The sequence below is a fragment of the Balearica regulorum genome, chromosome 11 (genome assembly GCF_011004875.1).
Source record: "Balearica regulorum gibbericeps isolate bBalReg1 chromosome 11, bBalReg1.pri, whole genome shotgun sequence".
NCBI lineage: Eukaryota > Metazoa > Chordata > Aves > Gruiformes > Gruidae > Balearica > Balearica regulorum.
This window is the reverse complement of record NC_046194.1, coordinates 361,748-431,892: the sequence shown is the minus strand read 5'-3', so window position 1 is coordinate 431,892 and position 70,145 is coordinate 361,748. Positions and strand designations below refer to the sequence as shown.

The 70,145-nt window shown below is 47.3% G+C and overlaps 3 protein-coding genes across 9 annotated transcripts in view; 2 read left to right on the top strand and 1 right to left on the bottom strand.

The window, feature by feature from the left end:
• Positions 1-15,229: 15,229 nt before the first annotated feature.
• On the bottom strand, positions 15,230-43,714 carry HEPH (hephaestin). 6 transcript variants are annotated; one of them, XM_075762955.1, is made up of 21 exons: positions 43,583-43,714; positions 40,180-40,376; positions 37,764-38,008; positions 36,842-37,054; positions 36,083-36,262; positions 35,405-35,659; positions 34,637-34,805; positions 33,274-33,413; positions 31,607-31,738; positions 30,787-30,998; positions 28,965-29,115; positions 28,663-28,875; positions 27,638-27,848; positions 27,232-27,371; positions 26,203-26,334; positions 25,129-25,235; positions 24,140-24,365; positions 22,532-22,671; positions 22,028-22,190; positions 20,860-20,892; positions 15,230-19,293 (listed from the first exon to the last, which is right to left on the bottom strand). In XM_075762955.1, exons 2-21 carry the CDS (start codon positions 40,341-40,343, stop codon positions 19,049-19,051), a joined length of 3,471 nt encoding a protein of 1,156 aa, XP_075619070.1. In that variant the 5' UTR covers positions 40,344-40,376; positions 43,583-43,714; the 3' UTR covers positions 15,230-19,048. The 6 variants fall into 6 exon arrangements, with proteins under 6 accessions (XP_075619070.1, XP_075619071.1, XP_075619075.1 ...); XM_075762956.1 differs by having other exon boundaries at positions 43,587-43,688; XM_075762960.1 differs by lacking the exon at positions 43,583-43,714 and adding an exon at positions 43,439-43,561.
• Positions 43,715-43,808: 94 nt separating this feature from the next.
• On the top strand, positions 43,809-60,230 carry LOC104634038 (heat shock factor protein 3). The gene is made up of 13 exons (XM_075762961.1): positions 43,809-44,025; positions 45,318-45,426; positions 47,052-47,179; positions 49,834-49,958; positions 50,840-50,915; positions 51,665-51,726; positions 52,181-52,262; positions 52,536-52,669; positions 53,524-53,769; positions 55,076-55,181; positions 55,760-55,825; positions 56,984-57,050; positions 57,631-60,230. Exons 1-13 carry the CDS (start codon positions 43,906-43,908, stop codon positions 57,960-57,962), a joined length of 1,653 nt encoding a protein of 550 aa, XP_075619076.1. The 5' UTR covers positions 43,809-43,905; the 3' UTR covers positions 57,963-60,230.
• Positions 60,231-65,232: 5,002 nt separating this feature from the next.
• Positions 65,233-70,145, top strand: part of LOC104634039 (V-set and immunoglobulin domain-containing protein 4) — an 8,723-nt gene continuing 3,810 nt past the window's right edge. Inside the window, exons 1-5 of one of the 2 annotated variants that reach the window (XM_075762953.1) lie at positions 65,233-65,425; positions 66,428-66,784; positions 67,418-67,699; positions 68,564-68,632; positions 69,670-69,738. In XM_075762953.1, the coding sequence (XP_075619068.1) occupies positions 65,371-65,425; positions 66,428-66,784; positions 67,418-67,699; positions 68,564-68,632; positions 69,670-69,738 (832 nt within the window). In that variant the 5' untranslated portion in view covers positions 65,233-65,370. The remainder of the gene's footprint in view (positions 65,426-66,427; positions 66,785-67,417; positions 67,700-68,563; positions 68,633-69,669; positions 69,739-70,145) is intronic. The other variant, XM_075762954.1, reaches the window with a different exon arrangement.

The window sequence follows — 70,145 nt, the reverse complement described above, 5'->3', positions numbered from 1 at the left end:
AAGTGAATAAATCCAGACCCAAACAGGACCCCCGCAGGTGCGACCTGCAAACAATCACACACCCTACCTGACATCGGCCAAACCGTCTCGGCATCCAATTAATGCCACGTTTAACGACGCGGGCGCTGAACTAAAGCGCTGCAATCATTTAGCATCGGCCGAGGGAGCCGCTGGCAACGTCTCTGGCTCTCGGGACTACAGCCAGGAGCTGGGGGCTGTGGAGAAGGTGGACTCTGACCCGCAGAGCCACATCCTCTCCAGGCGGAGGAACGCAGGGCAGCCTAACAAGCGATGTCAGAAAATCTGGAGGAGAGGTGCTCTCAAGGAGGGAACGAGAGCACCTTGTAACTACAGAGGAGAATGGAGAGCATCGAGCTTCAGGGCTGCTGCTGCCTGCGGTAACGTGCTGTTACCCATGGCCAGTGCCAGCACTGCCGAGGACCTGCTCAGGTCAGATAAGCGTGGCAGGCGAACGACTTTGTTCTCCGACATCAGCCATCTGCAGTAAAGAATTTTGGTAGGCAACTCCTTATGGTATTTCTTCTTTGGCTCATGTTCTCTCAGCTCCCACTCTTAGAGCGAAAGTTGTTTAGTCATTGTTTTTACTAATTCTCCCTTAAATACACTGAAATAAGTGACTGCAGTTCCGTCCTCCCACTTTTCACGCTCCTGGCTCAGGGTCACTCTGCTGGCTGCAGCGCGACCCGGGCACGGCACGAGACGTTCACATGCAGGGACGGCCCGTCGGCATTGGCCTGCGACTCAAAGTTTGGGTATCCGCGAAACCGAGGAAAATGATTTAAGACCAGTGAGCCATTTGGGCCTCCACTCCTGAGGGAGGGAGCAATCCGGAGGTAAAGCCCTGTAGCTCTCCCAGCGACCTGCTCTTCCGACTATGGGATTCTCCAACGGGAGAAGCCAAACCCTAGCTCGGCGTGTGAGCACAAAACTTCCTTTCCTCAAATCCTTGCGCCCCTTTACTCCCTCCAGGACACCTAGCAGACCACTTGGGAAAAAGACCCTCCAAGGTGGGGACTTACTGCAGAACAGCCTTCTCCAAGAGCTCACGCTGAGTCACTGCAAATCTGCTGCAAAACTTTCTTCCCAGCTAATAGGGGTGACAGGGGGAAGGACGAATTTCTTTGCACTCCCTTTAAATGCGTGTGAAATTGCCAGTTCCTTCTATTGCCAGGCTTCTCGATGGTTTTACATGGGGAAGAGTCCATTATGAAGAGAACACATTATATGGAACGAGCTCTGAAGGAAAAGCAAACCCTATTCCAGCCAATTATCTTGAATTGAAACGGGATTCTGATTGTGCGAACAATGAGCCGACGGAGCCGGGTGTCATGTCCTGGCTCAGACCCGGCTGAGCTCCCAAGAAGATGAAGCGCTCCTTTCACGTTCATTTGCATCTGCTCTCACCAGATTTTGCCTCCACATTGCTGAGAATTACAACACGCTCCAAACGCTCCTAATTGTGGCCGAGGGCCAATTTCAGCCGACAAATCCTGCGTGTCACTTGGAGAGATGATCATTTTCCCTTTGGTCCGGATCAGAGACATGATGCAGGCTGCGCAGCTGGTGTCTTCGGCACGGGCGGTTTGCTGGGGGCAGGCGGCTGCCCTCGCTCGGCCGGCACCGCAGGGATGCTGCCGCTGCACCTGCAGCCCTTGTGCGAGGGCAAAGCTGCGGCAGTTTATCCCCGCTTACCTCTGTGGAGAAGCGGCATCAGTAAACAAAGAGGTAAATGAATCGTGCAGCGAGAAGATGCTCAGCCAAAAAGGGAGCGGGTGGAGCAGAGTTTATTTAGTCATGCCAAAGTAAACATCACTAATTACTTTCAGGTCCTCCTTGAAGTACTGTGATTTCTTTTCAGTGGAATAGATTGCCTTTGAGGTATACGGACACTACAGAATTTTAGTGTCTTTTTATCACAGAGGAAAAAAAAATTCCTCTTTGTAGGGAAAAATATGAAAGAAAGGTGCTGGGTACAGACTGCCTATCTGCCAAGTTACTTAATTAAATCTCTCTGAAATAGTACTTGAGCTTTTATTCTCACAGCTTGCCTGGGAGGCAGTGAAATACAATTCCCATTTTGCAGACAGATGACAGGGACAGGTGATCAGACGACCCAGGGCACCGATGCGTGAGTTAGGAGCTGAAAATGATTTCTTTGGATATGCTGGACCAGGCTTTCTGGAGCGAAGACTGACGTACGAGCATCCTGTAAAAACATCCACAGTGAAGTGGTGGCAAGGTGAGGAACTACACGACCTGGTGATCCAAATGCTGTACTATCACGGGTGGGATTTTGCAAACATAACTAGAAGGAGCCACGCACAGCACCCCGTACGCTTATCCCGAAACACCTACAATACCCAGTTCTGCAGCCTGGAAACAGCACCGATCTTTCTGATATTTTGTGTCAAGAGACCTTTGAGTATGCTTCCTACTTACTTTTTGCAACAGCAATTTAATTCAGCACAACCCTTTGACATTTAGGAGGAGCGTGACCCTTTGCCACCCAGAGCCTCTCTGCGAGCGCGTTCCCTGCGGGCCGTCGGAGCCGGACCACGGCCGCTCTCCATCCTCAGAGGGGCTGAGGGCGGCCAAACCCATCAGCCACCGCTCCCCTCGGTCACTCGCAGCATTCCTCATCGCAGCAGGGCTGTCGGTGAAAGCAAAAGCCTCTCCGTTGAATTTCTTCTCAGAGGAGTTTGTGTTTGTACCAGCTCACTTGTTCAGGGGTCTTTGGAGAAGGGGATGTGTACAACTTATCATGTTTTACTGCCATATAAACACTTTTGCACTAGATATCCACCACCATTTCTGAGAGGGGACTCAGCTCCGAGGAACCCCCTTCTGCTCCTTTTCTGGAGCCCAGATGCGTCCCCTTGCCTGGAGAGGGAGAACTTCCCAAATCAAGAGCGGGAGTCAGCTCTGGCCAACCGCCTCAATAAAGCTCGGTACGAATGTACCTGACAGGCTTTCCATGACTTCTTTAATGTATCTGCAATTATTTCTAATTCAGTGTGCCAGACGTACAGCAGAGATCAGCTGTAGTACATATAGGTCATCCACAGCAAAATGCTCGAGTGGATTATAGGCACATAATTCTAAGCAGTAAGAAAGTACCAAATTATATTCTAAAATTTCATGTTATTTCCTATTTCCTGTGACTATCAAATGGCTGTAAAGTAAAAACAAGGTAAAGTAACAGAGGGACATGAACAGAGTCAGAGTAACAGTTCAGGACATGAAATTTGACATGTGCTGATCCAGAAGACTTGCTCTTGATGAGGAAGATTTGATTGATATAGCGGAAACAAGACATACGGAGGAGGCAACCACCGGCGACGTGGCAGCTGCTGATCACAGTCCATCAGGAGGTGGAAACCAGCATTACCAGATTCGGGCAGTGTTGTGGGTTGTTCCCCGTGCCGAGGATTCAATACCAGGAGAACAAGCCAGACAGGCTGTTCTGGAGCCAAGTCCCATTGGCAGAGGTAGGCGAGTGGCTGCGGAAGCTTCTGTCCTGCCTTTTTTTTTCCTCCTTAGTTTGAAGGAAATGCCTCTGGGAACAAGGGAAGATGCACTAGGCTAAAAACTGCTCTGAAGTTGCTGAAAAATAACCAAAAAACCTGTTAATCTGATTTTACTAGTAGCTACAAACGTGCAAGTGGGAACTGAGAGCCCTGTTCCTTGATTAAGTCACACAGAAGATAAAATATTATTTGAAAGGAAAAGTGAAATAGCCTTGAAAGGCTTCTGAAGGCTCCCCAGAGGCAGGGATGACACCAGCCTTGAAATACGCAGTTGCAAGGCCCCTTCTTGAACAATAGCTTGCTTTTTCAGAAAGCGAGCAGAGAACAGGTAGTGTTCTGCAGGTTATATTCATGTTCTGAAAATGCTTGTTTTTCACTGAAAATTGGAATGAAAACCAGGACATAAATGTAATTAATGCCAATCTGAAGTTTTAGCTGTGGACAATAAACTTTACCCCATTTAATTAAATAATTTTTTAAAAAATCTTTTTTTTTTTTTTCTCCTTAGGAAGCCAATATTTCTCTACAAAACCAAAAATTTCAGCTTCAGACTCTGAGGCCAGACTGCGGTTACTGAGTTTGCTGCCAGCTCAGGAGGGTCTCGCTACGGAGCTGGAGGAGGCAGGCGGCTTCGGAGGGCAGAGCCCTGTGCAGGGAGCCCATCCTTCAGGGAGGAAAGTCACAGCAGAACAACAGCGAAGCAGAAAACGGCCTCGTCTGAGGCACGCGGAGTCGGCTCTGGAAGAAGCTCACCCTGCGACAGCATTCCTTGCCTTCACCTGACCTGCAGCATCCTTTTACGCCTCCTCCAGCCCAGGCCTCTCACACTGGATTCTTCTGCCTTCATAATAGCCACAGTCTCTTTCAAGGACTCTTACTCACTCTGGGATTTTTAAATTTTTTTTCCCCCCAAGTATCTCAGTGCTTCAGGAGCTAAGTTTTTGAAACACCAATGACTATTCCAGCTTGGGTTAGTTTGCATTCATATTGTGAAGAACATTTCTCACATTCAGTCCCTTCTCTTTTCAGCTGCACTTCATTCAACTCCGCTCCAAGAAAAGCGGAATTAGCTAATGCTTTATTTTCTCTCCTTAACATGACTGCCACATTCCCAGCTGCACTCACTAAAATTCCTGGCTTTCAAGGAAAAAAAAATAATAAATTCTACATCTACCATTTCCTTTAAAGGCTAGATGCTGCATTCACATTCCTGAGCGATCTATGAACCCCCGCATCTCTTTTCAACATCCAGAAATTCAGGGACAGAGGCACCGCACACTCCAGAAGGTAAACCTCACGCCTGCAAACCGACGTTGGGAGATGAGGGCATTGGCGGCAGGACGAGCCCTTTCCCGAGAGAGACATCTCCGACTCTCTGCTCCAAACGGCTCGCTGGCAAGCAGCAAGCTTTACATCCATGGTCTTTACTTTGGCGCTCAAAAACCGAGCGCCAAAAAAGGGCCCGTTGGCTGGAGAAAAAACTGGCAGGATGTCTCTGCAAGCGCCCTTCTGCCTGCCCTGGCAACAGGGGGGCAGCTGGTTTTTAAGGGGTTGTTGACCATCTCCCAGCTAAGTTTTAGCACCTGCCACCCTCTGCCTAAGCATCTCTTTACAGATATGTAAGCCAATTGTGGGAATCAAAGAAAGACCCACAGCTTCGCTTCTGCACCTGAGCAAAGCTTTATGTTTTTTAACAACCCATTTCTCACACCGATCCATTTCGGAGTGCAGCCCAACCGTAGCTGCATCAGCTGCACACAAAAAAAGATGTTAATACAGTACAAGAATGAGCTGAAACCTCCTAAAATTGCATTGTTATGTAAAATTACACAGCTGCTACCTTCTCTCTGCAATGTCCTAGCTTTCTTCTTCCTTGCCTCTGGGAGCTTGCTGCCTCTTTTGGGGCAAAGCCAGGTGGGTCACATTAGCGGCTAGCTCAGAGAAACCGAGTCAGGGAAAGCTGAAACGCGGAGCCTAAAACGCATTTGCTCAGTTCTGGCCTTGGGTGCTACGGCAGGACGTATTCTCAGAGCGGTTCTGCCTGGGCGGGAGCAGGGAGGAGGCATTTCCCACACGACTTGGGGGGCAGGAGCCGGCAGCCCCCAGCTCGTCCCGCAGCTCCAACCAGGCGGTTCCCATCCCGACCCACCTGGGCCAGAAGCCCACAGGGACCCGAGGAGGATCCCGAAGCGTGCGCGGGAGGAGGAGCGTGCGCGCAGGAGCGAGCCAGCCCAGGAGTTAGCTGGTGCCCGCTGCAGTGCGCGGAGCCCTCTGCCCACCGCCTGGCACTTCTGCGGTCCCTCCACCATCACCTCCACCCATCTCAAACTTTTCCCCAGTAAGTCACTTTTCCCTTTAAAGCCTTTCTTGAAACTCTTTTTTAATTCCGAGTAACTGGTATCTTAAAGCTCTTGGCGATACTGTAAATCACCGGTGATCAGCAGAGTAGAAGCGATTGTCTTGTTTTTCTCCCCAGCACACACATATTCAAGCAGAGTTACTTGGAAGTGAGTCAAAGAACAACAGATAAGCATCTGTGCTTACCTATTTCTGTGCAACGTGATCTACAGGAGTGAGTGGGGGAAAAAATGTCACAGAGGCTCCCTTGTACCTTGACCAGCTAAAATAAGTAACGGACAGGAAGAACATCTTCGTGTTGTGTTCCCTATGAATCAGAAGGAGGACAGCTCAGCAAGACCCATTAGCAAGCTCTGAACTATTCACTGTCCTGGAAGTAACTAATGTAACAATAAAGGCAAAAATGTTCTGAAAGATAGATAAAGCCGTTCTTTTTCTTTATCAGGATGTTTTAAAAGACTAAGGACTGAGTCACTGAAAACAGGAGTCCATTGGTGCAGGGAAGCACACATTAGGGAAAGAAAAAAGTGACCAAGTCAAACTATCCTGAAGGTTTTGCTTTGTGATGCAGTTTGACAAGACCTCATATGCCTCCAGAAAGCATTTTTTAAGATAGTGTCACTCATTTCTTTAATGCCAATGAATTTCAAACAGGAATGATGGCCACTGGAGCTGCAGTCATCATCATAACTAATTTCCTACAGACTACAATTGTGTCTAGGAATTCATGAGGCTCTCAGCTTGGGAGAAATGCTTGAAAGGAGGGGACTGCAGAAGAGAAAGAAAGAAAGAAAGAAAGTTTGAGATTGTATTATATTTTTCCTAACAGTCAGAATTTAAAGAGAAATACAAAAATCTACGGAAGAGTTCCTCTGTGGGAGGTTTCCCACACACACTACAACTCCCTATGTTTTCTCTTTCTCACTGCTGATTACCTAACTTAAGGAACTTATTTTCAGGTTGACTGTCTCAGGCACTAAACACATGCAGACACTTCTTTGAGGGTTTACATTCCGTTTGTTCATCGACGGATCATACAGCAATTGCAGCTGTTCTGCAATCAGTGGGCAGAGATTTTGGGCGGTCAAATAATCTAAGTTACAGATGTTTCCCCCCATTCACTATTTGACTCATTACAACTTTGCAGGTCTGTGGTGACTTCAGAGTCGGTAGACAAGGTGATTAAGGGAGGAACAAGAGCAGAGCTGGCCAAAGTCACAAGCCACTCACCTTCCAGAGAAGCTGCCAGGCACCGGGTCTCTGCAAGCTCATGGAAGAGAGAAGAACTTGCTTTCAAACAAACAGGAACCATCTGATTTTACTCCAAAAGAACACTCCTGCAGCCTGAGCACTTGAGGAACTGCTTGCTACCAAGCAAGGCTCCTGTGATAAAACTGCCAGCTAATTATTCATCTCCATAAAACAAGCACCTGGGACTCTGTTCAATGCCTTAGACCAAGAACAGCTGTGGCTGTGTTAACGACAGCACAAGCTGCAGTCCTAGCAACAACAAGGTGGGTTTGGGAGGGCAGAGCGCTCTGAGGAGCGCTGGGCACTGCCAGGATGTGGCCGCGGCGCTGGGCGCCTGGGTGTCCCGCTGTAATGCGGCGCTGCTGCTGGCACCAGGAGGTGGTCAATAGAAGGAGGGTCACCTGGAGGAAGGTGGTTTATGTACTCGCCCTCCTGTATTGCTTTCCCTTAGCTCAGCTGAGTTGAAGATGTCGTTTGGGAGCACAAGTCTAGTTTAAGTGGTATCTCAGCGGCTCAAAAGGTGCTGACCAAAGCCAAAACACAGACAGATGCACCTAATTTCACAAAAGTAGCTGAGAGGTGAAAACTGTTATTCCTGTCTTTAGCTCTAATCCTGATCCCTTTGAAATGAATGACATTCTTATTGTCTATGTTTTCCTAAAATTTCCCAGAATTTATCCCCATGAAAGAACAAAAATAATAATCTGTTTAGGAACAGGATGTGTCATTTCATACACTCAAAACAACAGCACCTCTAACACTGGCCAAAAAAGGTTTTATGTGGCTGGCCACCAGGGTGTATCTGATTTGCACATAAATCTTACCTCCAGAAGGTATTATGAATTTTTAATTACAGACAATCTGAAGCAAAGTAGCCCTGGGTTACATCCAAACTTCTCCCAAGCTGGGCAGAGGGTTCTGTGCCTGGCAGTGTTTTAAATCCCTTCAGCCAGCTTAACAGGATAATGCTCAAACAACCTTCAGAGTCTTGAATGGAAGAGGCTATTAGCGCAAAGTTATTATTACCAGCAACAGCATCTTAAGTTGCTGAACTTCAGATGCTAGTACAGAACGTCTCCATAATTAAATATCGGCTCTTTCTGAGTCATATTGGAAAATCTGCTGTGAGTCAACATGAAGCAAAACAACAAGCCCTGCAAACAAAGGATGCCTTTTTATCCCATGATCCGTGGCTGTGCCTCGACGTGTGTTGGGCAGTACACTTCTGGAGCAAACGCTAAGCAGCTAGAATCGCTGGAAGGTAAGGCAGTAATAATCACAAGCAGCTGGCCAAATTTTCAAGAACATTGAGAAGATCTCTATGTGTGTGAAAAAAAATAATCAAAGAAAGTACTTCTGTATAAACATTTGGTTAAGGATTTTTTTGTTTGTTTTAGTGCCTTTTTGCTACAGAACAAGCAGGCCAAGTGAAGACAACACCAGCCCCGAATTTCTTGTCTCCCCCTTGGTCAGTCTGTTACCAATTAGCATCTCGGACAATAATGATTTTTTTCTCTGTTTTCCATGCAGCCAGATTCTCAGAGCTGAAACACAGGACTCGGGAGGTGTGCTGACGTCTGTGCTAAACGCTTCGACAGTCTCGGAGCGCAAGGACTATCAGCACAAACCAAGATGTGTTGACAGCGTGTTGGGAAGGTCTGGGCAGGGTTACCCAGGACTGGTAACTGACTGTTCCCCCCCGCCAGACCTAGAGGACTCCTCAGGAGCAGGTCAAGCACCAAGCCACGATGGGGGATGAGGAATCTGGCTTTCCTGAGCCGCTCATTGGTGTCTGATCGCTTTCTAGGAGTCTTTATTTTATGTTTTGAAGGGGAATCCTTGGTTTTCTCCGCACACGGCTTGTTAGAAGTTTCGGGTTCTTGCATCCGGTAGCTCACGACATCTTGCCAGCAGACAACAGAGCAGGTCACCACCCGGGTCTCTGATGGAGGCAGGAGATAAATTAAAATCACTCCTTAAGAGAAGTTTACCTGGAAGCCACAGGGACAAACTGCAATTTGTATTTCTGACTGCAGCTCCTCCGGGACCCTCCTCCTTCCCTTCCACAGCCCCTGCAGACTTTCCCTCAATTACTTCTCTACGTTCTGCCTCTGAACTGTGCTCTGCAGACCTAGCTGGTCCCATTTTGCCACAGCCAACTGGCTGTTGCTGTAATACATAACCAGGGAATGCCAGGGAGGAGCTTACTCAGCAGTAAAGAAACATTATTTCTGTATCTTCGTAGTGGTTTAGCATCAAAGTGCCAAATGCTACAGGTAGATGACCTACTGAAAAGATTCTTTTTTTATCCATAAAGCAAACAAGAATCTCGCAGAAGCCCAGGTGAGTTCTGACACCCACAGGATCCTGGTAGGGAGATCACTGTTGCCTTTCCATTCCACAGGATGAAATTTATTTTCCATTACCTTAAGGCAAAGCATACAGGAATGCGCTGACTCTCCTCCATTCAGTTCAGTAATTTATATATAATTTTTAGCCTACAGAAAGCAGGGCAGTGACCTTCGCCTTGCGGTCTAGGAACAGACCCCAGCAAGGTGCAGGTGAACATAGGTAAACCCTCAGGCGGCCTTCGTCAGACGCCAGCTCCCCCAGTCTGCTCCCCCCCGCCGCATCTCCAGGCACAGCGTCCTGAGTGGGCTTTCAGCCGATACTTTGGGCAGAGCGTTCAGGTCCGTAGCCGGTTTCCTAGGAGGTGGTTTGTGCAAGTAAGATGTGTCTGGGTAGGCTTTAGTGTTAGGATTGGTTTTCGTGTAATGGAACAGAAATTTCTAACTCCATGGTTACCTTTTTGGCAGCAAGTATTTTGTACACTTACAGTCTTACTGTCAAGCAGCGTGAAATCTCAGCCGCTGCCAGACCCTGGAAGCCTGCGCAGCGCTCGTTAGAACACGTGCTTTGTCATCCCAGCCCGATTACACAGCAAGGCCGCGGCAGCGCCTGGAAATGGCATGGGCTGAGCAGACAGGAGCGAGCCTCAGAAGCCGTTGCTTTTTGAACTTTTAAAAGACTTTTCAACAGCAAAGAAAGCGCATAGCTTGTTGCATAGCTCTTAGCAAAAGGAATAATTTTTTACACGCTCATTTGCAGTCACCCGTGGGCTGAAATGGCTGAGAACGAACTGCAGGTTCCCCGGCGTCTCTGAATGTTTACGAATGACACTGGTTTCTGCATCAAGTAACCTAAAAGCAACTGCCAGAATAAATATGTATGGCTTCCAGGTGAGCTGACAAACTCTCGTTGTGTTTGCAAAGCAGTGAGGAACACGTGAGAAAAATGCCTAATTATCCCCGCTGTACTACAGGTTAGAGACAAAAAAATGGGTGAGTGAATGAACCTGGGGCTTCATCAACCCGATCTAGATTTAAAACTTTCAATTGAAGTGACAGCTAGATAAGGACTGAGAGCTTAGCCATCAAGAGGCCACAAATTATCTACTTTTCAGACAGGGGAAAGAGAATCCATGTCAGCAATTGTTTCAGAGCTGTTAGAGGCAGTCGTCTTGTAGGCAGAAGGTGGTTCTTGTTTACAGAATTTACTTGGTTCCTCAAGAGCAATGTTCGTGGCATAAATCACCAACCCTGCTTTCTCTGAACATGTGCTTTAATAACTTACTGCACACGTGCACGTCCTGTTCCATCAAAACCACCATCCGCCCTACTGACTCCAGACCCTCTCAGTTGTCTGGAAGTGTCCGGTCACGCATAGGCACCTAATGCATAATTGAGGTGAGTCTCATTTTCCCCTGATTAACAATAGAGACTTCCCAAATATTTTCAAGGTCCAGATGTGGCACTGTCATGGCAACACACTTTTAAAACAAACATGCTATTTTTCTAAGATTCACAATTTAGAGAGAAGAGGCAGTAAGGCTTGACATTGCAAACGACCCAAAGAACCAGCTCGCAGGGAGCACGTAGAGCATCAGGAGACCTTGGGAGAGGTCGTCAGTGATGCAGATCCTGGTGGGTACGCAGGGATGGAACCCATAAAGCAGCTGCTGATACGAAGCAGTGCTGAGGCAGTGAGGTTAGAGGGAGTTGGTTAAATAAAGTAGAAAGCAGCCTAAGAGAAAAGCATTAATAGGAAACTCATAATGGACCATGCTTGCATAACTAAAGAGCTGACAGAGATCAACTGTAGTAGTTGTTTGGCTCAGGACACAAGTATTTGATGATTACTGAATTATTGTTTGCAAGACTGATTAAATATAGGCAAAATCTGAGAAGGTGTTTGGTTTGATCAGGTTTTATTTGGGCAAAATTGAATAAGAAGAATTTTAAATCTTGGTCCCATTTCACCTGACTATTCAAAATCCACCAAATTATGATAAGGTTTTTGCACCAGCAATACTGATGTTCCCCTGGGTAAGAATGAAATGGCTGGCTCTAACACAGCATGAAACACCAGCATCACCTATTTCTATTTAAATTAGAAAATAAAGGTGGTGTTCTTCCCTGTGAGGGTGCTGAGGCCCTGGCACAGGGTGCCCAGAGAAGCTGTGGCTGCCCCTGGCTCCCTGGCAGTGTTCAAGGCCAGGTTGGATGGGGCTTTGGGCAACCTGGGCTAGTGGAGGGTGTCCCTGCCCATGGCAGGGGGTGGCACTGGGTGGGCTGTGAGGTCCCTTCCCACCCAAACCATCCTGTGATTCTAAACTAGTAGCAATTTATTCCTGAAGGCTTGTGTAAGCTCTCAAGATCCTTATAGTCCCTTAGTTATAGCATGTAGGCATCAACCATTATTTTAACTGAACTGGTGCCCCTGGGCATTTCCACCCATTGCGTTACCGTGGCTGAGCTGAATCATTCAAGACTCCTTTCCCCAATGCCCCTCCGCTTCTGTTGTGAGTCTTGTAACCAGCCTTCAGGCTTTTAACAGGACTGAACACCATGACTTGACAGTGATTTATCCAAGTTTCTCAAAGAGATAAAAGATGTGGCCTTGTCTCACATCCTGAATCACTGCTGACAGTGATTGGATGCTATGATGGATGATCAGCCTTTGGGGAATTTGCCGGCTAATGAAACACTGCAATCAGTTTGATCAAACCTTTGTACAGCTTCACCCAAGGGAAATCACATAACTCAGCCATGACACCAGCAGCAGCTTTCCCAGAAGGTTTCCTTTAAAGCGACAGTGAAACCTGGTATTTCTTCATCTACGATTTGCAGTTTCACAGTGAACCCTCCAGCCTGCGGGTCCCATTCTAGGAAGAGAACAGCACCCACGAGGAAGCCGTTTCTGAGCTATGCATCCGGAATATTAACAAAGGCGTAAGGGTCGTGACTACAATACCCAGAGGTTGTTCACAACACACTGGGCTTCTCAGGCCGGCAATTAGCAGTGCCAGGGGATCCTGGCTGGTTCTTCCAGCCTAATTCCTGCAACACCTCCAAGCCGAGGATCTCTAAAGGCTGCAGAGAGAAAATCAAGAGCCACGAGCTATTCTGACACCAGACACACAGATCTGGATGGGCAGGGAGGTGTTGGGAGGAGCGTGGGCTCACGGGGAAAGGGCAGCCCTTGTGCTCAGATGATGGCTTCGCTTCAGGATGTCCCTTGGCACCTCCCAGAGCCTGCCATGGTTTGTGCCAAGGGCTGCAGAAAGGGGCAAACTCAAACCCAAGTCGTGGTAGGCTCTAGTCCTAGCCCAACCAGTTTAATACCTCCTTCACCTTAAGTAATTTCCAGGTATGAAAACAGACAACTGTATTCCTCCTGCCTTACAGTTTATTTATATGGCTAGCATTTTTGATAATAGATGTGCTTACTCTCTAAGTTTCAGATGACAGGAGGGATTAGCAACATCTCCTGAAATGCAGAAAGATAAGAGATAGTGGGAAGAACTTGGTTCAAGACTTTAGTGATATCTATTCTTGGAATAGTTTCAGTTTCAGTCATACCTTGTAAAAAAATCAAATGAAACATTCCTGTAGCATCAAAACATCTTGTAAACTGAAGGGATAATTTCCATTTTCCATTGTGAACACCTTTTGAAAGAGTTCCTCGTTTTGACATACATCTCCCTCAGGTTTTTAGAAATCAGAGTGGAATGCCTGTTTCAGTTTTATTGAAGCAAAACCTTTCAGTCAAGAAGTGTGCATTGGCTTTTTTTTGTGAAATAAAAAGAGATTACATCTTAAAAGCATGACATACATGCCTTGAGAAATGGAAAATGCTCATGCCTGCTCAGCTCTACATGGACTGCACATGTAAGAGCATGGCAAGACCTTTGTGCAGGACAGGAGATTCCCCACCAGCCACGATGGCAGAGGACGATGAGGACCCTCCTGTGTGGCTATACAACCATTTCAGCAAGATGCTGTGCCTTGGGCCAGTGCAAAAATGTACATGTGTCCATGAGCATCTGTACACAGACTTACAGACATGGTGTTGAACACCTTAGCCAAAGCGCAGATTAAATGAAACAGCAGCTCTCCCCCCAAGAAGAATGATTTCTTTTGCACTGACAAAAGGAAGCAGAATTTTCTGGGGTCACATGCCAGTTGTAATCTACTGAACTGTATATTCACAAAGTATTGATGAAAGAAGGTTGAAGAATATCTCAGTTCAAGGCAGCACTAACAAGTTCCTCTAGGCAAGCCAGAGCACCGCAGTGCGTACAGGTAAATGTGACCCAGCTAACGGGCCAGCGCTTCAAACCCTCCTTCCTGTGACACTGGGGGGTTTTCCGATGTTTAACAAATTGAGACTCTGTAAATTGGACTAGTTGCAATCCTTATGCTCAGTCTTGTTCAACAGAGTAGGTTTTGAAAAGCTCGCTCTAACTGTAAATCACTCAGCCCACTGCCCTCCAGCCACAGTGACAGCAGAGATCTGTAAAATGACTGATGGGTCAACGCCAAACCTGGAGCGACTGAAGCTACAAGAGGGGCCCCACACCAGCAGCCTCTTCCACATTTATGTTTGACTTAGGACCTTTCTGTATGTTGCACCGACAAGTGGGGAAGGAGGCTCCGTCCTGCGGCACGGCCATTTCGGACCCAGCCGCCGGCGCCAGGAGCCCGCGGGCAGGCAGGGACGCACCGTGCTCTCTTGGCACTCTGAGCTTTGGTTTCCTCTTGTTTCTCACAACACAAGTCAGCCTGAGCAAAAGCAGATGACTGTTCTTTGCTTACCTCTAAAGAGAAAGCTTTCATTTGATGAAAATAACCCCTGAGTATGTAAAATAAGGATCTGATAGGAAGGTTCTACAGGCAGCATTTTCTGTAAGCTCCTTACAGGGACAGATTCCAAAACTTCCCACTACATCAACATCCTTCTGTATGCAAAGATAAGACATAATTTCTTTGTTATTCCTGATGACACCGAATAACAGAGAGCACTTTTCTCTCCCGCGCCCATCAGACATGCTGCCAGCAGCATCAGCATCGCACCTATTCAACTGTCCCTTAAGCAGCAGGATTTTTGCCCATACCTCTTCCTCTAGGGCTCCTCAAGGACAGGTGACTCTTTATCTCTCCCGTCCTTCTCACAGTTTAAGAACGCAGAATGAAACCTGTCTCTCAAGAACAGCAAAGGATATGAGGTTTATAAAGAACGCCTGCTGAGTAATAGATTTACTTTCCCCAAAATAGGAGCAAATAAACAAAAAAAATTGATTTCCAAGACAAACTGTCTTTGCATTTTAACACCAAAAATGCTAATTTCCAGTAATGGCTGTTTCATCAATCACATGCCCAGTCCTGCTGTTCTCACATTGCCAGAATAGTCTGTGACTAAATTAATCAATTGTTTCTGAGACTAATGCTCCAGCAAGTTTGGTACCTTGTGTATGCATATTGGCTTATTCCTCTCTTCCACATAGACGTAAACTGGAGGCAAGCTTTTACTTCTACTCACACCCATCCTCTGATTGCGGTCTTGCAGATCACCTTGTTTTGGCAACACTGTGCTTCAATTCCTTTCCCCAGACAGTATATATGCACACAGCTCCGTACTTACGGTCACTCCTACAATTTGCTGTGCCAACAAAATCATAACCACTGCAAACAGTCCACACGGTGATTATATATTACAAAGCAAGCTGCGTGTTAAGCCACACGTTATTTAATTCAGAACTAAAGACTGCATTACACCTGAAAGACGTTCAAATCCTTTTGCTGCAATTACTACTGTTAGTCTTTTTTTATGGTGTGCCTCAGGTTAATTTGATGTCAGTTTTTGCGTTTTGAGAGAAAAAAAACCAAAAAACAATCAAGACTGTTTTATACTTCATGCGCACATCCAAAAGGCACCCTGCTTTTGACCCGCGCATCTCGCATCCCTGGGATGAGTGGGAGTATAGAGGAATGTCAGCTGAACACAGGCTCAGCCCTGACGTGGAGTAAGGATGCGACTGTCTGCTGAAGTAACGTGGCTGTGATTGCGCCCGTTGCTGCACTAACAATGGGATTTTCATCTCAGCCCTGCTGCAAACACCCAGCTGCTGCCATGTAAACGAGTAACTTGGGTGACTGCAAAGCTAAGACAGCCTGGAAGAGTCTGGGTAACTTTACATAGGTGATTGATCATCTAGGTAAACTTCTGAAAAGTTTATCACACCTAATTGGGGACTAGGAAGGGCCATATCAGACCTGCAGACAAGGAGCACTACCTAAAGTGAATACAATAGGAAATATTAGCTGCTTCTTACATTTATCCCATACAAAAGCCGAGAGACCAGTTCTTCCACGAAGATAAACCTGTTCTGGCCTCTTAGTGGCAGCACGGATTAAAGTGGAGTGGACTTTTTGTTTTAAGCTTCCTATAGCATTTAACTATCTAAAAGCATGTATACGTGTATTTCTACCCTTCTTCCCCTATTGCTGAGCCATGCTAATGGATTACACGAGCACCTCTAATCCTTTTCAGTGTGCATTACTGCAAACCATTTATCTTGAACCACTACAGAACAGAGTTTTACCTTAGCCAGTTTATTTTGCACTGGCAAAAGCAGCGGGAGCACTCTCATGATCTACTGCCTCAGCTCAGCATGGGAGCTGTCGCCATGCCCGTGTCTCCCCGTGGAGCAGCGGTGCTGAGACCCTGCTCCTGCCCACCTTGCTGTCTGCCTTCTTGAGCAGGGGACTCCTTGGTAGCCATACGTGCACCAGGGATAAGCACAAACAAGAGGCTGTAAGATGCTCAGACGGAGGGCTTGCTGCCAAAGCCAACACACATTTGTTCGCAGGCTCCAGCTCAGTCACCAGAACTGTGAAACATCATCTCCTCCTCGTACGCCCACCGGCTGGGAGAGCCAGCTTCTGCTTAGAGGCAGTTGTGAGGTTGCTGATAAACTGTTCTTCGTCACAGTCTGTTGCAACAGAAAGTTTCAGCAAAATGACCTGTTTTGTCCAAAGCTTTCCCTTGAGTTTTCTCGGTCTGGGGTGGAATTGCTTATCAGAGGACACAGTCCTCTCCACAACAGCCACTCAGCTGAGGCCTCCGCAGGGGTGTGGGCTCAAGAGCGTCCTGGCTACTCACACTGGAAGAGAGAGACCTCTGCCACTGAGGCTACACTTGGCCCAAAAAACACATTACATTGCAGGAATTTTGGCAGCCTGCTGTTTAATGCACACGTGCAAACCTAGAGACCCAGCTCCAGCCGCGTGCTGCCCTGCTTTGGAGCCAGCACCCAAACCCGGGTCTGCTCCCAGCCCGCTTCGTGCCCTGGCCGAAGAACTGAACAAAGGGCAACTTCCCTCTTTCTGCTTTCTTGAAGCAAGCAAATACATTTGCACTAACTCCCTTGTCTCAGTGTGGACTGAGAACGTTTTTTGATCTACTTGTTCCACAAGCCAAAAAGGACCCCCCCCCCCCCCAAAAAAAAAAAAAACAACAAAAAGGGTTTCCTGCTTGGTTCTTACTTCTGATGACATACATCGCTTCTAAAATTCACCCAGGACTGCTGGGCTTGTAAACCTCTGGTCTGCAACAGCAGCTGAACGAGGGCTGACAGTGAGCAGAGTGCCCAGGTTCAGAGCATTCAACAGCCCTCCAGCTCCTCACCAGGCTTAATGAAGTGTAATGAAAGGAAATTAATGAGCTTTGTCTCCACTGCCAAAGGAAAGGGCAGCTGGAAACATGCAGGGACCCAATATGAATTGAGCATGATTAAGTATGTTATAACTACTGTTCTGAATAAAATGGTGCTGTTATACCTAAATAGCCCACAGCAGTCCCTTGTCATTACAGCCATTTAGCTGGCTCTGCTTTAATTGCCTCTGAAAGCCAGCCAGAAAGGATTTCTTTTACGCCCTTACCAATTTAAAACCAGGGGCAGAAATATGTAAGCACTAACCTGCATCCATTTAGATAATGGGGACTGGGTGGGTGAGCCAGGAAGATAGGTATTTTAATAGGGAACCGCTTGGCACTTGACACGCGGGGCGATGCGACTGTGATGTGTGCGGGCACGGCCGCGCTGAAGGACGGCTGCCACAGCCTGCGGGTGGGCTGCAGAGCTGGGGTTAGTCCCGGGCTACGCCACCCCCCCGCCCCAGCATGGCTCCTGGCAGGCAGCTGTCGCTGTGAGAGCGGGTACCAGGAGGTGCCCGACCCCAACCCAAAGGCACCACCATGCCCCTGGCCCCTCCGGGCTCCGAGCAGGCTCCCCCAGCACCTCTCCCCATGGGGGCTGTCATTAGCAGCTGACAAGTCAGACGACAGCAACGCTCCAGGAGCATTTATTTATCTGCATCTCTGACCCCAGCGATTCTGTGCTATCTAAAAGGCAAGGGTCCCCTCGTTACGGCAAGCGTTCCCTATCTCAGGCTGCACCACCTCACGCTCCACGGGCTGCGGCTTATTGGCTCCACGCTGCTCAATTCCACCGGCACTTTAGCTTTCTCCTTCACTGTTGCCACATTTACCTGGACAAAACTGTCATTGCACCACGATGGAGGAAGCACTCCTCGACATTTTCTGTCCCAAGTATAAACTCCAGCTCACGCAGGACTGAGTCTTTGGCTTGGCTCACAGCAGTAACATGGCAACAGCTCAACTCTGGAGTAACTTCAGTAAAATGTATTTGAAAGAAAGAGAGCAAAGCACATCACAGAAGAGCACAGCATCCTTGTCCGTGTTGCACAAGGAGCTGTACAGGTGCCGAGGCACAGCCCTTCACACGCAGACTGTCAGAACTGCGACGCAGGGAATTCACCAGGATGCTCTGCAGCGCTCGGAAAAGCTTCTCCCAGCGCAAGACACATGGTGCCCGATTTCAAAGCCCGTTGTGCGGGTGCCAAGAGCAGCAGGATGCGTCGCAGCAAGGCTGACGGTGAGGCAGAGCGGTTGTCACAGTGTCCGAGAGCTCCATCAAGGCCCGTGACATGTACTGCCCTGAATTTGCATCTATCCAATTACTCATCAAAAAACAGCAATCCAAATCTAAATTAAGATTTTCTTCTTCTGTATTCTTCTTTGATTCACAAAAATGCAAAGATTACCTTCCTCCTTCAGATTAACTACTTTAAAGGCTCACAGTTTCCTGGGAGATAATTCCCAACTCCCAAGCTCTGGCAATGGAGCAAGACTGGAATCTGGCCTAAGTTCATCAGCTGGGAAAGACCAAGTGGAGTTGTTCTGGAGAGAAGAAAATAGGGAAAATGTCTCCCCTCTTTTTGGGGGAAGAGGACTATTTTAGAAGGACCTTGTTACTCATGTTACTTGTCTTCAGTCAGTCGTCAGATCTGGACGGACTTTTTCTTTACAGAGTACGGAGGAGACTATATGAAGAGGTCACAGCTCCAACCTTCCCTCCTTAGCTCCTAGAAGTCTAGTGTACGATCGAAACGATCCCCCAAAATCTTTGCTGTGGACAATGATCCAGCCTCTGCTCCAAGCACACAGCCAGAATTCATACATGGCTTTTATAGCCCCGAAGTCTTTTGAGACACAAGTTTGAATCCATCGTCCAGGATGGACCTCCGATTGCGTCGTAACCTCTTTTGTCTCTCGAGATAGATGACCACTCCTAGGAGGACGCAGGTGACCAGGAAGAGCACCGTTCCTATAATGGCTAGAGCGAGGACTGTGGCCTCTATCTGCCCTTGAGCCAACTTAGCTCCAAAAAGCCTGATCTTCTCGGACTCATCCTCATCCTCAGATGGCAACTCTGAGAGGCAAATAAAAAGACAGTTCCAATGAGAGCCAGAAATACCACAACTGAAAGGTTCTGAGAAACATAAAAAGGAGCAAGAAAAAGACCCAATGCAATCCAAGCAAGTCAAAGGAGACCTAGCTGCCATCCAACAGACCCTCATCCCTGAGGTCACACAGAAATTTGAGAATGAGTGGTTCTCTCCCTAATCCACTCCACCCCAGGACCTCACCACATCCCACAGCTATTCAGCCCAATCAGCTAACCATTGCTGCCCCCCTTCACGAGGGAGGTGAGCTGAGGTTGCGTGGGGACCCAGTGACTGGGCTAGGAACAGAAGGTCGGAGATGAGAACGAGCATCCAGACCGGGGCTGCCGCGAGCTCCCCAGCCTGCTCCAAGCTCCCCCTGCACATGGCTGTTGTCCCAACCACCGCTTCTCAAGTGCGCTTGCTCAGTCATGCCGGTGGCGAGTCACTTAAGATCCTGAGCTCTCTGTGCTTCCACACAGAGGCAGCAGAAACCTTTTCAGAAAGGTAATGGGTAACAACTGTTGATCAAGGTTTTTGCCTGGTGAGCACACACAGGCTGATGCCCAAGTATGGTATAAAACCAAATTATTTAATATTGTCACTACTGCTCCGACACATTTCCTACTCCTCTTTACACCCATTTTGAGTGAGGAAAACGTTGTTGGGAAGGAAATAACTGAAAGATCAGTAGAGAGAGACTGAAGAGTTTAGGTAGACATCTGTATTTTCAGCTGGTCTGAGCTGGCTCTGAAATCAGTTCAGCTGGATTTATTCACAGCAGCTGAAAAATGGAGTTGTGGAGAAAGCTGAAAAATTGGGGAAAGAAATCACCACCATAAACTATTCACACTTTTACCCCTGAAAATTTTAAAGGGATCTTATCTACTACTCCCCTTCTACTTGGTACTGCTCAACCAAATGTCTTCTCACATCTGTTCTTTCAAACACCTGGAAGACCCAGGGCACGTGCTTAGGCTCTTCTGGTCTGTTTTTCCCCCAACAAAAGGCAGATGTGCTTGTTTGCATGCTGACTTGGTCCCTTCAGCTAGTAATGGTGAATGTGAAAGTTCCCTAAGTCACAGTCATTGACAGTCCAAGGCGGCAAGACAACTCATCTATGGTGCCCCTTGGGTTTTGATTGAAAGGGATAAGACAAATCACCTCCTTGGCAACACCCTCCTTTAAAACCCTTTGAAACTTTGCCAGTTTCTAAGCTTGCACTCTCCTCTGAAGAGGAATCCACACATAGCAAGTACAACAGGATGCGAGGCCGCTAAACTTTTTCACCTAACATGGTCGAACAAGCCTAACAAGCCTTATTTTTATCACGAGAGCACAGACACTCGGAGGACAGATAAACAACCCAGCCTGGAACCCTCCCTGTCATCCAGCAGCAGCCAGGCCTCCGCCAGACAGAGGAGAGGCTGTAAGCGGTGTTGGTGCTCCTCCCTTCTCCTCCTACAGACCTATATCTCTGCACTGATCAGAGATCTCCCTTCCTCCTCCTCCGCCTTGCACACACACAGTAGTTAGTGCAACACACACTGTACCTGGACTGTAGTTTACAACTTCAAGCGCCGGCTCTGAAAAGAAACAACAAGAGGGTGAGAAAGTATTGGGCTGAACAGGTAGAGGTCCAGAACACGGCACGTTTGGCAAGGACCAGATCCAGAAGCAGTACAGTCTTCCAGGGCTTGCAGGTTTTCTCTTCTCCCATCAGTGTTTTCCCTCTCGGCATCACACCAAGAGTGTTTTTGTATTACCTCCTTCAAAGGCAGACCCACTCCCGCCACACAGCCCGTTATGGCCTTGGAAAGCAAGGCGTGATCAAAGTCTGTGTGGTGGGCTGACCCCGGCTGGCAGGGCCACTCACTCACCCCCCAGCAGGATGGGAGAGGGAATCGGAAGGGTAAGAGTGAGGAAAAAACCTCGTGGTTTGAGATAAAGACAACTTAAGTGAAGGGGAAGAAAAAAACCCCACGTGATGCAAAAGCAATCACTCACCACCAGCACACCGATGCCCAGCCAGTCCCTGAGCAACAGCTACTTTGGAAAGACTCACCCCTGTTTTTATTGCTGAGCATGATATTACACGGCATGGAACATCCCTTGGTCAATTTGGGTCAGCTGTCCCTGCTGTGTCCCTTCCCTGCCTCTTGCCCACCCCAACCTACTGAGTGAGAAACAGAAGACCTTGACGCTGTGCAAAGCACCGTTCAGCAACAGCTAAAACATCGGTGTGTTATCAATTCTGTTCTGGTAACAATCTGAAACACGGCACTGTATGGGCTACTATGAAGAAAATTAACCCCATCGCAGCCAAACCCACTACAGAGTGTCACCCACTTTCCAAAGCTTCTCATTTCACGGGGAAACATTAGGATGTGCATTTAGATCAGAGGTAATATTCTTAGTAAGAACAATTACTAGGTGATGGCTGAACATTGCTTCTCAGACACAAGCTAAAATAAAACTCACAATAACAATATAGGCAATGTAAACCCCAGAAACCATTCTGTTATTGATTCCAGCTGCAGGTATTACCATATTCAAAGGGAACATCTTAAATTAATAGTACTTAAGTAATTATCTGCTCAATTAACTGGCTGTTTATGGTACATAAAAGAGTTCTAAGCATGATGCAAACACTCAGAATTTAGCAGCAGTAGTAGAAAGTGCTGACATGTTTTACAGTAACAATCAGTGATAACTCCCTACCTGATCTGGGCAGGACTTGGAAGAGGATCTCCATACCAGCATGAATATGATCAGACACATGACAGTGAAGCAGCCATGTCCCAGGGTTCCCAACCAACATCTCCACCATTTCAAAGGTCCCAGGGAACAGATCCACAACATCTGCTCTGTAGCTTTTGCCATTCTGTCAAAGGGAAGGGAGGCTGTTAGTGTGTAGTGCTCTGCACATCTTTTCAGTGCTACTAGTTTTTAAAAGCTCAAAAAGATTTCAAAGAGCAGCTCCAGGGCTGTAGCTGGGAAAGCAAATGCAGTCTGGTAAAGTCTAATCCTAAGAAGGGTTAGCTAGGCACATCAGCACAATGAGGATGCTCAGTGAGTCAGATTTGGATGTGTAAAATCACATCCCTTTCCTAGTTGGGTGAAGTTGCTGTGAAGTCATTCGGGAAGTTCAAGTCCATCGGAGTAACGCAAAAGTGATGATGTCGGTGGTCAGTCTCTGCTTTATCATCATCAGGATATTCTTACCTTGTATATGAAGGTCTCAGCATGAAAATGGACTGTGTGGACATCAATCTCCTGACCCATTCCCAGCAGGTACCAGTTCACCCACTCACCCTGGAACATGGTCAGTCCAGGCAAGTTCGCATAGAGCCTCCCATTGACGGCTGTGCAGTAAATAACGTACAGAGAGAGAAGAAAAGGCTGTTATTGAAATGGCAAAGATGCTGAACCATCTCAGAGGAAGAACATGCACGGCAAGTTAGATGCTACAAAGCTCACATAGCAACCAGCGCATCAGCAGTTAGTGTCTTCCATACGACAGTCCCCGCAAAGTTTGGCGGTCTCTCTCCAGATCAACTACTTATCCCCTCTGTTAACAGACAGGAAAAGCAAAGTGACTTGCATCCAAGGCCATGCTGTAGCTCAGCTCAAATAAATCTCAAAAACTACCTCTTGCTGAAAACCTGCAGTGAGCCAGCAGAGGCGGCTGTATCTAGAAGTCAAGATGTGTAAAAAAGGCCTTCTTAGCCCAGCGCTAGGGAAATACGTATATATCTGTAGACACACAAACCTCTGAACAATTTACTTGCTGAACAATGAAAACATAAATCCTCCCAACAGGCAAGCCTGCCATTCTGTGTCTCATGCTGGCTGTACACATTACATGCTGATCGTTTGTAAAATTGCTACATGGCAGGACTTTATTTCATAGTTAGCACAGCAAGAAGGAATATTGCTTTGACTGCAAACGCAGGAAAGGGACTGAAACAGTGAGTGAACAGTGAGCTGAATGCGATGGCACACATGGAAACTTTCATGCTCAGATGGCAACAAAGGGAATAAGATGGAAAGAGACATGATCTGAGGACAGGAACACTGGTGTTTCACTCCCAGATCTGCCACAGGTACCTTCTGTAGCCCAAAACAAGCATTCAACTTCAGTGAGTTGGTTTTGCTAGCTGTAATATTGCATTAACAATTGTAACAATTGAGATTCTTTTATCACCTGTACAAAAACAGTAGTAATGATGGTACATAATGCAACTTTTCACTATGACTATCTCCACAACCGCCAAAAGACTTGTTTTGCTGAGAGTACTTTAGATAGATCCAGATATAATATGGAAACTGTCATAAATAACATGTTAATTTAGAAAAATGTGTTCATCCTACTATGGTAGAAATAGCTTTTTGGTAATCGGCTAAAACAACTGAGCCATGTATTGCAGCCACATAGCTTGGTCAATTAATTTGAAGTCTAACATATTCTAACAGTCCTGAGACAAACAGAACGAAATCAGTCTGACAAGTTAAAATCAAATGTGAAATTATTTCCTGTCCCGAGTCACTTGGACACATCAGAGATTCACCTCTCTGGCCCGTATCTTGCTATTCCTCCTGACAAGGACAGCCATAACGAGTAGCCTTCACTATAGATCAAAGATTTGTGCCATATAGGTGCTGCAGTACTGAGAATAACAAACAGTTTAACTCTGTCTGACAACAGACAAGGACGAGGGCATTCACTAGGAGTCAGGCTCTTGGGGTTTGGGTGGCTGACTAAGAGATTGCAGAGTCAACATCAACCTTGCACAGACAGTAATGGGCACTCAGGTGCCTAACAGGCATTACCGTGCATTTTGTTGCTTTCCACAAATTTGTCATCCAGCAGGTCGATCTCCTTGTGATTTCCCTTACTGTAATGTTTCACATTCTCCTCCAAGTACCAGGACTCATTTTCATCAAAAACCAGGAACAGCAGAGCAAACTCCCTCTTTACATCCTTCCTGATCCCATCAGACTGCAGTGCCCCTCTCCGGCAGATCTTCAGGGGTCCGATCAGACCGCTGTACATATCCTAATCAGAACAAAGGAGAAAACCTCTGAGGCAAGGATCTTCTCACCCTCTCTTTTGTGCACAGTTCTTTGCCTTTCAGCAACCATATCGTCTGTTCCCTGCATCACCCCACTTAAACGGTGCTGCTGTGTAAGTACTCTCATTGGTGAACATCAGCTACCAAAGCATAAGAACAGAGACTATACGTGCTCTTACAAATGCAAATCCAAAAGTCATAAATACGAATGGTATCAAAATATTCTCCACTCTGACTGCAAAAGCATCTGCAACTTGAGATAAAAAGGCAATGATCTCCAGGTTGAATGTGATGGTTTATTATAGGATCCTCCAGGTTGTTTCCCAGTGAAATCAGTGCTATGACAATTAATCCTAGCAATGCTCAAATCTTCCTGCTTTATCCATGGGGCCTAATTTTGGACAATTTCTCCCTTTCCAGATTAGCCCTATGGCTCTCACCAATAGAAACCATGACTGACTGGGAGATGTTCTCACATCTTGCAAATAACTGAAGGAAGGTTAGTGTCAAGGAGACAGTGGAATCATTTTATGAAGGTTTGTGTTAGGGGAAAAAAAAAGGGACAAACATCAGGACAAAGTTGGAGGATTTCCTCTCCCAGGAGAACGCTGGACATGTCACCAGGTGGTTGTTCTATCTCTCAGCTGGGTCAATCCCTAATTTGTATCCAGCTCACAGTTTTCTTTTCCCCAAAGGGGGTGAAAAATTTGTCTATCTGGGCTTTTCTGTTTCTAACTTCCATTTTACCTTTACTGGGTCCACCATGGAGTAGTAGATCCAAGGAACACAGGCTGAATCATTTGGCCCTGGACCAGATCTCTCGGGAACTTCCCATCGATATGTCACAATGTCGCCTGAGGGACAGAGAAGCGCCATTAACATCAGCGTGATACACCCACTCGCCGGTTTGCTGAGCAGCACGCAGAGCAAAACAAAAAACAAAGATCCTGTCTCCAAATTCAATTCTGATTTTGTCAGACATTGCGCATTCCTTCCCCAAACACTGAAAAGCAGGATGGAAGCTCCCATCTCACGGGCAGAACAGAGGGTCACAGGGTGCACATGCTCTCTGGTATCAGCACAACTCTCATCCGCCACCTTTGAGACTAGACCTGACCAAGGAAATTCCACCTCTCCACTACAGATGGAGCTTGAAATGATCTTTCCTTTCTTTGAAGTATATTTATGATGGTCATTCAAATTAGTTTTTAAAGTCACTATTTCGCATACTAGCAATACATTTCAGAAAGATGGGGCCCAACTAAAAACCTGTTTGTTGCTTGGACAGTCTGTGTAAGTTGAAGGGGACCAAAAATTACACAAATTGACATCTGGACCATGAAACAAATTGGTGATTTCATTCAGCGTCCTGGCAAGCAGTTGTGCACTTCTCCCATTTCATACTATTTTCATACTACTGTGCCCATCACAAGAAGTATAGGTCCCGAAGGGGCAGGCTTCCCCCATCATGGGCCATCAGCCCAGGGCTACCAAGGACTGAGTGAGCTGTGAACTGCCCATCACCTTTCTCCTTCCTACAGACAGGCCACACTCAGCGGTGAGACATGGGTGCAGACAGAAGAGTTTGTGCTACGCTTATCCTAGAAGTCAGAGCAGAACACGAACTCCGCAGGCTGCCTCTCCCACACAAATGATATCACAACGGGGTGAACGTGAAGGACCAGTTAGCGTTCAGTTCCAGTTCTCTACCATGAGAAAGGAAGTACATCTAAGCCTACTCAAGGAAACCAGCCTAGCTGTAGGCTAAAGTTACCTTCGTAGGCCCACACGGGAACATGACTTGAGACCACAGTGACTTACCAGGGTTTGCTACTTGCGGCTGTCCCGTCTCCCTTTCCAGCACCCCGTGAGCATGAATAGAGTAGGGTCGCGTGGCATTGTTCTTAAACACGATGTTGAGAATATCTCCCACTTCCGCCCACAGGAAAGGACCTTGAGATAGGAAGAACGTACTCTGAGACTAGCAAAAACTGTCAACGTATCTCCTGAGGATATTCCCACCTCTCTCTCATCACCTCCCCAGAGATATTCCCTTATAATATTTATAATGTTCCCCTCCCTCTTCTCTACCTTCTCTCTACCTCCCAAAAAAGAGAACTGGAGTAATTCAAGTAAGTCTTAGAAAACCGGACTGTGATTTTCACAATGAGGGGAATGAAGGTTGTTATGCATTTTAATTGTGCCCAGTACAACTAAGGCTGGATTTCTGAACACTGCTATGTTAAATTTCACAACATCTTGATCATGTGTTGCTGCTGGTTTCAAAAAAAACGTGGCAATATTCAATTTGGCCTGACAGTGTCACACATCAGACCTGCAGCCTATTTGGAACGGCACATGCTGCCTCAGCCTTGCTGCTCCGGCACTTACAGTCCCGGGTTCATCACAGAGCTGTCTCTCCACAGACTTCCACCGGCCATTGTAATGTGCTCCTCCACTTCCCAAGGCCTGCCTGCTTTTGCCCCAAAAGCATTTCTCTCGCAGCTACAGACTTTCACCTACATCTCTCAGACCGGTCTCTGGAAGTCAGCAGTTATTTCTGCTCTACAGTCAGAGAAATGCAGGCGTGAAAAATGCCTTGCCTAAGACATGAGAGAAAGCTGGTGCAAAGGCAGGCAGGAGAACCCAGCCTTCTCTGCTACAAACTGCATTCAGGACCCTCTTTACTGCTGTCTCCAAGGCTGGCAGACCTGGATAGGAGACAGTCTGAATAGCAGATGCCTAAACACCTAGGAGGCCTTCAGACTGCAGCCCTTAGCCACTGAGGCTCTAGAGTCCAAGTCTCATTGCTGCGTGAGTGAAAGATGTACCCTCCGCACGTCTCCTTACCTAGTATCCCTAGGTGTTCGTCACCATTCATCCTGGCCTTGGGGGTCTGGAAAGTCCCATCAGTGTACTCCCTGTAAACTGCTTTCTTGTACCTGGAGCCGAGCAGTCCGTTCTCGTTGCTCAAAAATATATCGGCGTAGCTGAGAAATGCAGAATGAGTGCTGAGATACCGAACAGCTCACGAGGAATAAACAGGTACTTTGTGGCAGGGGGTTCACAGTTGAGTGGGTTTCCCACTGCTTTGACCGCGGAGGCGGGTGCAGTGACGCAGGGGGCCGCGGCTCCCCTCAGCAGCACCACCAGCAGTGGCACACACGCCGTGGCACAAGATGGCCGAGATACCTGAACGGGCTTTGCCAAGGTCTACTGAGAAACTTTGCCAAAGGCTTCCCCAGAAGGGCTCTACCTCTCTGTAGAATGGTTGTGCCGTTCCCTCTCCCAGCTTCGGTCAGGCGCGTAGTCCCACACCACCTCCTCTGCCATGATGTAATGTGTCCGCACCCCTCTGTACTGCGGGGCAGGAGCAGGATCCCTTCTTCCACACTTGGAAACGGAGTAGCGCTCCCTCATCCCAGCCTGATAATGATTGCTCGTCTGGCAGTAGATCTCAAAAATCCCTGAGGGAGGCAGCACAAACAAGGAAATCAGCCACTTTTAAAGATCCCAGGAAACAGCTGCTTCCCATGCAGAGTTTGTGACGTGGCCGACATCGGTATGCGTGGTGTTGTATCTGTGTGTTTGTTTAGGGAGCTTGGTTGCCACGGGCCGAGATTAAAAGGGGTTGTTAGAGAAACCAAGCAGGAATGGCACAAAGTCCTACACACAAATCATCTCAGAGGGCTTTCTTACACAATAACCAGCTTATTAGATGTGAAGAAACCAATACAGTGACATAACTGCTACCGCTGCTGAGACACTGGTTAAGTACAAGATCTAGCCTGCAAATGCCAAAGGGGAGGAGACAAACCAGCAGCTGGGGCCATCACATCACGTGAGGGAGACGCAGTATTGTGTGCCTGTCCTGCAAACTGGGAAGACTGGGGTCTGTCATAAACATGACTCTCCACAAGCCACAGACACGGGAGCCAAGTGCTGGCAACTCCCTGCTACTTTATTCTGAACGACATGTTTGCATGCTTCTATGGGTCACAGGCAGCAGTGTCCATCAGGGCTGTTACTACAAATATTTAACAGGAAGCGTCAGCCTAGAGAATCAGTCTGGGACAATATGGGACAAGATCCTGTATCTCCTGCTGTTCTCCAGAATCAGACGCAAAGACAGGAGCTGTGGCCTCATAAATGGGACCAAACAGGATCTAAAGCACAGCTCACCCTGTAACACCTAAGAGTTTACACTGTGCTACAGAATCAGGGGCAAATACTACAACGGGAGACTTTTCCTGCTGCTAAGTCAGATGTGCAGGCACTTACCGTTGTTATCAGGTTGCATGAAGGCAGTAGCAAACGTGTGGGGGAACAAATTGGTTGAATCTCTCCGCATCCCATTCATCTGCAGCGTGTTTCCCTGAAACACAGCTCCATGTACATCTGCTTCGCTGCCCAAGCCCAGAAGATGCCAGGACACGTTGTCTCCTTCACACACATTCAGCCCGGGCAAGTTACCAAACATAAGTCCATTGATGGCTGCAAAGGGGAAAACAATTAACTCTCTGCAGTAGGCATCAGCCAAGAGATTAATTTTGTGCTGCATGCAGAACAGCATCAGGCCATACCATGCATCCTGTTTGACTCCTTGAAGCCATCATCCTGTTCCACAGAAGTCTCTTCCATCCTCAAATAGTACTTTATGTTTGCATTTAAATACCAGCTGAGGTTCTCGTCAAACACGCTGAAGAGAAGGTAAAATTCTTTGTCGATCCCTTTCTAAGGCAGAATCATAATGATGGCTGTTAATTTTTAGAATGCACCGATTAACTATCCTTACAGTTAAAGCTGTTTTGCCTGGCTCTCATGTTCCCCTTTATCTTAAAACTGGGCTCACTGGCAGCCAGGGCTCCATCCCTTTACTCATGTTGAATATTCCTCTTCTATTCCACAAGAGGCACCACTTCTGGATTTTCTGTGACATTTCACATGAGTAAAGCGATCAAAATTCAGCCACGGACATGAAGTCATTGCTGCCTTCCCCCACCATTCCTGTGTTTAGGTGTAGGTTTCACCGCCTGTCCAAATCAGAGCCGAGATCAGAGCCCAGCCCACAAGGCAGGCCGATGACGGCGTTCCACCCCTCCTTTCTCCTAACCACAAGCCTGGACCGGGGATTTTTTTTTTTTTCTTACCCTAAATCCTTGAAAATCTTCATTCTCCTAAGAAACACATTCCAAAGCATGGTGTGTTCCCCCAATAAAAGAACATCCCCAGTGTTGTCCACATTCTCATTCCGACATCAGCTTCCCCAGGAAGACACCCTGCAGAGATGGCTAAGCGATTCCCAGTCGGGTGCATGAGGAGTGGCCGTGCACCGGTCCCAATTAAACATTCATTAAAGGGCTGCCTAAGACTGTGGAGCCAGAATTGCTGCCCCAGGTGATTTTCTCCCATCCTACCTTTCCAAACAAGTCAGTCTGTTTCGTTTACACCCTTTCAACACCCGCAAAAGTTTCATCATTATCACAGCTCCCTCACACAGCGGGCTGTACACATTCACGACCCTCTCTGCTCAGCAGATTCCCATTTCCACCCTGTGTAACACGCTGATCTCTTCCTAATTTGGGCGCCTCGTGCCACTGCTGAAAGCACAGGAAGCGAACTCCTCCGGGAGGCTCTCGTGGCAGCTCTTCTCCAGCCGGGCAGACACTCCCTGATCTACACCCAGGGTAGGCAGGACGGCACGAGGTTGTTTTTCTGCCGACTACTGTTTTTCAGAGTAAGGCTCTGCTAATCTGCCTTGCATTTCCCTGGTACGTTAATTTACTGCCTTCTCTAGACTTACTGCCATGAGTACATTATCCCTGAGAGAGACTCCAAGAGGAAGCTCTGGTCACCCCTCAGATTTCAGCTCTCTTTCATCAAGAGCAGAAAGACTGACATGTGAATTTTCACATGCTTTTTTGTAAGTCAGGTCTGCTTGAAAATGAACTGATCTTGCAGAAGAAATGAGGATCACCCAAACCTCAGAGTATTGTATCACTCAAGCAAACCACTTGTAAGTGAAAATGTCTTTTCAATGTTTCTGAGACTGTAATGAATATTCCACATGCCTCAAACCAGGCTGCTCTGCAAGCCGTAGGACAAACGCTACCTATAGTCACATCCAAAGTACAGTTGTTCAGCCAAGTTTGTCTACGAGTTTTAAAGCAGAGCTCAGAAACCATTCCAAGGGCAGCCCCTGGGCACCCAGAAGGCTAGCAATTCCTCCACGAGGCCTGGGACCCGCCGTCCCGACATTAACATGCCTCGTGGCTTGGATCCGACTCTGCTGGACTCATACTGTTGTATGCTTGTTTTCATTACGTTCCTTAATGTTTTGCTGACGCTTCCATTCTCTGCAAGAAAACAACCTGGTAAGAGCACGGCAGGGAAAACCCCTTTTACCTGTTTGTTGTTGTCATCCAAAGTGCCTGGCTTGCAGATGACCAGAGGCCCTACCAAGCCTGAACTGGGGTCTTTGATGGGATTCACAGCCGAGCTGTACATCCAGGTGAGGCAGGGAGGGTCGCTGGACGTGGGCCCAACGTGCTTCGGCACAGTCCAGCGGTACGTAAAGTTGTGCAACGGCGCAACAGAAATCCCATTCTGGGACAGACCTTTAAAACAGAGATCGGCATGGTTATTCCCAAGGTCCCAGTACGATCTTGGTTACGTCTCCTCACCAGCTACATTCACTCTGGGCTTTACTTCAGCCACGTCACTAAAATACCCGGCATCTCCGAGGTGTGACGTGGACGAGTTCATAAGGCTCGCAGGGAGGTGCCCTCAGGACTGTGCAAATTCCCCCTGGTGCCATGGCACACACGGGCATGGTGACGGGAAGTAACGAAGCGGACGCAGCTGCGTCTGGGGAGATGACTGCTGGAAGCATGTGGTTATCTAAGCTGGAGCGCACTGGGTACGTTCCTCTGCTCGTGGGGTCTGGAACAGCTAGAAATGGCCTGAGCTCTGGTTTGCAATTTTCATCTGAAAAATAGCACCTCTGGAACTGTACTCCCTCCAGTACCCTCCCTGGGCACCAGTTCAGTGGAAAGTGTCGTCCAGCAAGGCCTCGGGCAGGCTCAGAGGACCAGGCTGGATTCCACCCAGTAGGACATCCAGTCCTTCCTGGCTGCAGAAACGCGCTGACACAGAGGAGGTACGGGCTGCAGAGCTCCACCACCAGCATTAACATTGAATTACTCAAGAAAAGGGAGCCACGAACCATCATGGTAGTACATCCCTTCCCACGCCTTCCCATAGGACACGCCGTGAGGCTGGATGCTGAAAGGCCAGGAGGCTTTGTTAACAAACGTCACCAGAATGGTGTCTCCAACTTCAGCTTTGATCACGGGACCTACATAAATAGAGAGAACATGTCAGCAGAGCAACTCCCCACATGACCAGGCAAACCGAAGCAGCCAGGGCCACCTTTCAACCCAGGCTGAGGGGAGCAGAAGATGCAGAAGAAAGGTGGACGACCCCAGGTGTCGGCACCACCTAAGACCGTTCAGCCCTGACAGCAGGAGCACGGGGCTGACAAGAATTATCTGAATTCTTCATCACAGGACAACCTGGATAAGCTACCCACAGCACCTGGTGAGCACACGGGACTTTGGGAAAGCCCATGGGGGGCAGCAGGAGCCAGCTGCAGAGTGAGGAACTGCGGGGTGCCCACAGCTGGTGTGCCCAACAGCCCCACGAAGAAAAGCGACAGTGCTAACAACTGACCACCCAGCCTTCCCCAGAGCACAGCTGCCTGTATTTTAGGGCAGGAAGAGGCAGCGTGAGCCACCGGTGCATGCTCGTGTGGTGTGGGTTGTCCACACCGCACCACATCACGTTTAGCAACTCCCTGTTCTGGGGCTCGGTCCATCCCGGCCCCGTGTCTCTTCTAGACATCCCAACCACTTCATCAAGCCTGCTTTAGTCAGTTCAAATGAGTTCACATAACTCCCCCCATGGATGCTGCTTCTTTACCTGACCAGGGATTTTCATCAACTAATCCTTCAGTGGTTTTAGTTTACCAGTAAAAAAATACCTGTAATTTCTTTCTACAAAGTCATATCCAAGTTTTCCCTCGGTCACTTGTCTTTCTATAGGCACGTGGCTGTTGCTGGTAACGCTAACCCTCTTTCTTCCCTGGTTCCCAAGGCCTAGCGAGATGCTGTCAGCTCCTGACAGTTACGCTGCATCTCTCCTACACATAACTCCACCATTTCACTTTTATTCAGCTGCTTATACGTCTTTTTTGCCTCTCTCCACTATCCCCTTCCCTCCTCCCAGTCTGTACGTTACTCCATGTGCTCTGTCCTTCCGTGGCCTCTGCTGCAATCGCCATTGCTAATTTCTGGTGTCATCAGATTATTAGTCGCTGCTGATGCAGGAAGCTGGACCACACCTATGTGCTTCTACCATGTAGATCGCAGCCTTCACGTGGAATTCATTTGCCTCCGCAGACTCCCTGTTTTCTTCTCTCACCTTCACCACCCTCACTGTTACCTGGCTATAACAGAGAGCACCCACTTGGGAGAGGAAGGTCTCAGGAAGCGGGGTTTGCAGCACGCCTTGGAGACGCTCGGTCAGAAACACGTAACCGGAGGCTATTACTGTGACCTCTTTAAGCTCTAGTTACAACGACCACACTGTGCCCCTCAGCCCTTACTACTAACCTCTGAAGACTGCCTGGCAGAAAAGCAATTCCATCTATTCTGCCATTCCACATCCTAGGTCTGTTCCCCTCGCTCTTAGGTGTAGCTGCTGTGAAACCCCTCCTCCGTGCCACTCACTGCACCACGAAACGAGAGGGCAGCTGCAGCCCACTGCTACTCCCGACATCAGCATCGTTCCACTGGTGCTGAGAGAGGATTTGTGTTGCTGGATGATTCCTACCGAGTATCCCAAGGTGTTTCTCTTCTTCTGATGGCTGCTTTTCCTCACGGAAGCTCTCATCAGTATATTCCACATACTTCGCCTTCCAATAGACTCCTCCAATTCGGTAGGGGCTGCGCTTGAAAAACTGCTCTGCAGGGCTAAATGCAAAAAACAAATGTCAGGTCATTTCTACAAAAACCAGTCCTGTTGTTCTCCTGCTCCCTCCCCGGGTCCCTCTGGCAGTGCCTGCAGCATCTGCAGCTCTTCAGACCTGGAACAAGCACCGATTGTCTCTGTGAAGCCTTTTTGTCCTACAGACTCATCTACCCGCGGTTCAGGGAGCACCTCTGGCACGCAGCCCTCTCCCAGCTGAAGCAGCCAGGTTTGATGGCACAGGTCTGAACAGCATCTCTACACAAGACGTGCAGAAGAGGGCAGCGAACAAAACTGTAGTGCAGTAAATAAAAAGCCAGTGCTAAAACAGAGTTCTTCAGAGGCCAGGACACAGCCTAGGGGACAACTGCAATCATAACAGGGGAAAAAAAAACAAAAAACACCACAGCAGCTGTAAAGAGAGATTTATTTCCTCTGCCACCACCCTCTCCAAGCACAGACAGACAACATGCCTTGCAGGACAGGCAGCTTAGCTACAAGGTCAGCTCACAGGTCTAAGGAGCTTTCAGTTCTAAGGTCTGCAAGAGAGTTGCTGCGTGGCTTTGGATAAATCATTAACCGCTTCACATTTCTACTTCTCCATGTGAAAGAGGTGTATCTCTCCAACAGCTTCCCAGGGAAGGGAATGGAGGGGGAGGAATGTCTTTGTTTCAGTTAGCCAAAGTCTCAACGGGAAACCACTCACCAACTGCTATCACAGCCATCTGACACGTGGGATGGAAGGCTCTCATCAGGGTCACTGCATCTGATTTCCTAGAAATTGCTTGCTGCAGCAAGGCTACACTGCAGCGTATCTGCAGGCTAGCTCTGCCACCCTGTGTCTGCAGCAAGATGTGCTTTCTTAATAGTTCCTCAAATATACGGATCTGTTCCCAGGCCAGGCACAGCAAGCAGAAATGAAGCCCAGAGACAAATGTGGCAGCCCATGCCCGACATAAGCGGGGACTCTTGGCATCTGTGGGTCAGGCTATGAAATAGCATGCTTCCAGGTGAAGTCTCTGAGGTACCGAGTACTGCTCTCGGTACAGTCTAGCTACAGCAGCCTACACTTCCAGATGGGGTCATCTGCCTTCCCAGGAAATGTATTCCACGTGAATCGCAGGCACGTATTTTGATAAGAAAGAAATTCCACGTTCTCCTGAGCAGCCTCCCCGACACAGACCAGTGACCTCCATGCGCTGCCCTAGCCCATCAGCCGCTCGCTTACCTGCCTGCCTCACTCAGCTGTTTCCCACTGCTTTGGTCGCGCCCTGAAGGTCCGTAGTCCCACTGCACTTCCTTTGCAGCTATGTAGTATTTCCGAACTCTCCCTTCCAGGGTGGATGCTGGAGCTTGCTGAGAACAGTGCCTGACCTCGTAGAGTGCTGCCATCCCAGCTGTCCAAGACATGGTGGAGGACACGCGTCCTTAACCCCTCTCAGCCAGTTTGACCGGGCAATGAACACAATCCCACCTCCCTACCACCAACTGGCCATTCCTCCCCTGTTGCCCCAAAAGGCACGTGGCTGGGAGAAGGTGACTAGGTGGTTCCCACCAGCAAGACATTTTTTGCGTGAGCAGAGCTTCTTACCTTTGATATCGGATGCTATGGAAGCATGGTCAGAGGGTGAACAGAGCCTTCTGCCATCCTCAGATGTACCATGCAAGTGCCTCTTATAGGGGCTAGAGCTCTTAAGGCACTGCCTCATCTTAGCTTTCAGCTGCACCAAACTTACTGTCTTCACCACTGATCAACGTGGAACATCGTACAGTGGTATAAATCATCTCCAGTAAGTCTGGCCTGCACATTAATAATCAATCCATCCCAATTTATACGGGACAAGGAATCACCCCATTCACCTACAGACATTTCTAGCGCGAAAGCCTCCCAAGGAGGGCACTGTCCCCTACACCGCACTGTACATCACAGAACCACGCTAGGAGAAAAAAGGAAGGCCGCAGAGCGCAGGACATAGCCCAAGGTCCTCTGCCTTACCTTGTATGTGATCATTGATCTGACAGCTCAGCAGCCATTTCCCAGGGTTACTGGGGATCATGTCTGCTGTAACAAAAGTGGCTGGGAAGAGGCTGGCCACATCTGTTCTGTGGCCTCGAATATTGAGCGTTTCTCCGTGGAAGTAGGCTGTATGAACATCAATTTCATTGCCCATCCCGAAGAGGTGCCATGAAACGTAATCCCCAGCACACATCGTCACCTCAGGGAGGTTCCCAAACACGTAACCATTAATAGCTGCAAAACCAAACAAGTCAAAAATCAGACATTAGAAAAGGGGCCGTCAGAGCTCCTGCCTGCAGGTCACAATACAGACACGTTTGGAGGACGGACCTAACCAGGACTCATCCTCCCCCTCTCGTTCTGGGAAGCCCAGCTCCACAAGTCATTCCTAACATGAAGTGTATTCAAAGTCTCCAAACAACTAACAGCAGCTCACTCAAGTCAAAGATTAAATCAAAATAACACTTTTTTTCTGGAGTTGTTGCACCGTCCCTGTGTTATTGTTTGCTTAGCACATGATCTCAGAGCTTGCTGTCTCCTTTCTCCTCTACCCGCACCCTGGCATACAACAGCGGAAAGTGCATTTCAAGATACCAGCGCACTGACACCCCTGGAGTGCACGGGCAAGGTCAGTGGCTTCACAAAGGTGACACTGACCATGCATTTTGTTGCTCTCTTTGAATTCCTCATCATCTTTGTCTACAGAGCCCGGATCTGTGCAGAACGACACTATGTTCTCATCCAGGTACCAGCTTAGGTTCTCATCCACCACGCTGAACATGAGAAAGAAATCGACATCCACATCCTGGCGTCTTTGAGAACCGCCAGTCAGTATTCCTAGGGTGAAAGGAAAGATGAATGCATACCACCCATGCAGAAAAGCAGACATCAGTCAAGGGATTAAAACACCAACAGAGGAGTAACTCTGTATCACGCAAATTAGAGACAGAGGCTTTCCCCACCATCCCAGCACAGCTCATCACAGTTCTAGCAATCTCACTCGCTTTGAATATATCCCCGCCAGCACGTCTCTCGCGCCCAGGCAGCTCTGCCACTGCATGGCTGAACTGCGACACCTTCAGCGTTCTTACTCCTGCTGAAACCAAACAGGGCCCACTTTTTTTAATACACAAACTAGGCCTTGGACAAGATTTCTGCTTTTAACATGGATTCAAACAGCTCTCTCAGATCAACAGGCTTACAAGCTCACCTGCCCTGCCACTAAGAGAAAGACACCGTAGTGAGCAGAACCCAGCTAGAACACGCACACTGTCTTCTCCAGTCACACTGCATTTTCCCATGAAGCTGGGAGCTGCCCACTGGAGTATCTTCTCATCCTGTCTTTGTTCAAGTCATCAAAAAAATCTTCACAGTATGAAACTACAGCCCTCAGCTGCTTTCTCTTGGAGATTTTACCTTTTTTGCATGTAAGCAATGGCCCAATTAATCCAGATGCAATGTCCTTTGGCGCATCAATATGAGAGTGGTAGATCCAGGTCAAGCAGTTTGGGTCGTCAGCAGTTGGACTGTGATCTTCAGGGACAGTCCAAGTATAGGTGTAATTCCCTCCTGGGAAAACAGCATCATCCTTCTTCTGATCCTGGGGGGACATATCGGGATACAGGGATCCTAGAACAATTGAGCAATCACAACATCCATTCAAGAAGAGCAGAGATGTCCATACATGTAACCTTACATTGAGCCACTCTCGCTCAGCAGAGAGCTGCACGTATATACTTGGGTAGCAGATTTCAAAGTGCAACTCACCATCCCAAGGCCAAAATAGTGTTTAATCATCATTCTCTCAAAGAGAAACTGAGGCACAGAGCCACTGTAAGGCAACTTGCCCAGTAAACGGGTCAGCAGTCAAAGATGATTCCCATTCTGCCTGTTGCTACTCTGCCTTCAGCTCTGCAGCGTGCCACAGTCGGCCTCTCTACAATCCCTAGGGCTGCTTCAAACAGCAGCTCTTTGGTCTCACACGGCACCATTCTCGTGAACTCCCTCAAGCTCATCGCACCCATGGCTCTTACGCTACAGCACTTCAAATAACGAATGTAACTTTTCCTTCCGCACCACTCTCCCACTAGCAAGCTTTGGAGGTTCTTCTAAAATCAAGAAATCTGGGCTGTGTACTGTAATGCCCAGGTCAGGAAACTACTCCCAGACCCATGAACCTGCTAACCCAGCATCAGGTGGCTTCGCTGAACACCTAAGTGCAGTTGCTTTCCAGCAACATAGCTTTGGGTGACCCAGCCTGCGCCTTACAGACATCTCTCCTCGGTGCATACTCCTAAGTGAGGAAAATCTGTCTCCTTCATGGCAGTGGCTCATTTACCTTCAGAGTCCTTTTCGTAGAAAACACCGTGAGGATGGATTGTATATGGTCGACTAGCAAAATTTTTTAGGTGTACTTTAATGGTATCCCCCACTTCCGCTCGGATGACGGGCCCGAGGAACCCCAGCCAGCCAGGTTTGGGAATCTCAGCGGTGTACGTGGAGTCTGTGTATTGCTTATAGACAGATTTCTTGTACGTGCTTCCCACCCTGTCTTTGCCAGGCTGGAGGAATGTTGAGGCCTTGCTGTTAAATTCAGAAAAGGGAGAGGCACCGTGAGTCACACATTGTATAAAACAGCTAGTCGATAACACAGCAGAATGACTATGACATGCAGATTTCCTAGGAAAGCCCGAAAGCTTTGGCATTACAGAGGACACCTGCGCTCTACGCCACCTGCGACCCTCCCCCTCCCACACCTCTGACTGCTGCGACACGGCTAATGGCCGGCTTGAGAAACAGGCAGCGCTGGCCGTTAGACCGGTCTGCTTTCTGTGCGCGTGAAACGACGGGGGACATCGGCACGTTAACAGCTTGGTGAGCCTGGGACCAGAGCCACCAGGACGGTCAGACGCCTGCCGCCACGCACGGCCACGGCCTCGTCCCCAGCTCCTCACGAACGGACACAAAGTGCAAACGAGGAACGGGAAGGGTGGTGCTTCTACGACAACCACATGTGGGTGGCGCAGGGAAGACCAGAGCCCTTCTCATGCCTGCTTCAACTTCACTGGGCTTTTAGAAACTCACCTCAATGCCTTCCTGGCAGCTAAATCACAAGGGGGGGTGGGGGAGAAATCTCCTGAGCTCTCTGGCCAAAATTCAGTCTAAAACATTAATTTCTACTGAACAGATTCTGAATTACTCAGAATGGCAGAGAAGTGAGGCAGGTATGTACCCAGCACGTAGCCAGCCTCCAGAGCTAAAACCTCACACAGGTACTAAAGTTCAGCTCATGAGTGTATTTGCTCTTTATGGCTGTTTCTTAGTAGATAAGAGATGAATCATGGTCCAGGCATTATTGGGACTGGCCTAAATGAGAACTGAGGTTATTCCACACCCCCGTCTTAGTCACCCTGCGGTACCAGAAGCAGCCCTGAAATACAGGCAAACTCCAACATGTACCTCCAGAAGATGAACAGTTGAGGCTGTGAAGGGCTGGGCTCTAGCTACACAATCTAGAGCTCGTCCCTTTGCAAAGTCATCCCTGCAGCCACTATTAGCAAAGAGTTCATAGATAATTCATACTTCTTTCTGCAGATCTGCCCCTTCCCCCCCCCCCCCCACATAGTCCATTTCTTCCCAACAAAAAAATAATTCTTCAAGCATTTTACTACCTCTATCATTCATATCAATATCACATCCTTTTCTTATTGCTAGCAATTTGGTTTCTGCAATCATTGTACAAATAAGTCCTGTTAGCTAATTGTTTGCAGTGACAGAACAGTTTTTAAATTGCTTTTAAGTTTAATTGCCTTGAATTTCATTTCCTTCTGTTCATGTATTATGAAAGAAAGCAAACAAAGCCCACAGCATTCGTTATCTCTGCAGGAGTCAGAGATAATATCTTTATTAATCCTGAATTTTGGGGGGGTTTCCTTTTCCGAGAACTAATTTAAGTCTATTCAGCATCTCCAGACAACAGACTTTTCTACACTAAACTGACAGACCTTGACGGTTTCTGTGAACCCCTCCTATTCCTGCTGTGCTGTTTCTGAAAGATACGTATAAACCCAAATGTTATTTATTACGGAGGGCTAAATGACAGACCAGGTCAAGAAATACAGGTTATTTGCCATAGAAAGGAGGGCACAGGAAAGTAAAAAAGTTTAAAAAGGTGTGGAAAGCTACAGGGTGGGGTGGGGGGGGAAGTTTGGCGTTTTGAACACTGAAACCAAACCCTCTTTTTGCAGTGACTCAAAGTAATTATCGCAGTTTCAAGACTTACTTTTGCAACAAAAACATTTTTCAAAAACCCCCTAAAATTTTATGCAGGAAGTTCCATTAATTCTAAGGCTTGAAATTCCATTTAAAGGAAAACAAGCCGGCTCTGCGAAGTCATTTACATCAGGGTGAAAAGTCATTACGCTTCAGGATACAAAAGCTGAGCACCAGCTGGAACTAAGGAAAGTGCAACCCCAGGGCAGAGCATTGCCCAATCTGTTGTATGACAGAGTGGTTGTACTTCCCTCCAGCGTACGGGCACCGGATGCTCCATTAAACTGAGCATTCGTTTTCCCACTGATACAGTTTATATGCTCTTACGATAAAAAAGTCAACCATTAAGCTCATAAAGATCAGACATCTATCAGATCGTCTCGCTTGCTTGCTTAGATGTCCCAGAATACTTGCATGTAATTACTCATAAAATTACTAATTTAAGCCAGTACCAGACTAAATTCTTATAGAACTAAACATACAGGTTATGTGCAATATCTTGGTTCGCAAGTATGTTCTTTCCTGTTGGAGCATAGTTCCAGTTCACCTCGCGTATCCCCAGGTAATAAACTCGGGTGACACCTCCAGCAAACGTGGGTGATAGCATGTGGATGTAAAGCAGCAACAACCAAAACAATCCCATCATAGCCCGGAGTGAAGGCTCTTTTGGAGGTTACACCTATTTGGGAGAAGAGAAAAACAAAGGTAATGAAACAGAAGCAGAATACAAGCACATGGTTTGAAGGTACTGGACATGGTTGGAGAGGGTATGAAGAAATCAGGTAGAAGCCCTGTTGGGATCATTATTCAAACATCCAGGAAGGAGGTCGCTCCCATAACAAAATTAACGCACGAGGCAGATAGAGATTATGCCTTGCTAATCAGTCCCCGACACCAAAAAAGCTTCTCTTGTAACAGTTTGATTAACATTCTTGTGTGTCTGTAGTTCTCTTCCAAATGCTTTGTTCCACAGTGTTGAGAAAATACTGCTAATTCAGTAAGCTTTCACACAGCAGGAGACAAACAGATTCAGAGCGAGCACTACGTCAGCAGAAAAGGCACCTGTAAATCCTCCACGCTGTGTAACCGCCTTCGCCGGGCAGCAGGGTCCTGAGCAGAAAGCGCCACGTGCACTGGAAATTCCAGCAACTGGTTTTTCATCACCGCTGATGCCCCAAATCTTCTTACAGGACCACAGACAAAGCTCAGGGAAATAACCCCAAGCAATTATCTTTACGTTTTAAACCGTTGCCAAGATCTTTCTATTCTACTAATCTGCCCAAGGAAGTACGATTTAGTCACTGTGAAGTAATTTTAAAGTTTAACTTCTTTAAAGATTGCTCTTAAAGAGCGGTTCTCTGTAATCCAGGGAGTGCATCTCAAACTGGCTGCACAAGGCTTTTTGCTTACTCTAGTTCCATCAAATATTTTCCCCGTGATCACAAAGGAAGGAGCTTACTCCTAAAACTTGCAGTCAACACCAGGCTCAGTGTGAATAAGCACCAGATATACTCTGTGAAGAGGTCTAGGGCAAGTTGCAGAAATTGTCTGAAGTCATCAAAATACAATTTTGTGAATACAAATTCAAAGAACTATCTGATGCAATATGGGACAGCAGAATTAAACCAAAGGATGAGAAAATAACTTAGGGTTAAAATGGATGACAAACTACATAAAAGCCCACATGAAAATACTTAAGAAGGATCTCATGCAGTGATATAATTAACAAAGCCAGATGTAACCAATAATCAAACTGTCATCTAAAATACACATCCAGCTCTTGAGACGCAGAGAGAAACAGAAAGCCAGAGAACTGGTAAAATGTGACCTAGCAAGAAAGCTTAAAGGCATCAGTTTTCTTTAACTGCAAAAAGAAGGGGATGGTGACACAACACCATGCCAAACACAGAAAGGTGTTTTTTTTATAAAGACATTGTCATTATTCATTCTCCCCTCTCTTTGGGAATAGCCACATGAATATATCAGGTTTATTTGCAGCAAAGCTGGATATGCTGTAAGCTTTCAGCTAGCATAGCATCACACCCAAACAGCTTTCCCAGAGAAGCTGCGAAATCTCTCACCGCATCGGTACCCAACCAACAGGATTCAACCCCAGCACACGGCAACGAACTAGAGACCTTCCCAACCTTCATTTCTGATTTCCAAACAGACTGTACTACCCTCAGACGCTAATGACAATCCAGTATTACAGATTCCAAACAGTCATTAAATTGAGAAAACAACTCTCAACCTGGAAAAAGCTTCTTTCCCTCCTTTCTCAAAAAGGGGTGTAGGGATCTCTCTCGCCCCTCGCAGCGGTGACAGCAACGGGGAAAGAGGAAGCCGGCAGCGCCAGCCCCCGGCCCGAAACCTCCCGTCCTGGCGGCACACGCCCTGCTGGGAAGGGCAAGGGGATGCTCTTGGCTCAGCTGAAGAAGTGGACTTCTTGTCAACGCGGGTCAAAGTACGCAGGAGCGGCTTTCCGGGAGAAGCGTGCCCAGTGACGGGGTGGCCGTCCTAGAGCACCGCGAGCCGCTGAGCACGGGCGGTCAGCGTGGGCTAATCTTTATGTCCTCTCAGGCTAATGCTCTTTGCAAGCAATATCAAACCCTAGGAAAGGGCAAAGCTTAGACTTTATCCCAAGGGTGAACAGCGACTCTTGAAGCTGGTTGGGAAAACTGCCTACCGAGACAAACCCCCGCTGCGTCAGCCCACCACTTCTACGTGGCAGAGTCCCCGCTCGCCACACGAAAGCTCCGCGCTGCGGCATCACCAAACTTATCAGATAAAGCAGACTCAATCAGAAGTCGCGGCAGCCTAAATGCCTTGTGAAGGTGCTCCGGCGTTGACAAAATCAAGGACAAAGTCTTTGGGACAGCCTTACCAGGGCTTTACAAAAGTCCTGTCTGGATGTCAGGCTAGAGTTTGATCACGACACCGCACGTTCCTCTGTGGCAGTTTTTGGGAAGAGCAGAACGACATCACTCAATGAGGATTCAGCAGGCTAGACTGAGCCTGTTCTCACATTCTCTTTACAGCGACTAATCGCCCTTCAGCTACTCTACTAGTGCAAGGAGAAGGAAACCAACAGCCTTAAATTCTTTTCAAAAAAGTTAGTTTTTCTTTGAAACATATGCCTTAAGACAAAAAAAACCCCCAAAACCCAAACCAACCCAAGCCCTGTGTTACATTCATCCCCAAACCTGGATACTCTACAGCACAATCCTTACTCCCAAGGCTTCCCTTAATAGCAGAGGATTTGCAAATAAACACAAAATCAGATTTCAGTCTCTCCGGTAGCCAGCCAGCTCCCATTGTACCCAGGCAGACAGGCTGACCGCAGGGCTCCGTCCCGACACCCGCCTGCAGGGAACCCGCTGCCCAGGAAAGGGGGGAGAAGCGCAGGAGGAACGCGGGGAACCCTCCCACCCCCTCACCTGCGGGGCAGGGCCGGACGCGGGCTCTGCTGGACGGGCGAGAGCGTCAGCCGGGGCTCATCTCCCGCGGCCGGAGCCTGCCGAGTGACGGCGCACAGCCGCCCAGGGGACAAAGTCTGGGCTGTAAAAAGGGGCGCTGGCCGCCTCCCGCGGGCAGGCCGAGCCCCAGCCCCGGCCCCGGCCCCAGCCCCAGCCCCGGCCCCGGCCCCGGCCCCGCCGGCAGCACCGCCCGCCCGCCCCGCGGGCACACCCCGCCGGACCGCGCTCCCCGGCCCCGGGACCCCCGCACCCCCCCGCCGCACACCTGCGGGCCGCACACCGCGACGCTCCGGCCGCGCACAGACGGACCCGGGCCGCCCCGGACCGGGGCCCCGCCGCAGGCTCGCACCTGCCCGCCCCCGGAACGCGGGAACGCGGGGCCGGAGCTGCGGCACGTGGGCGCCGGCACCTACCTGCCGGGCGGGGCGGGGCGGGGCGGGGCGCGGCGGGACACGGCCCCAGCACCGAGCCCTCCCCAGGGAGACGCCGGGCGCGGCGGGGCGGGGCGGCCCCTTTAAAGGCGCCCAGTGATGTCACGGGGCCGCGCGCCGCGCTCCCTCGGGGGCACAACAAGAGTCACGCTCGCAGCCGCGGGGCGGGGCGGGGCCAGGCGGCACCCGCCAATGAGCGGGCTCCCCGGGCGGGAGGCAACGCCCCGCGCAGCGTCACGGGCCGCCGTTGGCGGCCCCGCCCTCCCCGGCCCGTTGCACGAGAGCGCGGCCCGGCCCGAGGATGCGGGAAGGGTCGGCGCTGCCCGGCGCCCCCGGCGCCGCCCCGGTGCCCGGCTTCCTGGCCAAGCTCTGGGCGCTGGTGGAGGACCCGCAGAGCGACGACGTCATCTGCTGGAGCAGGGTGAGGGCGGCCCGCGGGGCCTTGGCCCGGCCGGGCAGCGCCGTCCCGCGGGGCGGGGAGTCGGGGCCGGCCGCGAGGGGCGACGGGCCCGGGCACGGAGGGGAGCGGAGCGGAGCGGGCGGCGGGCCTCGTGTGCCGCGGGGAGCCGGCGGGGTCCGTGCGCCCCCGGCCCTGCGCAGCGGCCGCCCCCGAGGCGGGCTGGCGGCGGGGGCCGCGGTGTGGCCTGGTGCCCGCGGCGCAGCGGGGGGGGAGGAACGGGCACGGGTGGACGCGCGTCTGCTGGCGGCGGGGGCGTGGGGCAGCGGCCGTGCCCGGCGGTGCCCCGCTGCGGGGATGGCGCTGCCCCGGCGCTGCCCACGCGTGACGGCTCGAAGCGGTCTGGCATCGCGCCATGGAGCGCGTCCGCGGGCGGCACGAGGTTAGCTCAGAGCGGTGGCGCTCGGTAGGAAAAAGCCCCGCTTTAAGGAGTAGTTAGCTTTTAATTTCTCCTCCCTGAGATGAGGAGGATGGGCCCCGTGGGTCCCGCCCGCCCTCAGGCAGCACAGGCCGTTAGCACGGGCTAGTCAGACATCTGACACAAACACGGCGTTTGGTTTTGTCCTCTGTCATTTTTTAAACCCGTAGGGTGTTCTCCACTTTTTTTTTCTTCCCCCCCCCCCCCCCCCCCCCCCCAGGTTTGGCCTTTACAAAGACAAAAAGAAACATAATGTTTTTGCTCTCTGCGTGAACAGCATAAAAATGATACAAAGACCTGCCCGGTTTCCAGAAGTTTGAACTTGAGAGTACGATAAATCTGAAACTGGTTGTGTCACAGTTACCCGTCTTCACTGCTGGGTTGCGTTGTCTGAACCCTCAGTAACTCCGCGATGTTACTTGGTTATTTTTAGTGGTGACATAGAACGTGCAATGGAAGAACCTCGTCAGGAGCTGGGCAACTCGGTCGAGGGCGATAAAAGCCCTCTAGTGGCACGAGCTCCATCGCGGTGTGGTGTTTCCCGTGGATCAAGACAGCAGCAGATACGTGGGGTGTTAGAACGATTTTTCTTTAGATTAAGACCAAAACTCCAGGGCTTTAAAAAAATCGCCCGTTCAGTAGGAGTGTTCACGTAACTGTCGTCTTCGGATTCAAACTCTCTAGTGCAGCCCCAAGTCCTCACAATTGCTCGCAGGGACGATTCCCGTTGCCGAGTGTTTTGCCCCTCCCTGTTGTAGGAACTGTCTCTGTTGGTTTATGGTCCTCGCTTTGAAAAATTGTGTTTGTTCTCTAACTGTTACTTTTGCTTATTTCCTAGAATGGCGAGAACTTCTGCATTCTGGATGAGCAGAGGTTTGCCAAGGAGCTACTCCCCAAGTACTTCAAACACAACAATATCTCCAGCTTCATACGACAGCTTAACATGTGTAAGCATCAGCTGTCCTTAAGTATTCTTTCTGCCAAATTCATTGTTACTTGACATCAATTTGAATTTCTTTAAACAAACCAATTGACTTGGCAGGTCTTTTATTCCTGAAAACCCGAATTCTGGTCTTGAGCTTATTTTGCAAAAGAAAAGAATGGCTTAGTCTTTGTTTTCTGTTTCAGCTCTGAGTCCCGTTGAGCAACGACATTGTTTCACGCGGTGGTACCAAAAGCTTGGGTAGAGTTCACTGGGCTCCAGTGGTGGTGTTAGTGGTAACAGCAAGTTTATGCATACCTAGAGGAGCAAAGGTCGTATCTACACCCGTGCATCTAGTATATGGAAAAAATTGCCTGGATCGTGCTGTTGCCTGCATTGCTGTGTTGAAATAAGATTAGTCACACTGATGGGTCAAGCTGGACTAAGCTTCTCGTTAGTTTTCTGTGCTTGACTTGTCAGCATCATGTAGCATCCGTTATATAACACGTGTACCACTTGTACAGGTGCAGAAGCTGGACTGAGGCGGTAATTCAAAGATGCAGTACGATGTCCGGGGCTGCACCACACAGGAGGAATCGCTGTTTTGCGGTAGATAGCTTATGGGCTGAGCGAAGGCACGCACTGCATAGAAGACGGCCGTGTTACTTAGAATTTCCATTTGGGTTAAGGGGGGAACTCCCTGTGCTTGCCCAGTAGGTTTGCCCGGGCTCTCTAGCTGATGCCTATTTAGATTTCATCAGACATGAGAGAGAAAGCATATATTTAGCATCTTGACGCAGGGTGGATGCTGCTATTTGTGTCAAGTATCGAGACTCCGTCACTTGAGTGTGCAAACAAACAATTGTCAGTTGCCTTGTAGCAAGGATAAATGCTAAAATGCAAATATTCCTGTGAAGATGTGCACTGCGATGGCAGCCTCCTTTTCCTGCTGGACCTATCCTAGCTTTGAGTAGAGTTTTCTAATGATAGCGCTGTTGGGGCTCAGTGAAACTGGAATACATTAGCTACGTTAAAAACTTGAACAAGGAGAGGTGCGGATTGGTCTGTCAACTGCATTTTGCATCTAGCCTGCGGCACTTGGGGCAGTGATGGAAATACAGCTGGCAATGTCTTATTTCATGCAGGCGCTCTGGTTTGGAGAAAGTACTCTGCGTGCATGTGTTTGCATAGGCTGAGAACTAATTTCCTTTATTCTGTAGATCCTGGTGGTACCTGACAGTATTTGTTTTGATACGTAGCTGCCTGGGATTATAGGCATGAAAGGGAAGGTGCACCATACTGCCACTTCCACTGAGACAAGATTTTATTCAAGATGTCCTAATAAATCTCATTTCTCACTAACTTCTGTGATTATTTGGACATCACTGTCTTGCCTGCAGACACATGTGCTGTTTGTACAGCCTGCAAGGTCATTTGATGGTACTGTGGACCCGTTCTCTAGCTGTGAAGATCAGAGCAGTCAAGTCATTGAGCATCAAAGAAAAGCTACTTTGGCGGTTGTGCATAGTTTCTGCTCCCAATAACTGTAGTGCTGTAGGTATTTCAGTAGCCTTGGGGTTTTCGTTAGCTCTGTGTTGTAACAGTCAGCTTTGCACCGAAAGAAATGACTTTGTTGATCCCTCTCTACAGATGGTTTCAGGAAGGTGATTGCTCTGGAGAATGGTATGATTACAGCAGAGAAAAGCTCAGTCATTGAGTTCCAGCACGCTTTCTTCAAGCAAGGGAAGGCACATTTACTGGAAAACATCAAGCGCAAGGTATAGTTTAACCGTGTATTTACTTTGCTTTTTTTTTTGTTATGGAAAGCAGGTTATCAAGAGCATGTCTGGGTGTTTAAAAAAACTTCACAACCAACAAATAACATGTGAACCAAGGTCGTGCATCAGCAAAGCCTTTGTAACTCCCTCCTGAATGGCAGGCTAATGCTTGGCTTGGCCTCCTCATGCCAGCTCTTGGACAAAGGGCATCCTGCGGTTGTTTAGCAATGCACAGGAGTAGGACCGCAGTCTTTGTGGCTGTCAACCTAGAGCCCCTTTTCCACAGAGTTCACATACCCGATTACAGCTTACCATGGTCTTCAATTCTGCCAGCATAGCAGAGTTGGAAAGAGGCACAAAGTGGAAGAAGTAAAAGAAAATACATTCCCATTTGGTAATAATTGAAAATTAGCAAGGGCATCGTAATCAGTTCATTTGGGCAAGTTTCATAAATTGCATTGTTCCTCCAAAACTGTGTTGCCACTGAGCTACATCTTTATTAGCGCTTACTGGTTTTCTTTTGTTCATTCAGGCCTTGTCTGACCTGTTTCTGCACAGATGTTTATCCTCTATTGGCACATTACAGCCCATAATATCCGGGTTGCCAGAGAAAGAGAGTTTCATGATACATCATGTTGACATTTGAAGTGCAGAATCTTTTCTTTAGAATGTCGTAATGTGGTAGCTACATTGCCCAAGTTAATAAAAGCACAGGGTAGGCTTGAGAATCACAATTGTGTTTTGATTGATTCTTCACGAAGATGTCTCCGCTCAGAACCACAATTGATTAAATATAGTTGTGCAGTTGCTTCTCTGACTCAGGCCTGTGCTCCTCCCAGATGCTGTAATCGCTAGCTTGTCTTGGCTTGCACACCTTGCTTGCTGGTATGCTGGGGCAGTCGGCTGATGACGTTCTGTATGGCACCATGCATCCCAGGCGTGTTGCACTGGGTGGAGTATTCCAGATGGAAAGACAAAAGCTCTAGTTAGTGCCAAGGACATTCATACGAAACTATTTATTAATAGGTCGGTGAAACACATTCTTTGTTGCAGAGGAAATGTTAGTGATCTTTTGCAAAATATCCATTAGTTCTTCTTGCTCTTTTACTGTCTCGAATGGAGTTGTATTTCAGTACTTGCCATAAACCCCGTTTCAAGCCTTTTAAGAGGAATGCAGGTTTGAATGCAGGGCTTCCTTTATTTGCTCCCTTTTACTGTTAGCTCTGCTGGTGTGCTTCAGTCTCAACACCTTTATTACCTAGTTGGAGACTCTGAAGAGAGCAATTGCTTGGCCCTTTTTTAGCGGCAGGCTGACTGCATTTGAAATTTCCATCTGCTATCTGCATCTTTTGGGTGTCTTCCCCACGGAGAGGTGGTATGCTGAAGAGAAATCAGACGGCCGTGAATTTCAGCTCATGTACCTTAGCGTAAGGTATTATCCGCAACAAATAGCAAAGCATCTAAAGAGGTAGACAGAGGCAGGCCATTCAGTCCATCCCTTATAACAGTGGATTATGTTAAGAGAGCGGTTAGTTATTTCTGTGGAGTGGTTACATAACGCTCATGTTCTGTTTCATCATGAAGTGATGGGATGTTATTTTATAACACCATAGCTCTATTTCTGACTATCCCATTCTCCTTTGGAAAAAAAGGGATCTGTGAGCCAGCCTGCATGGAAGTTATCTAGCACTTCCCAGATGATTTCACCTCCCTCTTGGAATTTAGTAGAATAATAAGAATAATCGTATCATGCTGTCGGTTAGAAGGGACATCTGGTGGTTATTTGGTGCAACTCCATTTGCGTCAATTATATGGTCAGTATTTGCCTAAATGGTATTTAAAATGATGCCCACAAAACCTGGACGTCTCATTCAGAACTGTGATGCGTCAGACCTATCTTTTTCAAAATCCTGAATCGTATATCAGCCATCAATGTCACCACTGCAGAGAGAGTTGCTGAAGGAATTGGAAAATTTTAATATGGAAGTTTGAGGAGGAGAGAGTGAGCTTTTTGCTTTCTGATGACTCTTCCACTATCGTTTGAAGAGGTGGCATTCGTGGATCCCAGAAAAGCAGTTTGGACTCTTACTTTCTGGAGACACATCTCCGTAATTTTGGAATGTCACTGAGCAGAGAGGTAATAGAGGAAACAGCAATATAGGAACCTGCAATTGAAACTTCATTGAAATTTGTTTCTCCTGTGCTGGCAGATTTACCCACACCTAAAGGGAATATGATCATCTCGTTCTTACTCCACTATCAATTGAGTCTTGGTTTTGGCTGGTGTCTTACTCTTTGACACTAGAGGGCAAGCTGCCACCAGACCTGTCAGAGAACCCCCTAGAGATGGCCATTTCCAATGAGTGGTAGGTTTCTAGCGTGAATTACAATGGTGAAGCTATTGCCAACACATGCCAAGTGCTAATCTCCTGTTTTCATTGACATGTTGGGGTTTTTCATATGGTTGAGACTGGCCCAAGGACTATCATCTATAGCAGTTGCAGTGTTTTGCGATCCATGAGAATTACAGTATTACTTAATCTTTTACTGGAGTTTGTACCTGTTCTTCCACAGACTGACTACGCTGTTCCTGTAGAAAGCACTATGCAAGGCACTGTTTGTAGTAAAGCATGTGTAATCTGGTCCTATTTTAGGTATCTGCAGTAAGAACGGAGGATCTCAAAGTCTGTACAGAGGATTTGCACAAAGTGCTCTCTGAAGTCCAGGAAATGAGAGAGCAGCAGAACAACATGGATGTCAGACTGGCTAACATGAAGAGGTAGACGCTGTCTGTTTCAGAGGCACTTACACGTTGAGTGTTGCTTATATCTAATAGAGCTTGACTCTAAATGTGGGTTTCATTTGAACTGGAAACAGGTGAAGCTGTATTTTTTTTTTTCCGTACGAATCCCCATTCACCCCACACAACATTCTAAATCTTGCTTGTTTTCGTAATTCAGTAACAGACCAGAGATTAAGACTGGGAGTTTGTTGACTGCCTTCAGATTTCATTTTGGTTGCCATCATCTGTCGTAGTTGTTTAGGGCAATCAAAGCGTTTCCTTTTCTAAACACAAAACAGGGTTAGATGCAGTCAGGGAGACAGAATTAGTGTTTGGTTTACTTTCTGATTGGAAGTGGACTTTGCACATCCTCATCTCTGTTCCCTCAGATCCTTTTTGTGTAGGTGCTGGCAATTCGTTCAGATCATTGGTATGCAAGCAGGTATCAACCAAAGTTCAAGAGATACCTCCACTCACTCTGTTCCTTTGAAGAAACCCAAACAAACAAAAAAACCCCACCTCAAACACAAACATCGAACCTGTTCTGAGGTGGTCTGTGTTACAGTCGACCTGTTTCCAAACACCAAGTCTTTATTCTAAGGCTTTGGGGCTTTGAAGGAATACCTGAGATCAAGATTGTTGGTGGAGCAGCAGAGGGTGAGAATGTCCTTATTGGTTTGGTCCTGCCTGATGGAAAATGGAATTAATTTAGCCCAGAGTTTATACTAGTGGATTGGATTAACCGATTGTTAGTTATCCACGGAAAGAATGTTGCCATTGGTCCTGCAAGGTACTGTGAAAGTTTGAAAGCTGTAAAACTAAAGCGTCTAAAGTAAACTCTGTTCATCCTCTGTCTTCTGATTTATTCTGCATTGCAGAGAAAATAAGGCCCTGTGGAAAGAAGTGGCAGTTCTAAGGCAGAAGCACAGTCAACAACAGAAGCTGCTGTCTAAGGTACCATTGCAGCATCTTCAGTGCTACCATCCTTATTCCTGCCTCTGTGATACTTGATGGCATTCTTTGCTTATGTAGAATGACAAATGACACAGAGCTGAACAGGCTATATTAATACAGCATAAAGAAAATGTTCACAGTTCCTGAGCCTCCCAGAAGTAGCGCAGCAAAGAACCACGAGCAAAATGCTAAGGAAAGGTCTTAGTAAAAAGGATTTCAATGTGTTTGAAGTCTCAGTGAATCTTATTTGGAGAGAAAGCAGTAAATCAAGCTGACCTGGGTAAATGTGGGGCTGGAGGCAGTGCATGGTAACAGGAGCCTAAACCAAGAGATGGCAGGCACATGGAATGGAGTCTGGGCAAGATCTTGGACCAAGACAGACTTTGACCACTCAAGAAGTCAACTTGGAACCCAGAAACTATAGGAGCTTCTGCACTGGAATACATTTTTCTCTGGTTTATCCCTCAGCTGTTTCTGGTCTGGAATCCTCTAATGACTTGTGGTGTTATATTACACTTTAAAAAAAACAAAGCCGACAAAACCAAACCTGTCCAAGTGGGATAATTTTTCAATGCCATTTGTAACTAATGATTTTGGTTTTTAAGACATGAGCACAAATGGATATTTAATTTACCTGTTAATTTCAATCGCATAACTACGTAATTTTGTAGTAAAGTCTGAATTAATAATTTAATGTTAGGATTGCTATGCTAACCACTTGGTTTTGGTTTTCTGTTTTTCCTTTTTAGATTCTTCAATTTATCCTAAGTTTGATGCGAGGAAATTATATTGTTGGGGTCAAAAGAAAAAGGTAATTACTGGATAGGTCACAAATCAGTGTCAGACATGAATTACAGGGATAAATCAGCTTCTAGAAGCAAGATACTTTTCTTAAAGTGAAAAGAATATTGTTACCGCTTGAATTTTTTATTCAAACTTGGGAAAGCTGATGGAAGTTGAATAAAGCATGAAATAGAGACTTCCTCTTCTCTATCACTAAAAAAATATGGGTGGGAAGAGAATACACTTTACGTGTCGAAGAGCATGGTTATCAGAAATGGTAACTCTTTTGAAACATGCAAGTGTGACTAACTTACTACAAAACAAAAAGCATGTTTAGAATGCAGTACACTTCAGAAAAAACATTTCCAAAAGCCAGTTTTCTTAGAAGTGGAAGAATGATAGTTCTTAATCGTTACTGCGCGTTTGGCATCGTTACAGCTTTTTGCTGCGGAACTATACCCTAAAGCTGTATTTTGTCTCAGGTCTCTAACGGATGCTGCAGGTGCTTCACCTTCCAAATACAGTCGTCAGTATGTTCGCATACCCGTGGAGAGTGGCCAAGCAGTAAGTCCTCCCAGGGAAAGAGACAGTGGGTTGGACAGGATGATACGTACAGTGACCTCACAGTCTTCCTTACAACTGTTAATACTCTAATCTTACAAAAAATGCACTCCATTTTGAAATGGGCAGCTTTAAAGCATTGCTATGTAAAATCATGCAAATCTAGTCATAGATAAAGTCTGAACAGGAAATAGAAGCTGCAGAAAGAATGGAGCTTCAACGTCAAAAAGAAGTCAGACCTTTTGCTTTACTCATTCAGTTTGCTGTATCCTGCAGATGGCTTTTTCTGAACATAATGCAGATGATGAGGATGGAAATGGTACGGGTCTCATCATTCGAGATATCACCGATACCCTGGAAAATGCCACCGATGGTCTCCTTGCTGTGGCACACACCAGTGGCAGAGCCAGGTACAGTTACAGAAGATGCGGAAGTATTTATGCTTAGGTTGTTAACTAGGTAGTTGTGTTAATGTAAGTCATCCATGTGAATTCTGGGAAACAGCCCCTCTGAATTTTTGACTCTGTTTTGGCATGACAGGCCTGTTTGTAGGCTGACATTTTTACAGCATGTAGCATTGGTCATGGTCAGCAAAGCTTTTTAAGAGCTCGTGTCTCTTCAGGAACGCCTGAAGGCCTATCAAGCTGGTTGACACTTGAAGTTTAATTTGCTGAGGCTTTTCTGTCTAATCAACAAATAAGCACATACTTAACAAACTTTTTGACTGAGCAGGGACCTGAATGTATATATAGTTTACTAATAAACAAACCAAAATGTGTGTAGGTTACTAATAAACAAACCAAGATTTATAGTTTTATCTTTAGTTTCAGTACTGTTCTTCCTAATACTGTGCTAAGTGTGACTGAAGGGAAGGCTTTCTTTTGTGTGGCCTTAGATTCTTGTGAAAACCCATTTAGTTGTTAGCATCCAGAGTGAAATAGGCACCAGTTTGGAATCCTTTATTTCCTGAGACACTACGTTATGAGTTTCCCTCCTGCCTGGTGTCCATGTACTATTGTGCCACCTTTGGTCTGGCAAAATGGGGTGTTTTGCTCTGATAGGTGCTATCTGTATAAGCTGTCGTAAGAGATTTTTCATCGGCCTTTAGGAAGGCACTTCTTTTTCTAAAGACCAGTCGGTTATTGGAACCCTTGACTGGCATGACCTTATTAGGTATTAAGATTTGAGATACTAAACTTGCAATGAGCGGCAATACAGCTGGTGAATTCTCCTGTGTGTTGTTTCTCTTTGGGACACGTTTTAGAGAGACACAGGCAGCGCTGGATCCTGGGTTACCTCTTTGTCAAGTATCGCCGCCCGATGAATTAAATTGTGCAGAACCAATCCCACCAGTTCTTATAAATGATGCCAACAAATCCAGTGAAATAGGAAATGTTGCTGTGGAACTCCATACTGCACAACCTAATGCTCCAGATGACCCCGTGTCGGTGATTGACTCCATCCTGAACGAGAACAACTCTGGAAACCAAAACGATCCCTTGCTGGACAGGTATTAACTTGTTTCTGGGAACTGCTATGCCGTCGTCATCTTGTGAGATCTTGTCAAAGTTTTGGAGGATTTGTTTAGCAGAACATCGTGAATTAGCTTTTCAAATGTCATTGCTGAACTGAATTTATGCCCCTTTATTACTAGGTCTTCAAAAACGTTAGCATCATACGCTAAAAGCAGGGCAAGTTCATCTGTTATGTCTCTGATAATGAGCGTGCCTGTCTTCTGATGTGTCAGCGAGGTCAGTCTGTTACATCAGCCCTTGTGGCGCCAACTGCTGCCAAGTGCTGCTGAACAGCAGATCAAGGGTTGTGATTTCAGGAGGGCGCCATGTCCTGCTTTGTTTCTGAGAACTGGATACGGGTTTGTATCCGCGGCGGCCTGACGTTGTTTCGCTGTCGCTTCCTTTCTTTGCCCCTCATTTGTGCAAAGGTTCGTTTCCCTTGTGCATTGTCAGACCAGACTCACACCTGGGATCAAAGTCGCGCAGGCTGCGGGCTCACCCCCAGCAGCGCTGCTGCTTCAGCACTTCCCAGTTCTGCACGGGCCCCTGAGCTCTGTCAGTGCCGTCGTCTGTGCGGCTGCAGGGCGAGCTGGATCAAGGAACTAACGTTAGTTCTTTCTCCTGACCGCTCTTCTGCTGCAGTTAGCTTCAGATAGGAAGTGCGAGGTGGTGCGTCGCAGCAGTCAGCGTAATCTGAAGGCCCTGTTCTGTCTCACCTCACGGGCGCTGCAGACGTGGAGCAGTGCCCTGGGGCTGTCTCTCGCTGGTAGCCAAGTGTTCCAGCACAAGAGGCAGCCTGCAGCACGGTGAGAAGTTCCGTACTGGTGCCGTGCGTGCGGCTTCCTTTCCGCTTCCTCCGCTGTCCCTTGTGTCCTGCCCTCTGTCCTTGGAAATGCGTACAATCCGGCAACAATCTCATGATTCAAAGTGGGTAGTGTTCCTTCGGGATCCAGATCATTTCCAGCCCTTTGCTTATCATTTATTGTCCCCAGGTGAAAGCCACCAGCCCTTAGTTTAAGCAGATATTGGTATATTGGCTGGGAGGTGAGAACATTCAAAAGATACTGAAATGAAGGAGGAAGTAGGTACAGAAGGAGGAACTGCTTTTTGATATTATTAAACTTGCTGTTCAGACAGTCTTCCTTGTACCTGTCCTTCAAAGGGTTGGACCGTGACAAGGAACACAGTTTCATTCATTTGGCAATAAGCTGTTCTGGTTTGTGAGCAACCTGCCTTCTGGTGCAAAACAAGGCCCTAACTGCCGACTGTTTCTTACAGTACTATATCACTTTGTCTTTTTAGAGAAGAAATTCAGGATTTTCTCAATTGCATCGATGCCAGCCTTGAAGAACTTCAAGCAATGCTATCTGGGAAGCAGTATAACTTTGGTTCTGAAGCTTTCAGTGATGTGAGTGTCTCTTCACTTTTTCTGATTTCTGACAAATACTGATTAGGTTGTATAATGAAATTTTACTGGTTTATTCCATGTTGTAATGGGCAAGAGGGGGGAAAATCCTGAAAAGCAAATAGTTGTGGATAGAATCATACATAGGCATTCTAGGAGTCTAACAATGTACAAGGTAACATTGAGAGCTTTTTCAGTTCATATAGTATTTCTGTTACGTGTAACGGGCGAAGGGGGGCGGAGAGAGGAGAGGAGGAAAAAATCGGACTCGGTTCTCCTTCTCAAGCCTTTGTCGCATATCATCACATCCTGATTGCGCGTTTGATTATGCGTTATGATATGAAATGCAACTTGGCCATATACCTGGAATCACTGGGAGATACGATGTCCTTTTCTCCTCCTGTGACCTCAGTTTACTGCCACAGGTTGGAAGTATATTGCTGTAGGGCAGTGGAGGAGCCACCTTCCCTGTGCTGCAGTGGATGGAGTGGTGTGCTGGATCCTGCTGTCCTTTCAGGAGCTCGCTGAAGTTTTGTTTTAAAAACCTTATTATGTAACATATGGTCTGGCTTTATTTTCAGACACTTAATCCTGAGCTGCCAGCCCTGGATATGAGCTTGATGGAAAATTCCCCGTGTATGGAAAATGTAAGAGTAAGATTTGCTTCTATGATGGGGAGGGTTAACATGATGTTGAGAGCTAAATTTTGACTGATGCAGTTTGAGGGTGAGGACTGGGTTGATGGCACAGGATGAAACCGCCATTTTATCTAGTCCCGCTGATTTAATGTTTTCAGTTATCACTGTTGGCATATATGAATTTAAGAGGGTTCTCAAGGTAATTTCAAGTCTTACGTTCTCAGCTGCAGTAATGCAATCAGTGAACTGATCAAAAGGCCACTTCGCTTTGAATAACATGTTCTTTGCTTTCTGAATACACCTGAGAACATAAGGAAGAGGGAAACAAACTGGTGTCTGTTGAATCAGCTGTCTGTATTGAGGAATTTTTTTTATTCCTATCTATTACTTCTGTACCTTCTGTTTGGAATGAGGAGGCTACAATATCTTGTCTTTTTTTGGTCTAAGTGTGTGAGAACAGTTTCTTGGCTTATTTCTCTTAGCCTCAGGGATTCCCATGATGTCTTTTAGCCAAGTAATAACTAGGTCTGTGGTTATAGTTCAGATGAGATTGTGTCTTCAGTCTGTCTGAGGGTGGAAGGAAAAGTACTAAATGAAAAATATAATTCAATCTACTGTATTTATTCTGAACATGGCTGTATGGAATTTCCTCAGAGGACGTACAAAAGTTCAGTGCAAATTTACTTCTCTTGGTCTGGTCCCTAAAATTGACTCATCTTAAAAAAAAAAAAACAACCCTTGCAAGTGTAATTTATTTTGTAGTCCTGAAATAATATTTAGGCTAAGACTTCCCAGTCACCTCCCACAATTGAGCTAAAATGCAGCTGTGTTCAAGCAGTGCTTGCAAAATTTAATTATATCGATGAAACCATGTTTAACAGTCTTACTCCAACAAGACAGACTATAAGAAAGCTTCTGGTTTGGAAGGTATAAATATTTGCTAGCCAGAAGCTTCTTTGGCTTTAAGTGAAGTTTGTCTGTGTTTCACCATGGCTTCTTCTGAGTATTCCTGTTTGCTGTCCCTCCTGTGCAACAACGGGCTCATTGGTCAACCGTTTCATTTCTCCTGCCTCCTGCTTTCACCTTTCATTTTGTTAACCAGTCACAAAGACTTGGATGTTGTTGTCATTAAGCATTCTGTCTTATTCTCTGTCCATTTTGCTTCAGATTGCAAACTTGGCAGAGAGCACTGAAGATCTGGGAGCAACTGAGAGAGAAACAGCAGGAAGCAAAGGTGGGAAGGAAGGAACGCTGAGAGCTGTGACAGTTCCAAACTCTTCCAAAACTCTACTGAAATGGAATTTTTGTAGCCTGTAATAGCATTTATCTCCTTCTTTGGTGTGGGCTTAAAATTTTTGTGAAGACTGGCATGTTTCACTGATCTTGATGAAGCTGTGCCTCAATCTTAAGTGGCCCCATCCTATGCCCCATGTTGGTGTTAACCATTTCCTTTTTCTTATACATGATAGAGTGCCACAATAGGGATCAAAACTGCAAATGTCTTTGTGGAAGTATCTCCTGTATGGGCTACGATCCCCACAAATGCAGTGCTACTCATATTACTGCTTCAGCGCTGCCATTGCATGCCGTATGCATTAGGGGCTTGAAGTATGCTTCAGGTATTGATCTTAACAGACACGAGAGCCTTAGCTGCCCTCTTGCAACTGTGGATATAGTCTGTCAGAGCTCAGCTGTATGGTTTTCTTTAGTGAACCAAATTTTGAAGCAGCCTCTCCAGTTTTCATTGTCTTGAATAAGAGCCTTTGCTTCTGTGACACAGGAGCCTGGAGTTTAAACTGTCTGTTTTCCCTCAGATATGCAGCTGATACAGTACAGGGCCAATCCTCTGCTTTCATTATTTGAAGAACTACCTTCAAGTGAAGCTGCAGGGAAGATAGAGGATCCGAAAGACCTTCTGCTGCCTTCCCTGGAGGAGAAACCTGCTCTTCATCCTCCATCAGGTAGTGGAACTGTCTTGCCGCTAGCAGCTCCAGCAAGCCAGGCTGAGCCTCCGGATGCTCTGGGAATGGGTGATCCACCTCTCCTCTCGGAAGATGGGAATGGAGAGTATAAACTGTTTCCACTCTTGCTCCTCAGTCCTGTTGCTAACTTCATAGAAGAGGCCTCTGAGATAGAAACTTCTTGAACTGGCTTAGTGATGTGAAAGAGACCATGAAGAAATGGGTCAGCAAGAAGTTTCACCTCTCTCCTCACCTGCTTCCTTGGTGTCATATTCCGTGTAGACACAAGAAAGTTCTCTTTCCACAAGCAGTGAGCACATCTGGAAAAACTGAAAACAAGCTCAAAACAAGAGCTGGTGGGAATGAAGGGTACTGGGCAGAGGGGAAGAACAACCTCCCTGTAAACATACCGCAACGTATTCCGTAACTTTTTATCCTATATCCTTATTGCAAGAGGAAATCTGTTTGTATCCTGTTTGTAAAGTTTGGCTGGGTTTTGTTGGTGGTGTTGTTATTTTGGCTTTTTTAATTAGCTGGATAGTAATGTGGTGTGTAATATTTTAAACATGGGTTTTACTCTTTCTGAGAGCCTGTTTCAGTAAGTGGCTTGTCTACTGTTTGGAATTAAGATTTTTTTAAAAAATTTTGTTTTTAATTTGAGATATTATTTGATAGTTTGTGGCTACAATTGTTTGCATCTGCTTAGATCACTTTCGTACTCCTAGATTTGCTCCTAGGTACAGGGAACATTTTTCCTATGGAAAATTACATTTTAACTGTGGAATATTACTTTTTAACATGCTAACACACATCCATTGCCACGGATTGTAGGTGTTGTGGTAGGAAGTGCTTGCCACCCTGCATAATGCTGATTTCTCATGCACATTGCATGGCAGTTCTTCTAGGGTAACTTGCACCTTGCTCACAGGTCGTGTGTCCTCAGAAATTTTGAGTAGAACTGATTCACATCCAGCAAAGTCCAGCAGCTGCCCTCAAAATGAGAGAGGAAAAAGGAGTCACGGGGTAACTTGCGTTGACACAGGACATCACATTAAGATTGCTCATCTGCTTGCAGTAGCTACTTGTTTACCTGACCCTATATAAACACTGGACTTCTTCCTGCATTTTCTGTTTGTGGAATCTTCAAGCTAAAGTAACTAGATGCATTTGAGTCCTTTGACAGCGAATGACAAAAACTGGTGTCTGCTTAATCAAAAAAAAATCTTTCCCCCAAATTCCTTTCTTCGCTGTTTTCTGGACCACTTTGAGCAGCTGTAATGTAGACATCAGCCCCGCTGCCAGTGGAACAGCGAGTTCTCCTTCACTGATACCCAGTTTGTAGCAGGCTACCACCAGCCCACACAAACCTGAAATTTGCTGTAGTGCTACAAAACTGTTGAGGCTGGAAGAGGCCTGGAGGCAGGTGGAAAACCAGTTGTATAATAACACGTGATATTTCCTTCCAGCGCAATTACTTGAAATTTTTTTCAGTTTTAGGGATTCAGGCTACCTAGAGGCTTTGTTCTCTCTGAACTTCCTGAACTACTAAGTTTTGAGTTCTTTTATATTCAAGAGTCGAAGGTAATTTGATATTCTGAAGCCTACTAGATAATAATGCATTGTATCTGTGCTGGCCTTACTTTGTTGGATTTGTGCTTTGTTGTCAAATCTTTTGAGTTTCAGAGGAGGATCTTGCTACCGAGTGCGTGTACGTGTGCAGTGCCTTCACAGTGTCATTTTATCCCCGTGCTTCTGTAACTGTTCTTTACCCCGTGACCCTTCACGTTTGTATCTTTTGAATTGCCTTTTGTGAAGTACGTCTTATTCTAGCCTTTTCTAGCCTTTCTTTTGCTTACTCCTTGAGACAAAGGGCTGAATAGTCTCAAGATTTTGTGAGCTAAAGGGAGAGGGAGAAATGAGTGAATTGCGTATCTGTCCTGGGTTCTGGGGTTTTTTTGTTTGTTTGTTTTGTGGTTTTGGTTTTTTTATTTCTTCCCAAAGGCCTCAATTTTGCCAAGAGTGAAACAGTAAAAAAACCAGAGTTTTCTTCTGTGCTGTTTTGACAACACAGTGCAGACAATGATGTTCTCTGAGAGGCTGATCTTCTGCAATTCTAAGCTGTTCAGGAAGTGACTGAAGTGTAGTTCCTGTTATACATTACTGTCATGTTCTTCCATCCTGGAGTCCTCTGATCTCAGTGCATCTCACCATCAGATATTTGATCTGATTGCATAATAGGTTTTAATACACTTTCTCTCTTAAGAAGTTAAGAAACCAAGGCTTAAGAAAACTGCAAATAAAAACTGGTGCATCTGTGTCTGGTTTATGAACTGTTCTAGGAAAAGTGTTTGTTTATGCAAGTGTCCTAACAAAGATTGCAATGGAAAGGGGAAGGCCAAATAGCAAGAAAAACCCACATGCTGAAGTAATTAAACTCAAGACTTACAAAACCATTACTGTGTTTCTTGTACATTCTTTGTGCGTGCATTCCTGTGTGTGCCAATACTTCCCAAACCTGTTTACTTGAATTTTCTAGAAGAGAGAGCTGTAACGCTCTCTGGGGCATCTCATCATGCAGTTGCTGCCGGTTCAGAAAGAACTGAAATGCGAAGGTTAGCCTGGCACCTGTTTCAGAGCTGTCAGCCTGAGAGGGAAGGAAGTTTAGGTTTATTATTAGCCCGTATTGAACATACCATGGAACCAAAGCTTGTGGGAACGGGACTGACCGCCACTGGCAGCGTAGGGCCAGGTATTTATTCATCGCCTATACAAAGAGCACCACCGTGCCCCAGGGTCAGCAGAACAGACGCTACTGCTGTTTCAAAGGAGCAAGTATCCTTCAACCCCCTTACATTACTGAGAGGAGCAGAGGTATCCTCTGAGTAATATAAGATGTCTGTGTAAATACAAATCAACTGAAGTGAATCCAAGGGAAGTGAAGGGGGGAGTAAGATGAAAGGCAGGACAAAAACGATTAGGACAAAGTTAATGGCAAACTCTGGATGCCCTCAGCTGCGCTGCCACGGTGTGGGAACCGTCCGTCCCCTCCAGCAACCTGGAGCAGGCGGTGGGGCTCTGCCGAAGTCCTGGAGGATGAATGGCATTGAGGTGGTAAGACTCTAGAAGTTTGGGGGATACTCAGTTCCTCTGTTACCTATTGAAAATAAGATGAACAAAAGCTTTTCTTTAGTAATCTTTGTTCACAGAACTGGAGTATTTTCTTTCATAGGAGCACCCAATATACTGGCTCACCTTTCCCTCCCCTTCCATTTTTCCATCTCCCTCGATTTGCTCCATAATAAACAGACAAACTCTACACTTCACCTTAAATCAGCAGTTGGTATATTTATGCATAGGCACTTACCATCTTCTCTTTCCTTTAAAAGAAAGGTGTTAGTGCCTTAGGGTCATGTGTCATACAGGGTTAACTCAGATTTGCTAGACTACAGCTGTTAAGGTTGGTTATCAGACAGGTCTGAGTATCGTCTAATACTTATCTACACCTTCTTCCTTTAACGCTACCTTTATTCTGATTTCTAGATTCATTCTGTTAGTTACATGTTTGTTTAAAAACAACATTACTGAAAACAGCAATTCTGTTCTAGAGCCATTGCCCTATTTTCTCCCCTGCTTTTTGCCAGTAGGTTTCAGCCATGGTCGGTGATTCTCCCTCTCTCGCACAGAGACAGTGTGAAAAGTTGCCCAGGGTCCCTGTTGCTGGTTCACAGCTTGTGGTCCCGCGTTGCAGGATCCCAGCCGCAGCCTTGTACCTGCCGCTACGGGCTGGCAGCGCAGCCCTCGGCTCTTTCATCAGCTCTTGCTGCTGGGGTACCCGCGCCTGCTCTTCCAGATCTCACAGTCTTTTGTAACTCTCTGCCTGCTCAAAACTTCCCACCGCTCTCTGGAAAGCATGTTAACAACAGCCAACTACAATGTAAATTCTGCTGGGGGTTTTTTACCACCCTTTCCTTTTCCTTTTGGAGACAAGTTAATATTTCAGCTGAGATGGGCCACCCGGATTGCTCTGTCCCTGTTTGCCAGCTCACAGGGTGGTCACTCGGCCCAAACGCTGTCCACAGCTGGACACCCGTCCTGTCCTTGCCTCCCTCTCCTTTCCCAAAAAGCCATTTCTCACGGGGGCTCTGCCAGCCACGCCAGCACAAGCGCTCTTCATAGACTTCAGTAAGAAAGGCCCTCAGCTCCATAAGGTAGCCATTGAAATACCAATAGCTGGAGATAACACTGGAAGGAAACAGGGAATAGCGTAGGTAACCGTAGCATCAGGCAGACCTCTGGTCCGGGCACGGCGTACCACGCAGAGCCCGTGCCGAGGTTAACCGGCACTGTGGGCTTTACAGATTTCCCTAGAAGAGCTCTATTCATCGTTTCCACTGCCAAGAAAAAGGATGTTTATATGAAAACGTGCTGCTCCACTTCAAGACAAGGACGAGGACAAGGACGCGGCAGTGGTGTCATCGCTGGGACCCGCGGGCAGACGGCTCCGTCAGGCTCAGCCAGGCAAGTCTGCCCGCAGCCAAGCGATGCCGGCACACACAGCGGTGCGTGGCACCGGGTCCCTAGCCCCCTGTGTACGACGGCCTGCTGGTTAGGAACGCTATGCCACTGCAACTTGATGTGTAACACGTCTGCGTTACCCGTGACCACAGTTGCTTCACTATAACGCAAGTTTCCTTCCTCCTCCAGCATCGACACGCGCAGCTGCTGCTCTAACTTCCTGGTTTTAGTGTGCTGTGTCACAGCACCCGGGAAGGAAAAGTTGCTTTTCCTTGACTTCCATGTGCTGAGAATTTACAGAACACACCCAGACGTGGCAAGCACAGCGGCAGAAAGTGAAGAGTGCCCCTCACCCACGCGCTCCTTTCGTAATGAGCTCCCGTGCTGTCCCAGACTAGCCCTCCCCGCACAGACCACGTCGCCCAGCCACCCGTTTTTCATCTCGTGCTGCTGTGTGCTGGCTAACACGGACCTTTCCAGAATACGAGCAAATCTCACGTCGAGCCATCTCTCCTGTACCGTATGATGCCACCTCACCCAGTCCACGGTCAGAATGTTTTGCTGTCTCCTAAAACAAGATTGCCATTTTGAAAAGTAGTACCCATGTTACGATAGCTCCCCAAAGCAGAAGCGCGAGATTGCCACCGAGGGACATCTTAGCATACAGGTGTCTGCGCTTGCATCGTATGAAGGATAAGAGATTTCTCCTGCCACTGTCCCCCCCCAACCAAAAATGTAAATGTAAATATAAATATATAAATAAACATATACATAGACACATGTCTTTTTTTTTTTTTGTCCCGCAGATTGAGTTTTACCTTCCTGGTTGGTAAGTACCCTGCCAGCAGTCAGTTCCCCTATAACTTAGCCCAAGTCAGTTTAGGCTTCTGCCCTCCTGTCCAGCCAGCCGTGTTCCCCAGGAAGGAGTTTCATTAATTTGAACTTAACGTGTTCTTTTCTCTTCCTTTTTTGAACCAAGAAGTATGCGAACACTGCAACCCACGCTTCTCCCTATCCCAGTGACTGCAGATTGGAGTTGCATCTCACGGAAAATTTCTGACGGAGGAATACAGGGCTGCAAGGGAGGAGCATGTGAAATCAGGTCCCGAAATCTCTTGAATCTCTGTTGAACCTTTTTCTCAGCTTTATCAAATAGGCTATTTTGAGAAGCATTTAGACCTTAAGCTGGTTAGACGTCCTCTTTAATTACAGGTATAACTGCAAATATAGTAGATGGTAAGAAATTAATTGAACAGATGATTCTGCAGGCCGAGACTGATAAACAACCACAAGGATATAGAGATTTTCTAATCAAATACAGGCATGGAAATTGTGTATAGTAAAAACGTCAGCTTCAGGGAAACAGAGATCAGAATGTTATAATCTGAAAGAACCAAATTCAAATTCACACCAATGACATTGTCATATGCATATATGCTTTTAAGCACCACTGTTTTGCAGACTGAACCACCAGTGACTCTAAAATCAGAATATATGTAAAAGCAAGCAATCACAATGAAAGCGAAGACCTCAAAAGAAAAGGAACAAGATAATATCAGAGCTCCCAGGGCTGTATAGACAAATCTCCTGGTTTTAATGTTAAATTACATAACAGCCTAATGAAGCTGCCTTATGAATGACAACGTAGGTGGAGCTGTCTTTGGGTCACATATAAGACTATTAGAACCATTTTTTTCCCCGTATCACCACTACTTCAGGATCAGGTATGCAGCACTGGTCGCTCTGGTATCCTGCGCTGTGCTTCTACAAATGCAAACACTGTCTCACTATCGTTAAAGGAGGATTGTACTTTAAAGTATGGTCTAGGATTTTGCTGACTGTGTTTAATTGTTCTGGTTACTTGCGTTTGAGGACTGGATGTTGAATTTGGATGTCACAATAGCAAAGTGCTCCTATCGGTTTAGCTGAACGCAATGAAGCAGATGAGATTTCTGTCATTACGACATAAGAAAAACTAAGAGCTGCAGAAGAGGGAAAAAGGCATGTAAAACCTCTTGAAGATAATGTTTCAGTAGAGAACAGATACTTCTCCTAGATGGGTCTAGTGCTCAATTTCTTAATAATACAGATTAATGATAGCTAATATTACCTTTAATTAATAATAACACATCTCATTACAGTTAAGAAGTCACGATTTCATAGTCACAAAGATTTTCTACTTGGATAAGTTCCTTTTTTTTCTCTCTCTAGGCATATAATTGTTTACCTGTTTCCAAAGTAGTCTACAGGGAAATGCAGGTGCATGTGGCCCTAATCCATGTTTTTAATTGAATGCAATTAACCAATTCAACCAAGCAGCTAAATTGCTCTGTGAGAAAGGAGGCTCAGTCTGTCATATAGAGTGGGGTAGTCAAACCAGGTGCCTGCAGCTCTTGGAAATTATTTGTTTTCAGTTTTGTATACCTAAATTCTCTGCCTCTTAAATGGGGTATAATGGTATAGAATAGAACACTTCACTTGGAAGGGACCTACGATGATCATCTATCTCACACTGGTATTGTAAAGATTTAGGGTATTTCATTAATCTTAATTTAAAACACAGTGGTGAGCTCCGTAGAAAAGCTGGTAAGGAAATGAATAGTAATGATCTTGGCTGTTTTGCTCTTTCAGGAGTACTCTCTCAGATCTTCTTGTATGTAACATGTATGGTAATGTTTATTATATAGAAAGCAATGCAAGGAGGAAAAGAGGCAGAAATTGGTGTTTAGGGGAAAAAAGAAACAAAGGAAACTTTCTTTTTATTTAAAGTTGAATTAAAAAACAGAAGGGGAAAAAAGGCCTACTCAGCAGGAAATATGAAATAAGAGTAGAAGTAATTCCTAAACTTTCCTCTTTTCACCTTTCCTTAGAACTTCTGTTCTGCCCACACCTCTGACAGTCATCGCTGAGATACATTTTTTTTTTTCTGTAAAAGAGGAAGGAAAAAACCATCAGCAACTGTCCTGGGTTCTTGATGACAAAGTAAGCGAAGAAAGGGAAGTGTTCCTGATTTACTCCCAGACTTGGAGAGAGCAGGTTTGTTCTACTCGAGAGGGACAAGCTGCGGCCCTGGGAAGGATGGGAATGCTGGTGAGAGCAGCCGTGTTTATGAGTCCTCTTCTCTTCTGCAACGGTGAGTATAGGGAAAGGTCTCCTGCTTGGGAAAGTTCCTTCCCTGGCACTGGCGTGTCTGTGTACAGGGGTGGTTCTGTTTTGGCAACAGAAATATGGCAAAAAGGCCAATATCTTTGCATGCTGCTGGCTCAGTGTTCACTTGTTTCAAATCAAGTGGCTGTGGAGTGCAACGGTGCGTGATGGCCATGGAAATGCTGCCCACGTACTTGGGGTACGCAGATCCCACACAGGTGGTGACGGTTATTTCACGGAGCGCAGCGAGCAGCTCAGCACCAAGTCTGGTTAGCTCTTGTGTGCCCAGGAATGGGGAGGCTTGGAAACCAGGAGAAAAGGGTAAATGAGTGTCTATGGAAGCATAGGTTCAGTGCTAAGAGTAACAAAAATGTACTGGGACAGTCAACTGACTTCATTTTTATAGGAAAATTTAAAGAGTTTTAGACCTCTTTGATTCATTAGTTGCTTAAATTCGGCTCAGTCTGAAAAAGCAGCATCTTTCAGAAGAACAAATGGGCAGCGGGGGAGAAAAAAACCAGTAAAACCTGTGGTTCACTGTAAACGCGCAGTGCTTTCCAGGAAAGCCCCGAGAGTGACATCGCGTGGCGGGGGCAGACTCCAGCTGTGGTCGGGGAGCTGTGCAGCTCAGGCTTGAGACAAACTCCTTCCCTCAGGTCTAAATCATCCGCTAATTCCAATGCTATGCTCTGCCAGGTGTTCAGTGGCTTGCAGGTAAGCACCAGGTAGAGCATGGGAGCTGAACCGCACACATGGCATGTGTCAGTGCCCCAGGCATTCAGCTGTCTCCCTTCTGTCTTCCTCATGCCACATTGCTTTTTTGTTAGCCCGTTCCTGAACAGATCCTCCCTCAGCATCTACACTGACTGCCTGTGCTTTTGATTCGGTGCATTCCTCTTGCTGATGCTCTCACCACCGCTTCGTCACCCAGGAGCTGCCTTCACCATGATTGCTTTTTTTAAATTATCTTTAACCATTCTTCCTGCAGCTTTTCTGGTCCTGACTGGCCCCAATCAGATCAAAGGCATATGGAGGGGATCTACCACCTTGCCATGTGCCTACACGCCTGTGGAGGACTTTGTGCAGCAAACGCTCACGTGGAGTGTGGTACACGACCAGAGCTCCGGCACCATCTTTCGGAGGGATGACTCTGGCGACCACACTCTCCTGTCCGAGTACAGGGGCAGGGTCAGCATCCCGAAGGAAGTCTCAGGAAACGTGTCTCTCCACATCCTGAACCTGGAGGTCTCTGACAGGGGAGCCTACACTTGCCAGGTCACCTGGAGAGCCAGCAACAACAGCCTGGTAACAAAAGAGATGACCACTAAACTGGAGGTTGTTAAAGGTAAACCTGAGAACAAAGCTGTGCAGGAGTGGAAGGCTTGGCTCGGGAAGGCTTTTGGGAATTGAATAGACCAGGTAGGCAGCGACCACCCGCTTCCGATGCAGGAGCATTTTACTGAGCGGTGTCAGACTCCAACGAGAAGCAGCAGATAGGTCAGAAAGAGGAATTCTGCCCAGAATACTGTGCCCTGCGGTTCGGGGTAGGGGGAGGATTCGTGGCATCTCGCTTACCAGTTTGTCCCTGGCTCTGCCTGTATCCGATGGCTCAATGTTCGCAAAGGGACGCGCACCAGAGGGAAGTCCCTGGGATATTGCGTTGCTTTTCTTTGACCAAACTTCATCAGCACGTGCCCGACCTCCCTTTGCCTGGGCAGTGGTGACTTATAGAGGAACGGAGATGACATCAACCCAGCAGAGCAGGTCTTTGTGTAGGAGGTGCGATGGGTGGAATAGCTGGTACAGGCACAGCTAAGCCAAGCTTAACCTGTGCAGAGAGGTGACGTGAGAGCGGTGCCCTCTTCCTCCGGGGAAAGCCCTGAGAGCCAGAGCGTGAACTGCCATGGGGGGGAGGAGGAACCTTCCCCACCACAACCAGGGCCAGCGTGACCTGGGCCCCATCTGCTTTGTCTTCCAGTTGCAGCGACCAAGCCCATCATCAGGGCCGGCGAGCTGGGGCTGACGGTCCCGGCAGGAGCCAGGGCCAGCCTGACCTGTGTGGCCAGCGGGTCCCCCCCCATCAGCTACCGCTGGTTCAGGAGCGCCCCGGGAGGGAAAGCCCTGCTCCTGAGCAGCCAGGCCGAGCTGGCGTGGGACAGCCTGCGGCCCTCCGACGCCGGGAAGTACTACTGTGAGGCAGAAAACAGGGTTGGGGCCGGGGCTGTGCAGCGGAGCGACACTGTTGAGCTGGTGGTGAGAGGTGAGTCCCAGAGGCACAGCTGGATGGAAAACATCTGGAGTCCTGTACTGGAACGGAACAAGGTTCCTACTTCTCTTCCTTGACAGAAGGCAAAAAGCCTTGGCCTTCTGCTCTCTGAAGCACTTCTCATCACTGTCTCTGGCTTTCATACCCTTTTTTATTTCCTGTATTCAATTTCCTTCCTCCTCTTCAGAGGAACTGCTCTTTTCTGATGCAAAGGAGATTTTGTATTTGAAGCACATATTCATTCCTCTGGCTTTTTTGAAATTCTTGCTGGCTGTGTGATGCTGCCCATTGCAGTTTAGCAAGTTTAGATGATGAATGAATACTTTGAGTATGAGAAACATACGAGTGGTAATTCAGTAGGTGAAAACATCAAACGGGCCTCAGTTCCTTATGATTTGCTCTGTGTGTCGGAACAGCACGCTGCACTTGATATACGCTCTGTACTCTGACGTACCCAGGCTCTGCAAGAGGGTGTGTGATGGATGCCTTTGGAAGATGTGCTACTTTCCTTGGCTGGTAACTCGGTCATTGCAGCCGTGAAGCCTGTGATTGCAGAGCCGAGCACAGGTACCACGCAGTGACCTTTGAAAGAGGCAAAGCCTGCTGAGCTCCCGGGGGAGCGAAGGTCACGGCTGAAGTGGCATGTTGTTTTTCATAGCAGTCGCACGTAAGAGCGTGCAGCAAGGGAACGGGAATTAACGATGGCCGTGCTTGTTAACGCTGCGAGCACGCGGTCGCTGTCTGTCCTCTGAATGGTGGCTGGTTCCTCGTGGTCTCATCCTGCCAGCGGAGAAGTTCTGTACTGCAGCAGCATCGCAGACACGGTCAGACCCCTGCGTGACCCTCTCTCTCTTGCAGATCTGCCCACGACAACAGTGGCCTCTCGGAGGGATGTGGGAGCCTTGGGGCGAGACTGGCCAACCACAGGTCGGGCTAACAGCCGCTGGCAGCAAGGACGAGCAGTCAGGGGAGGGCTAGCAGCGGATTTTGTTGCTGGGGAACACAGTCCTGCCAGTACTGTATTTTAGTCCATACACCTCAGTTGTTAATCCGGATGTTTCTGAACATACAACATCCGCCTTTCCTCAGTCTCCAGTCTGCACAGGGCTTTTAGCCTGCTCTTAGGGAGGTTGTCTGTCTGTATGAGAGACTCTGTTTGTCTCTTAGGGCTGCTAGAAATACCATTTCCTAACTTGTAGACCATATAGGATGTTCTGGGTTCTGTTTGTTTTTTTTTTTTTAAAGGGTTTTTCTTTTTTTGCTTGTTTTCTGGTCTTGAATAAAAGCTGCTGGAGTGGGAGGCAGAGCTAGTATCTCTAGTGGCAGATACAAGTGATGCAAAAGCTGCTTCAGACCTGGCTGGAAACAGTCTACCTTACCAAGGACAGGTTTTTTGAGGGAGGGCTTGTGATTTCCAGTTTGATTTTTGTGGCATGTGGGAATTCAGACCTGAGCTAGAGTAGGTCTGCTTGTGGAAACTTTGTATTTTGGGGTTATGTTTCATTTGAGTTTATAGTGCCCCACCAATCACACCGCAGGCTGTGGGAATCGGCATCAGTGACCAGAAACTAAGGGAAGATGTTGACAATTGTTGACTATTCTTACAGAAAAACCCCAAACGGAGCTGCCGTTCAGAGATACCTCAGTAATCTCTTGGACTCCATGGGGCTTCACCACTTTTACAGGTGTGTGTGTATAGACATACATATAGTGCGTGTATGTATGTAGTCTGTGTATACATAGTATATATAGTACCTATCTAGTGTGTTAACATAGTACTATACATATTCTCTGCATATTGTAGTGTATATATATAGTACTTCTAGAGTTTGCCTATTTTCACTGCTTTGTGAAGGTGATGGAGACATTCTCTTTTGATCCTACAGCTATAATCCCAGATCTCCTGGTGCTAAAGTGAGGATTGGAAATGCATGGGGAGCCTTTCACTCCTGTTTGTTTTGCAGATCTACCCACAACAGTAGCGACTTCTGAGGATGGTGTGGGATATCCAGAAAAGAATTATACAACTCAGAGTAAGTGGAGAGCAAAACAAAGCTAAGAAGGGGATTAGGGACCCAAACTGGCCGTTCAGTAGTCAGCACCTTCAGCCTCAAAAACAGTGTTCTGCCCTTTGGCTGCAAACTGTATTAATGGCTGTTCTCCAGGGACCTAGATGATTCATGAGGACTCTTTAAAAAACAACTCTAGATGTTTTTTTTCTTTTGGGGAGGGGGGAGCTTTCATAGTTGGAGCATACAGAGTGGTTGCTGTGTTCCTGAACAGTAGTCCATTTTGATCTTTTCTGAGTGTCAAAGCTGGAACAGCAGGAAAGCCTCGGTGTGCAACTCAAGCAGATCTTCTACACCTCCTCTAGCTTTGCAGTGCCGTGGTAGGTTTAGGCATGTTTCAAATGCAACTGAACAGTATCCTTGAATGAAAA

Bases quoted from the DNA above. Each gene is read 5' to 3' on its own strand.
- HEPH (XM_075762955.1), bottom strand. From the start codon at position 40,343: ATGATGGGATTGTTTTGGTTGTTGCTGCTTTACATCCACATGCTATCA. The intron at 28,876-28,964 runs GTATGGCCTGAT...TCCCCTTTGCAG, and splicing joins GGAGTCAAACAGGATGCATG to CCATCAATGGACTTATGTTT. The intron at 24,366-25,128 runs GTAAAATGGAAG...TGTTCTGATTAG, and splicing joins CCATGGTGGACCCAGTAAAG to GATATGTACAGCGGTCTGAT.
- LOC104634038 (XM_075762961.1), top strand. From the start codon at position 43,906: ATGCGGGAAGGGTCGGCGCTGCCCGGCGCCCCCGGCGCCGCCCCGGTG. The intron at 51,727-52,180 runs GTAATTACTGGA...ATTTTGTCTCAG, and splicing joins GTTGGGGTCAAAAGAAAAAG to GTCTCTAACGGATGCTGCAG. The intron at 55,182-55,759 runs GTGAGTGTCTCT...CTTTATTTTCAG, and splicing joins GTTCTGAAGCTTTCAGTGAT to ACACTTAATCCTGAGCTGCC.